This window comes from Enoplosus armatus, chromosome 14 (genome assembly GCF_043641665.1).
Source record: "Enoplosus armatus isolate fEnoArm2 chromosome 14, fEnoArm2.hap1, whole genome shotgun sequence".
Lineage (NCBI taxonomy): Eukaryota > Metazoa > Chordata > Actinopteri > Centrarchiformes > Enoplosidae > Enoplosus > Enoplosus armatus.
In genome coordinates this window covers 5444039-5514813 of record NC_092193.1, presented here as the reverse complement: position 1 = coordinate 5514813, position 70775 = coordinate 5444039, and the positions used below count along the sequence as shown (strand labels likewise).

Sequence of the window (70775 nt, the reverse complement as noted above, 5' to 3'; positions counted from 1 at the left end):
CTTTATGAAGTGCTGGGTTGTTTAATCTGCAAAAGCCTCAACATTTCTATGAATAATTGAGTCCTAAAAATCTTATTTTTCAACATGTTTTTAATTTAAACCAATTCGTTTTTATCGCCACTGCACTACAAGGCTAACCACGCTGATTTGTGTTTAAACATATAAAAATATTCCCACTATACAGGCAAAATATTCACTTTTCATAAGAAAATAAAAAGTGTTTTATGGTGCTTTATTGTATTAGTTTGTGCATTATTTGTTTTGTTCGTACTTTTGTGTTGAACTATGAGTTTTGTGTTTTTTAAGTACGTACCTATGGTTGAGTTTGCAAATTAGCTTGCTTATAAATGCTGTGGTGTGTGGCATTGATTTATGCTACATACTTGTCCCTAAACAAATAAACATTAATACATTCCAGACTAAAATGAGCAGATAAGAGGGGCACTTTATTTTCACTGAACAATGCATCAAGTTTTAGAAGCTCATCTTTATGTTTTCTATGAAAAATAATCTGTAAAATGTGCAAAATAAACAGTAACTACAGCTGTCAGATAACTATAGTGGAGTAAAAACTGCATTATTCCCTCTGAAATGAAGTAAAAGTATAAAGTCAGAGTTGAAATGATGCAAAGAAGAACACATGCTGCATTCATTCAGAGTGAGAGAGAACGAGCTGCATGTCCATCATTCATCTGGGAGGTTTGTAGCCTGCTGGTCCCTGCAGAGCCCAGCAGAGGGGGCAGTCACCTCACGCTGTCATGTGGCACCCACATGGGACCAGAGGAGCTCTGACTGAGGACTGGCATCTTAAAAAAGGATCTGTGGGGTTCCCCCTGACTAATGCTCTGGTCTGGAGAAACCTGGAGTTTACCCTGTATTAATCCAACCAGATCCCAGCAGCAGGAGGTTTATTTATTTTCAAGCGTTCCCAACAACACCGGAGCCGTCACATGCAGAGACTGGTAAGTGTTTACTCTGCAAATACAAACAATCCAGCTCATCCATTTACAGTTTACTTGGCCGAGAGTTTGTCGGTAGTCTGGTTAGCCAACATATTTCTCATAATCCATCATCTCTCCAAAAAAAAAGTCACTTTTTGTTGTAAGTTTTTGAATGGATGATGACATGATGGATCCAAACGGCAGCAAGAGCTTTTTAACCTGAATGACACCAGGTGAAAACGGTAAAGTAAAAGTCTCACAGTCTAAACTGAGAAAGAACCAGAACGCCTACACACTGATGCTCTGTTGTACAGCACTTTCTCAGTGCATTTAGTAACAAAGATTTGGTCGACGTGTGCAGGATTTCTGGTTCCTTTCACTTCAACACCAGACTGCATTAGTGAACTGCACATAACAAGCAGGATTGGGGGATTTTTTATACTTTGGGGTGATATGATTTAGGAAATTAACCGTCTATTTTAATAATTGCATTGTCATTTAAGTTGTTGTTTCAGATCATTCTCTGGTTCCAGCTTCTGAAATGTGAGTTATTTGCTTCTCTTCTCTCTTTTATACGATCGTAAACCGAATAACTTTCATCACCTTGGGCTCTGGGAAAGTGTGATGGGTATTTATTCACTATTTTCTGACATTTTATAGACTAAACAATCAATCAGTTCATCAAAATAAAATTCAATTCAACAGTAATGAAAATATAATTGTTAGTTGCAGCCCTCTTTTTCATATCTCTGAGCATTTAGACGATTGAGGGCAAAGTTGCAAATCAATGATATTGTATTTTTAATTATGGCATCAATGTGATAAAGTAGCTTGATTTATCAGGCTTTTAATGTTACTGAAATACCCAAAATGACATTCCAGTCAAGTTAATTTCTACATAAAAAGTTTCTAAATGTGAGCATCTACAGTTCACCATGACAACTAGACAAACTCCATCTGCTGGTGAAGATCATGTGATATGACTGAACGCTTCAGAACAGCCACTGGGTCGACCTTATGAGTGTTTTCTTCGTTTTTAAATTAGTTTTCCAGAAAGTGAACTAGATCACAGTAATTATCAATATTGCAATATCTAAAATGAATTATACCGGAATTTAACCAGATTTATCTGTGATACTTTATACTAAAGGATGAAAAAACAATTGTGTTTCCTTTTAGGATTCGCTCCTTTCAGTTTGTAGGAAAATACGGTGTCATTCAGAGGAGAGGGACACTTTTCTCTGTTCTCTATTTTTACATTAAAATCATTGCTTAGTGCTGTGCAGATCTCCTGACGCGGACCGTGTTTCTTTCCTCCAGTACAATAACAAAATATCCTGATGCTGCTGCCTTGGGTGCACACTACCTCCCGTTGTATCACCCTTATCAGCGGTGACATATGAAAAGAAAATCCTTCAATCCAGGTCAAATGAACACTAATCTGCTCTGTTGGCATGATACTGCATCATTATACAGAGCATCACAGAGAATCTTAATCTGGCCCCCCAAAAAAGAATCTGTTTGCTTTTATGTGGATGAGACTCTGCAGGGGGGCAACAATAAGGAGGAAACACCCTTTTTATCCATTTGTTTTTTTCATAGCTATAAACATCAATACTGCAAATCCCAGTCTTAATCAGTAGATGAGGATGTAAATGTGTGTGTGTGTGTGTGTGTGTGTGTGTCTCTGCACAGCTGTACTTGTATGCGTGACTGCGACATGAAAAACAGTCAAAACCCATTTGACTAATGCATATCTGATATCAAATGGAACATAATCCCCACAAGTATAAAGGATTAAACACTCTACAATATTCACTTCCCCGTCTGGATCCAGTAAAACTTTTGGGACGAGGTTGGAAAAAAATAAAATAAATAAAAAAAGCACCACCATATGTTCACAGAGGCAGTTTGGTGCTCTGCTGCGTAGGCTGCTGCTCGCTCACTTGAGAAAGTGAAGAATTTGTCAAAGTGGAGAAGGAAAAGGCTGCTCTCTGAGTGGAACGACTCTACCTGTCAGAAAAACAAAGCATATTGAGATTTTATTTTATATCCTGCTGCCATGAAAACTCTCAGCTGCGTGGAGAGATTGACATCACTGTCATTTCTTCCTCACGGCACTTAAAACACTCGCTCTTCCCTGGATGAGGCTCTTTGTTTCATTTGGTAATGCTTCGTCTCCGGTTGATAACATACATGCAACCCACAAAACACAGCAGCAGTCGTCGGTGCTGCTGCATGATGCAAAGCGAAACAAACATGTCGTTCTTTTGTACCAGAAGTCGAACTAGAGATATTTTCATTGTCTATATATTTATTAAAGCTTATGTAATATCATTAAATATTAGTATCTTTATGTTAAGAGGTCACTTGTAGTGAAAAACACAGAATTATCATCCGACTCTGCAGTTTCTTTCAGCTCTACGGAGCTTCTTGTTTTGATTTGATTTTACAGACACTACTTTACTGTTTTGATTCCCTCTAACAGCGAGAAAAAACGATTAATCGAGAAAATAATCACCAGATTAATAGATTTCAATAATCGTTAGCTGCAGCACTAATCATGACATTATTTTAAGGCAATATCACCCATCCATAGTCTGAGGATAGAGGGCGTCATATGTTGTAAGCAGCCCTCTGAGATTCATCTGTGATAACTTTATGGATTGATACTGGAACTGATGTGGTGAAATTATAACTGTCTGTCTGTCTGTCTGTCTGTCTGTGTCTGTCTGTCTGCCTGTGTCTGTCTGTCTGTCTGTCTGTGTCTGTCTGCCTGTCTCTGTCTGTCTGTCTGTGTCTGTCTGTCTGTCTGTCTGCCTGTCTGTGTCTGTCTGTCTGTCAGTCTGTGTCTGTCAGTTTGTCTGTCTGTCTGTCTGTGTCTGTCAGTCTGTCTGTGTCTGTCTGTCTCTCTATTTGTCTGTCTGTCTGCCTGTCTGTGTCTGTCTGTCTGTCTGTCTGTCTGTGTCTCTATTTATCTGTCTGTCTGTCTGTCTGTGTCTGCCTCTCTATTTATATGTCTGTCTGTCTGTGTCTGTCTGTCTGTCTGTCTGTTTCTGTCTGTCTCTCTATCTGTCTGTCTGTCTGTCTGCCTGCCTGCCTGTGTCTGTCTGTCTGTCTGTCTGTCTGTCTGTCTGTCTGCCTGCCTGTGTCTGTCTGTCTGTCTGTCTGCCTGCCTGCCTGTGTCTGTCTGCCTACCTGCCTGTGTCTGTCTGTCTGTCTGTCTGTCTGTCTGTGTCTGTCTCTCTATTTATCTATCTGTCTGTCTGTCTGTCTGTCTGTCTCTCTATTTATGTGTCTGTCTGTCTGTCTCTCTATTTGTCTGTCTGTCTGTCTGTCTGTCTGTCTGTCTGTGTCTGTCTCTCTATTTATCTGTCTGTCTCTGTCTATCTGTCTGTCTGTCTGTCTGTGGACATATTTTGTCAACCTGATAGCGAGTTCGAAGATGGATGTGGTCCGAGCAGGGACACCAAAATAGGGGGATATTGAGTAAGGAAGGGTCCACTCATGTCATAATGTAGTAATGACTACTGAGTACTCATGTCATAATGTAGTAATGACTACTGAGTGCTCATGTCATAATGTATTAATGACTACTGAGTACTCGTGTCATAATGTAGTAATGGCTACTGAGTACTCGTGTAATAATGTATTAATGACTACTGAGTACTCGTTATAATGTAGTAATGACTACTGAATACTCATGTAATAATGTAGTAATGACTACTGAGTACTCATGGTAATGACTACTGAGTACTCATGTAATAATGTAGTAATGACTACTGAGTACACATGTAATAATGCAGTAATGACTACTGAGTACTCATGTAATAATGCAGTAATGACTACTGAGTACTTATAGGTCAGAACATCAACGCGTTAACCGGCATCGCAGCCGGTGTGATCCAATCGCCAGAGAGTCTCTTGTGTGTGATTCTACCTGTTTTCTAATTTTCTGCGTCACTTTGTTTGCGTTGAGCTGCTTCATGAACGGTTGTTGAACTTGTTGAACTAATAAACTGTGACTGAGACAATAAAGAAAATGAATAAACGTGAAGCGTGAAGTCAGGGACAGCCTGGCTGTAAAGATACAGTCGCTCCACGTATCAGACCACCTGTTCCACTCACTGGTCTGTTTTATTGGCATGGTCCCTCCTCTGTAATATCTTCTATTGTCCAGGGTTATATTTAGAGACAACGTCGATCCAGAATGTCTAGCGGCATTCAGCCAATCACAAAAAATTACTTCTGCCGCTTATGATAAGAGCCGTTTTAGCTTTATCCTACTGTAATATCTGAGTTTTTAAGTGGTGGCTCTTGCGGTCGCAGATGGCCAACGGGCAGGAGACACCGCACTGCCGGCCAAGGACAAAGCTACTGTGTAGTAATGAATCTGCTGCTCGCCATCCACCACAGATGTCCTAACTTGAAGTTGGGACGGCAGACTCTCGGCTTGCAAGAGAAACTTTAGTGCAAAAACACAATCTAATGCAATAGAGAGCAGATGCCGCACATCCAGTGTTGAATTTCTATGGAGTACTTTACAGCAGAATAGCAATTATTCTCCCCGTCTATTTGTGTCTGAAAGGCGAAGGCAGGGGGGAATCTGGCTGTTGAGAAAAACATCGACCAGAGAAAATCCATTTCAATTTGCCAAATGCCAGCGCAGGATTACTGACATTTAGCAACTGATATTTTCCCTGAAACTCAATAGTATCCCTCCATAACTCCATAATAGAGCCTCATCTTATTGGTCATGATTACACACAGCAGGACTGCTCACAAGGAGAAATGTGAGTATACATATATATATATATATATATATATATATACACAACACCAACGCGCTACATCTGAGAATCTGAAAGGATTAGACAGACAGACAGACAGATGCAGTACATCATCTGCAGGACGAGGGAACACACAGCGTTGCCAATTTCCGTCTCCAGTTAGACGTCCGGCCTCTGCAGAGATTTTCCTAAAGGTGTTATTTGTTAAAGAAATGTGTCTGACGAGGAAACTTCTCCTCAAGGCAGCCAGGGACAGAAAACGGCAATGCACGCTGAATTTTCAAGTGGCTCAGCAATAAAAGGAATTTGTCCTGTCTGGAGCTCAAGCCCCTCAGATGGATCATGACTAAGGATACCATGAGGTAACAAATACATTGTTCTAACCGGCAAGGTTATTTGCATCTTCTTCAACTACTTAAACTTTTAGAGCGAGAGATGCTTTTACTACAAAAACATCCTTCGGTCTTTTCATCCAGCAGAAGAGGAAGACGAGGAAAAGAAGAAAAACATAAACAGGATAAAAACAAATTCTCATACTGGATGATAGCTGAAACAATTAAGAAGATTAATTAACTATTCTCTCTTGTGTGATAGTTAACTGAATGTTTGGGGTTTTGAAGACGTCACCTTTGACTTTCAGAAATTCAGTGTAAAAATCAATGTGTCAGTGACAAACTAATGGAGATGTTGCTTGTAAATCACCTCAGACCTATTTTTGCATTTCTGTACTGCACCTTCTTGTTACTTATCAGCTGACAAAGACACAGAGACATCTGCAATGACACAATATCTTTCATTAGACCCTGCCTGTCTGGTAAAGGTCCACCTTCTTCAAACTCCACGGCCCCAAAAATGTAAAGTCTCCAAGCCCAAGCTTTGGGTTTTAGACTGTCGGTCAGTCTCAATAAATTGACTAATTAAGAAAGTAATGTAGTATGAAAATAATAGTTAGTTACACCCTCTAGTGGACTAACGATGATTCCCTGCATATCAGCCAAAAACCTTTCCTGAATGTCAGGATGGAGTTAGATGGCAGTCGGTGCCAAACATAAGACGAGCGTGGAGGAATTTGTTCTTATCTTCCTGAGCTGCAGAACAAACTGGACATGTTCGGTTAAAGGATACGTTGCAGTTAAGACACAGTTTTAAGTCATGTCTCACTCTGAAAATTGATGGTGTGTGTTTTCATTGAGGGAGGGAAAATGTGATTCAACTAAATCCTCTTTGTTCACTGCTGCAGACATTTCTCTGAGATTTCTAACCACATTACATTTCTAACATTCAAATCATTTGCCAGAGCAGCTTTTTTTTGTTTTCCATTAATCCTCTTAGATTGTGAAGGTTCTCCCAGAGCTTTGAACAACAGCATTATGAAACTTGCACACAATAAACAAACCAGCCTGGTGAAGCGAAGGCACCAAACAGCCCCGATATGTGGCACACGCAGGTGTTCATGCTGGAAAATAACAATAAAGTTTGCAGAGTCTATTCTGTCAAAGCCTCTGTGGCACTGCCACAAAAAACGAGGGATGGGAGAGTGTGGCATTCAATATGCACGTATGTGTGTGTGTGTGTGTGTGTGTGTGTGTGTGTGTGTGTGTTGCAGTGTCAGTGTCAACAACAAAAACAGCAGCAAACACCTGCAGTCGTCAGGGATATCAATAAGGAGCCGAAATACAAATCTGGACAGACAAAACCATCACAATGCCAGAACCTCCCGTGAATCCTCAAACACGACTCGACAAACAGCGGCGCAGGTTCCTCACAAAACAACAGCAGGCCCAGTGAGCAGATGCAACACCACCCAGGGTACACGGTGGCACATTTTGAACCACTGCCCATTTCACAACGACAGAAAGTTCCAGGGCACGGCATAAAAGCAGACAGGGGAGGTGGGGGGGGGTTACAATTCATGAAAAAAATTGACGGCACTTTATTTAATGCCCTCACTTAACCGCCAGCCTCTATTTGTGTCTGTCGACCTCTTCAGCTCATGGAGGCAATCAGCCTCCCGGTGCCGGAGCCCAGAGAACCGCCGGGCTTCCACTACGGATAATAACAGTGGCACTCAAACCTTTCATTAGCTGGCTTGGTCAAGAGCCCACAGGAAGGGGCCTATACTATGACCAGACCTGGCTCCCACCGAGCACATCACTGGCTTCATAGCACGACCTGACACTTCAATTAGAGAGAGAAAGAAAAAAGAAGGGAATCAAAGCCAGGATATTCGTCAAGGATATCTGATATTGTCCGCAATTCTGCAATAGGATGAAAATAAATCCCAACATGTCAAGGCAATAAATCAAGCTAAAAAAGCCGGTCTGGAGGGAGCGGGCGTGGCACAGTTGGACAACACTAATGCAATTACGAGGATTTTCTGCTTGCTCAGAGGCTCGGTTCAAGGGCGGAGCGCAGGAAGCTCAAGGCGAGCTGCACAAACTCAGCCGTTACTCAGGGTAACAGCCAAGCCTGATCTCGCCACCTCACTGTCTGGAAAAGCTGCTGAGAAAATACATACAGGATTACAGCCGCATGGCTCTGAGATCAAGGCTACTCTGCACTTCTCGTGGGTCCAGCCTGGATCAAACTGAGCTGTGAATTCTGTGGGGCAAGGACTCATTTGTGACCTCAGACTGTGTACCGCTTCCTACAACAGGATTTCATAAAACTATCATATTAAATTAACACTCCACAGGGGGATTTTAGTCGCCCCTTCCCACAAGCAGCTAAAGGCCAGAGTCAGGTGCAAACTAGTGGCTAAATAGGATTCAGTGTTTTGCTTAAGGAAAGCAAGTTGATTCACAATTCACATTCGTGTGGCCGATTCCTCCTGCTTCCCCTTCTGATTCTGCATGGCTTTTGTTTTGTGTCATTTGGACAGCACTTCTAAGTCCACAGAGAGCGTAACTCCTTATCAAACATGGCCTCTGCTGATCTGTCTCTTCTGGGGGCTTTGGATCGCCCGTGTGCCAATGGGCAGTCAGGCCTTTGCCAAGAGTACAATGTGCAGGGGGGAACTTGCCAAATGTAATCCAGCAATGCTGCAACACGCTCAAATGAATCCAACTGGCTGCGAGTTGTATGACTCTGTAACTACTTCATGTTAGGAAATTAACAGAAACCGAGGACATAAAAAGTTGATCAAATTGCCCAGAAATATGTGATTAACAGAAACACAGAAGTAGAAATAATCAACAGATTAATTAATGGTGAAAATAATTACTTTTGAGTACTGGCTTTTAGAGCTGCATGTACTTTGATCCGTTATTCGTTTGTTATTTTTCAAACAGAAATAAGAAACATGCTCATTCCTGCTTCTCAAACGTGAGGATTTGCTGATTTTCTTTGTTTCATATCATCGTAAACCGAACATCTATTTTGAGGTACTTTTTATGCTACTTTCTTTCTACTTCTACTTTGACAGCTTTAGTTACTTGTTACTTTGCAGATTTAGATTATTAATACAAAATATAAATCAGCTAATAAATTCTGATGTGTTATTACAGGTTAAGCTACCCAGCAGTATAGAAAGCAATTCAAATGAGCTCCACCTTTACTGCTGCAGAATGAGTGCTGTACACATGAATGCATCACTAATATATTCTTATAATACATATATATTATATATATATATGCTTATAAACCAGTAATATAATATATATGATTCTGAAATGGATTCTTCATCATGAGTATACGTTTGGTATTTTAAACATATTTCACTTTACTTTGGTAAGATTTTGAATGCAGGACTTTTACTTGTAACAGTATTTTTACACTGTAATATTGGTACTCTTACTTAAGTAAAAGGTCTGTATACTTCTTCCACCTCTGGTTAATAGACCAAACGATTAATCAGTCAATCAAGAAAATAACCGTCGGATCAAGAATGAAAATAATCGTTAGTTGGAGCTCCAACGTTTTTTATGATGATCCAATAAAAGCTTTGTTTTCTTTCCACCTTGCAAACATTATTGATTTCTTGCTCCACGACAGGACAAACAACACACACACACATATCTCAGGTTGTTCACTGACAAAGCAGCAGTTGGTCATTCTTTGCACACATACACAATGTGAGGTCCATCCGGTATTTGTCATTTCCTCGCAGCAGTAAATCAGCAAATCACCTCCTGGATCATGTTCCAACCCAAAACTCCAGAGTTCGTCCAGGGAGCCATCTGATGCCATCTGACCACCGGCGATCTGCCGTCTTGGCAGCTCCGTCTCTGACTCACAGACTGTACCGATGGCACTCAGTCTCTTTATCTTTATCTACGAGTGTTCGCAATCGACCGGAGGGTGAAGTGTTAAGAGGCCAGAGTTAATCCTAAAATGGTGAGTGACCCTTTAATCCCTGAAGAACTTGCTGTGTGCTGCAGACGTATCAGACAGGTGCAATTCAAAACAATCAGCTGATTATATGCAAATTATCCTTCTTAAGACCACCAAGACAAACACTGATATTCATACAATACCCAGAAGAAAAGGCAGCTGAAAGAAAATTAAACCATAATTCAAGCTGTTTGGACTCTACAGAGAGTCAGAGGATCATTTAGGAGCAGTTTGAGATGATTTATGAAATCTGGAAACCTACTGCTGATACAAAAACAATATCATTTGTCTAATCTCTGTGTTTAAAACACCTTTTCTCACACTGCACATCACCATTTGGTACCAAAGTTAACTTACAGTGTCTGTTTTTTACCCAACACAAAGACGCCCAAAGCCAAATCTCTAAGAATAACTTCAGTAAAGACGGGGACTGTGCCCTTGTGAAAGTCAGTGAGGGCCCAAAAAAAACTTCACTTTTTAAATGAAAATGCAGCTGAATGTTCTCCTGTATTGATTACAATGTGTTTGCATTTTCTTCTGATGTCTGGAAGAACAATGGCTGATTAATAACTGCACTTAATTCTCTTCTACATGAACATTGGCTCTGTCCTCTTGTTTTAAGGTAATTAAAGCACAAATCTTCCACCTTGACATTACAGCTGCAGAGAGCTCCCTTGTGAACGCATGTACAGTAATAATAGGGGTTACGGCCCAGAGGTTCTTTGTGAGTGACATGTAATTTTATGCTGCTGACCGTGGCTGCAATTACAGAGTGGAACTTAATTTGTAGGCTGCCGGATCACCTCTTTCATTAAACTCTGGGTGTCTTCTTTGTATTTTGTCCAAATGGGGGTGAAAAGGGAACAGACACACAAAAAAAAAAACAGCCAAGAAAATGACCAGCGCTGGCAGAGTTCAAGCTCCCTGAACTGGCACATGATTAAACCACCCAGGATTAGAGACTACCTGAACAACACGACCGACGACACGTAGTGAGATCAAGTGAGGCTTTAAGTCTTCCCAGATGTTGATAAGATTTCTTGTGTGAGCTCAGCCCGCTGGCCCAGTTACTACTGCTACGACTGCTGCTGCAGTGTGGATTAATGCCAGATCTGGAGGGAGGTTATCACCCTTGGTTACCACTGTGAATAAGCTAGCCCTTGCACTAGCTTCTGCAGCAGTGTGTGTGCATGTGTGCATGTGTGCATGTGTGCGAGTGTGTTTGCACAACAGATGTAGGTTACATTACCATGACAAAGAAGCCACACGCTTAAATGGTACCCTGTTGGCTCCAAAGGGTTTTAGAGAACGGATGGCGAACAGCGAAGCGCAAAACAAAGACTTTCTTTTAGGTCGTTCAGTCAGTCAAAGTCAAGCTGAAATTTGAATTCTCCTCACTTTTTGTGTCAGGGAATGTAAATTATGATGATGCGACAGCTATTGTGCATATTTTTCAATGTTTCATAACCGTATAAAAAAAACCCCAGTTTTTTTTGGACATATTTGTGGGAACTGTGTCTGTGTCAGTACAATGGGCCTCCCGTTGCTACCACTTGGAAGTGTCCATGCATGGTTAGCCTAGCCCCACTGCTAACCCTGCAGTCACATCATTTAAACTGCTAAAATTAGCTACTTCTACAGTGTATTTCGAGCAGGTCCTTAACAAGTGAAACCAGATGCAAACTGGCAGAGCTCTACACGCAGATCTTACATTGAACAAATTACAGACATTGTCAAAACCAAAGCTCCATCACACCCCCTGGAGACTAATGAAGCTGAGCGTAAGTTCAATCAGGAACCCTGACTATCTTCACTCTTACTGTATTTATTATTTACTCTGTCTGCTGTCGTTTCAGCGTCATATCGATCCCTCCTTCACCCCATTCACCTCAGGACTTCATCGCAACCTGTCCTCCCAGTTGGTCCTTCCAGTGAGCCCATCAGAAGTCCCTCTCCACATCTCCTCCATTCAGATCTTCACCCCTTCACCATCACCACCAGCATCTAGACTCCTCACCTCACGGCATCACTACCACCTCAAAATGTGACATCCCGATGGGGTCTAATCACTTTCTTCAACCTTCCTATTGTGTCAATAAATTAATTATATTAATCTTTAAGCATCTCTGCAATTAAGTCTCTCCTGATTATCGCTATCAGGACAGAAAAACAGATAAATCTTAAACTTCTTATTTTTGGTAATTACAATTTTTGACCAATAATTCTTACCTAATATTCATTTTCATTTCAGTTTGACTGTAAATATTAATACTGGAGTGTTATAGTTACATTTCACATAAAACTTGCAATGACGGTTTTGAATGAATTCGGATGGATTTTCATTCTGCATTGATTCCTATTCAACATATTTATGAGTAAAACCAAACTTCTGCTAAAAAAAAAGTATCATGACTTCAAGTATCATTATTGTATGAAGGCATTTAATAAACTATTAGTAACTGATCTATCTATAAAAAGTTTTCCTTTAGGACCCTGTGCAGCCAGTTTGCAAACTTTAAAACAATGGATTCCCAAAGATCTCATGTAAACTTCACACTCAAGAAGGAAAACAGATAAAAGGAGAGAATGGCACAAAAAGGAGGCCTGAGAACGGATTTGATAAAACTTTGAATATAAACCGGAGTCTCAGCTTCGTTCAACATCCTGCCGGTGCCCTCGTGTGTTTTCTCTAAAACTGTGGCGAGGCACTTTTTTTTTTTTATCAGCCTGCCGTCTGCTGGATCACAATCACGTGGGACAAGGGGGACTCAGAGAAGTGCCATTCATCCCTGAAACTCTTAAGAACTGGGACACTCACTGCATTCCCCAAAGCTGTTACAACACCTCTCGACACACACACACACACACACACAAGTCGTTTGTGTGTGCATGCATTCATTCATTTGTGTGTGTGTGTGTGTTTGTGTGTACCCGCATGAACCCGTCACAAATGCTTGCTTTGCTGGCCTTGTTCTGCCGTGTGAAGTTAGGAGTAACAGCGGCATCACCGTCTTTTGGATGAGACGTGATGGAGAGCTCATCCTGAACTGTTATGATGGAGGACAACAGCCGCAGCCTTTCCCAGCTCAGGCACAGTTCTTCACGGATGAACTCACTCCAATTAAAACACAAGCTAACAAGGGGAGAGCCTCTCTCTGCAGGCCTCTCTCACCAATTATAAACATGAACTAAGTAGCAGACTGCGAGTCAAACAGCTCTCAGAGTCATGAACCATACTAGGGCAGGTTGGTGGGTTAAGAAATGCATCTTATTATGCACCTAAACACATCATCACAGCAGGAACACGCAGATTCACAGTAGAGAGACAGTTTTAAATCTGGCAAATCAAACAGTTCAGTTGGCGTTTTCCATGTCACTGTCTCTCTCTGCGAATGCATACAACACAGACTGTACTTGTGATTTAGATTTGATCCAAAAACAGGTTTGTGAAAAAGTCCAGAAAGAACTGAAGATATTTATCAGCATATTTACAAAAACATTTAAATAATTTCAGCTGTTTCTCCACTTTCTGTTCATTCTATAGCCTGAAACACATAACATGACAAAACCCAGTGGTTCCCAACTTGGGGGTTGGGACCCATCCAAGGAGTCACAAGTTACATCTGACATGACTAACAGGTAAAATAACAAGTTCTGCTACACTAAACTCTTCAGCCCTCAACATTCACACGATCAATCTGAGAAGCTTGGTAAGGAAAATGCCTCTTGAGTGGAAGTGTTCAAAACTTTCAGACAAATGCAACCTGTGTCAAGGGGTCACAAGTAGACACGCGATCATTTTACAGCATAAGCCGCCATCGTAAGAATTGTGATGTAGACATGTACTGAACACAACATTTTACAGTTGAAAAATAAACTTTTCAGTGCTCTCTGGGGCTTGACAAATTGGATTTCTGTACTGCAACTTCCTGTTAATTATCGACTGATATATTGGCCGAGCCAATTTAACAGTTGGACTCTAGTTTATTCATGTATTTGTTAACTTACAAATACTCTTTTGAATTTCAGATTAATTTGAAAAAGTACTTATTTGCAATAAACAAATCCACTTGTGTGAAAAGTCAAAATGTTGCAAAACATTTTGGTGCTTGGCTGAGTTGGAAAAGTTGGCGCATCGATAAAAAAATGCAAGAAAACTCAACAAAAACACACTTCATTTGCATATTCTTTCGCCAATTTTCTGGAAATGCTTTAAAATGTGCGCTACATTTGGATGAAAAGAATAAGTCAAGCAATCAGTTTAACGATACTTGCTTTTTCTTTTCTCTTACATTAGTACATTAGTTAATCTCTGCCAGAATCATCATCACTTCAGGATGTTTTTATTGCTAAGAATCACGGTCTCACGGAGGGATATTTCAGCAGAAAAGCAAGGAAACAGCAATCTACTGTCTGTGTTATATAAACATACAACAAGAACATGTGGCAGCAAAGTGTCGCCATATGTCACCATTCTGCCCAGAAACTGCTGCATATGCACTTGTATATGTCTAATATCACAGTACAAGCAACAAGTTGAGTAAGTCAGTTCAGAAGTTCACTATAAACTTAAAGACAGCAGCACCGTCAACCAGCAGCATAAGGAAGATATAAGCATTTACATTATTTGAAAACGCTGTACAGGATTCATCTGCCGAATATTTAATAACTACATCAGACTAAATGTCAGCTACTTTTCAACTGACGAGAAACAAGAATACCGGTGTCATTTAATTTAAAGTTACGGCTCATTTACTTCTGTCCACTCCTTGTTTACATGTCCTTCAATCACTCCGCAATTTGTACTATGTAATTACATTTTCTTTTTTTCATTAAAATATAACAGCGTCAAATCTAGAGTGAAATTAACTCCTGTCTCAGATAACAAAAACCCGCCTGAACGAGTTTGTAAAGTGACACGTCGTTGACAGAGACTCTCATTTCTTCCTGTGGGAGTTGGAGGATTGACAGGAACCAAAGTGCCTTTAAATGAATGAAGACTTTGGCACAATGAAATATAGATAAAACACGAAGTCTGACGAAACCAAACTAAGACGATACGTGACGGACTGAAGAAAATGGTCGATATCTTCAACTACACTGACTGTTTGTAGACGTTCAAATCGCCCAAATGTGTGATTTCAAGCAAGCTACAGTGTTGTTTTACACATTAAAAGAGTTTGTTAATGCACAACTGGAATACGGCTCACTGCTTTGAACGTTTTTTGCATACGTTTGGCAGTGCGGCATCATGATATTTCAACACAATACCGGAGTTTCAGTACCAGTTAAAGCTGAAGTAAGTTGATTAACCGATTATTTGATCAGCAAAAATGCCAAATATTCCCCGGTTTCAGCTTCTCATTAGTAAGATTTTGCTACTATTCTTTGTCTTAAGTGATAGTACACTGAACATCCCTCTTTGGTCGAAACACAAAAAGACATTTAATGATGACACGTTGGGCTTTAAGGACCAGTGATGGGCATTTTTCACTAGTGTCTTTACATTTTATACACCAAACAATTGACAATTATGAATTAGTTGCAGCCCCCGTATCAATACCAAGCATTAACTCATTCAATGCCTCATATTCAAAAATATAAAAGTTTTTCAACAAAACACAAAGCGGTCGCACAAGAACTTTCCCTCAAAAAAATTCGGTCTAAGTTTGCAAAGTGATCATATAACTCAAGAAATAATCTGACACTCAATGTTCGGTACTTGACAGTGTTTGATACTCGGTGCTACTGGTACATTTCAGCCGATAACCAAAGAGTATTTGAGTTTGATACCCACCACTAACTGTGCTATAGCTACACACATTGATATCTGAAAATATCCTTTTCTTTAAATCTGACAACAAACTTAAGAGACTGAAGAAACGTGGAGGAAGGTAAAACACAGATGAGATGTAACGCAGTTTTTCTATGCAAACCATTGTAGCTGTGTTACACTGTTTATATGTGAGTGTGTGTGTGTGTGTGTGTGTGCATGGTGGTGACACGATGTAAGTGTGTGAGTAAGTACTGCATGTGCCTGTGAAAGACTGACACACACAATCACTTTCATAGGGACATTCACCAGAGCTGAAATGATTAGCCGACCAATATTTTAAACGTTAAAGTTGAGCAAGTCGATCGACAACAACAATTTTGTCTTTTTCTCAAAAGTCAAACAGGATCCAGATTCGCAAATGTCAGCGTTTGCAGTTATGTTTAGTTTTGTATCGTTGGGAAACTGAATAGTTTTGGCTTTTGGACTGTTGGTCAAAAAAGCTATTTGAAGCAATGAGTCAATTAAACTACAAGTTGAGCGTCAGAAAATGAATCGCCAACACTTTTGATAATTGATTTTGAGTCATTTTTCAATCAGAAACACCAAAAATCTGATTTGGACTTCTCAAATGTGAGAATTTACTGATACTCTCTGTTTTATGTCATTGTAAACTGAATATTTTGGGGGTTTCAGACAAAACAAACTATCTGAAGATGTCACCTTGAACTCTGGGAAACTCTGGGAAAATTTTCTTTTATCTTATAGAGAGAAATTGCAAAATGAATCTGCAAATAAGTCGATAATGAAGATAATTATTAGCTGCAGCCCTAACTAATACAAATGGAGCGTTTTGTGTCATATGAGCAACTACACCTCCAGCTCTTACAGTGTCGTTGATTTGCGAATTACTGATTTTAACTGATTTTAACTGGAATGAAAAGAGGAAGAGAGTCACTGAAGTACTTTTTTTTTTGCTAACTGAATGTTTCTCTGGATGTTTGAAACTCCTCGCATCATGTCAGCACCTGAACGTGTCATGAGGGATGTAGTGAACACAGCTGGCTGGCTGGCCTGCATCTGCCTGCTTCTTTCCACGAGCAGTAAACACAAACATGGACTGAGTGAGGAAAATAAAGATAACACAAACACGAGGGCCTGGCTTTTCCTTCATGTGCAAGAGCGAAAATCACATGTATAGCCCCCCCCCTCCCCAAAAAAAACCCAAAAAACACAGGAGAACAGACAGAAACCAGAGGAGGGTTAATTACCTCCACGGAGCATCACCACCACACCGGCTCACATTTCACCTCACACGCGTTAAAATGCACGTTAACGTAAAGGCAGCCACGTCAGGAGCTCCTTCTGTGTTTTTCCTCCTTTTCCCTATTTCTTGACTGTCATGTATGAGAGAGAGAAACCCCCACTTACCTTCCACATCCAGGCCATTCTTATTTCTACGCAGACAATGGTGGACCGCTTGTTTTCCTCAGCCCCCACCCCCCCCCAAAAAAAAAAAACCCGACGTTCACCGCGTCCGTTTCCAAACACTTCTATTCATGTGCGGAGGACACGCAGATGCGGTGCGGTTAAATGCGGGGGTCGGCTCCATAGATATTGGCGTGTACCGTTATTCGTCTCCTCTCTCGGTTTTTTTCCCATGGAGCTGCTGGGACTTGGACCGACGCTGCGCCGCTACTGGCCGGCGCAGACGCAGAGCCCCGCCCCCCTTCTGCGTCACGTGACGGCCGCTGATTTCCTGACTTGTGCTTTTTGCAGCATGCCTGAGGTGAGGCTGCATGACTTACACACTGTGGTGGAGCAAGTATTCACATCCTTTACTTTAGTAAAAAGCACTAATACAACGCTGTGAAGATACGCCACTACAAGTGAAAGTACTGCATTCAAAACCTTGCTGAAGTAAAAGTAAGTATTTACAGCAAAAAGTACTTAAAGTACTCAGTCTGGTAGTGTTTACTAATATATATGATGTTTTTGGATTAATGTCACTGCTTCATAAATGTGTACATTCTGCAAACAAGTTCCAAATGAACTATTATGATGTGGAAAACAAGATTCATGTCTCAAAATATTTGTTTTATCTTGTAGGAACAAGATCCATATATTGAGCGAAGTTATGGAATCAAGATGTTATGTGTGTTATGTGCAAACACATTATCATGTGTGATAGATACATTTATCGTGGGGAAAAAAGTTATAGCAGAACTAGATCTATGTCCAAGAAGATGGATTTTTTTTATCTTGCGAGATCAAGATATTATGGGAACAAGATACTAAAATATCTATTTATTGCAGAAACAGGTTGTGATGGAGTGTGATTGATGTTTTACGACAGGACGTTCTCGGCACGTCAAAAGAAGATGTTAACTTAGATGAACAAGTTATTATCTTATAGGAAAAAGATCCATATGTTGTTCAAAGAAGTTATGGAATCAAGATGTTATGTTGTGCAAACACAGTATCATGTGTAATAGATTAATCATGGGAACAAGTTATAGCAGAACAAGATGTGTGTCCAAGACGATGGTGTTTTTTTAACTTGTGAGATATTGTCTTTATTGGGGAAACGAGTTATATTCTGCAACAAGCTCCATATGTTGCGCAAACTAACTATTATCAAGTGGAAAACAAGATTAATGTTGTAATTAAGGGTTAATGTAATTAAGGGTTTTTTATCTTGTGAGAACAAGATGTTACCTTGTACAAGATACATGTATACTAACAAGTTATATTGTGGAAACAAGATACTATTTGTAAAAGATCAGTTTACTGCAGAAACAAGTTATGACGGAATAAGATGATATTTAACAAGTTATCTTCTGCAACAAGCTCCATATGTTTTGCAAACTAACTATTATCATGTGGATAACAAGATTAATGTCTCAAAAGGTTTTTTATCTTGTGAGAACAAGATGTTACCTTCGGGGGGAACAAGTTATTTTTATGTACAAGACCCATATTCTTCTTATATTGTACAAGTCATTACTATTATTATTTATGGGAAAAATCATGCTGGAAGAAAATCAATGTACTTTTTATCTTGTGAGGGCAAGATCTTTTCTTGTGGGAACAAGATCAATATGTTGTTGTGAAAACAAAATATTGTCATATTGAAAACAAGTACAGAACTTGTGGGAACAAGATATTAGTTTGGGCAACAACAACAAAAAGTCCTGCAAATACAAAATGATGTAGGTCCAGGTTCTAGGCTGCAGCTGAGCCACAGATCTGATATTTTTAGTACAAAACACTTTTTTCTGATGCAGCGGTTCTTAAAGTGGGGTCCTGGGACCAGCGGGGCTCCTTGTAAGAATGACAAGGGGTGTCAAGAAAATGTAGAATAATGTAATTTTATTGCTGTCTCGCTTCTCTGACTCTAATAATGCAAGTCTTTTGGGATGCCACACTGCTGCCAATTTTTGTTTTGTTTCTCCTCCTCTTTGCTCTGGGAATAGAAAACAATGCATGGAGTCAGAGTTAACAAGAAGACAGGGCTGACTCACAAATACAAATTCACAACAACAGTAAGACGTGTCACATCACTCCATTCACTCGATGCAATTTCTATTATTCTGTTTTTACTTAATTAACTAAGTACTTTCTTATGATCACCTGGTCTTGGAGCACTTTCCTTACTCATTTTTGTATTTTTATTTGGACATACTGCAAATGTTATTTTGATATTTTGTCCACTTACAAGGCCACTTACACACATATCCTATATCTCATTACAACAGTAAACATGAACAGTAAACACCACTGATTTCTAGATATGAGGTATTAAACTGCATTTACTCTGCAAAACATAGTAACTAAAATATATGAAAAGAGCAGAAAATACGCAATCACTGCATGCTCATATATAAAGGATACATTATCCCTGTATAACCCTTTCATATAAATATGGATCGTTTCTTTCAGTCATGCTGATAAAATGAGACTGCTGCGTTGAGGTTACTGTGCTTGTCGAATGTCAGTGGTGTTTTCTATCTGAGAATATTTATGTTATCTGCTCTGGTGGGGAGACAGTATAGAAAGAGATAAACTCGGGTCTGCAGATATATTATATGTTTTCTTCGAGTTGCTGAATTCACCTGAATGCAAAAGTGTTGCAGTGAACAAAATTGATGTCCTGGAAACCTTTCAGCGATCCTGATAGAAACCTTACTACCCCGCGGAGATTATTTGACTTGGAGGAGGTGCCTTTAGGGTTGGAATTGGGAAACTTTTCTGTGTTAAATCATGAAATGACCTTAAAAACAGACATTAGGAAATTCCAGCAAACAGATGTGATTGTGGTCATGCTTCTGTTTTCTGTATCTGGTTTGTCCTCTTCAGGCTTCCTCAGCATGACCTGGGTCAAGTTGCTGTCTGTCACATGGTGGGAAAAACACATTCACACTGCTGGCCACTTAGAGTATCCAATCCGCCCTTTCTACATATCTTTGGACTGTGGGAGGAAACCGAAGCACTCAGGGGAAACAGGAGCCGACACAGTGAGAACATACAAACACCACATGGGAAGAATCCAGCCGACAGGATCAGCAGGACTAAGTGCCTCTGCAGGAGCAGAGGTGCTGCTTCACAATACATTAGCTGATGACTTCTTCAGTGATGTGGCTATTATTGTTCTGAGCTTATTTGTAAAGTTGCATTCTGCTATTACATTAAACGTTTGGCAGGGACAGGAGAAAGTAAACACTTAGATACGTTCACCTTCTACGAGAAAAAAGGGTTTACTTGATTTGGGCCACTTCCTGTCATGAAGTTCACTCACTGTTATGATCAGTCTTTAAAACCAGTGTCACAACCTTTAAAATTTAAGAGTGATAAATCATAATACCTGTCGTGACATAAGATCTGCTAACTTGGTGAAATGACGTTGGTCTCTTCTGCGCAATGAAGTTGCTCTGAACACTTTAAAGGTGTTTGGGAGGGGTGGGTTCATTCGAAAGAAGAAAAGGCAATAAAAATATAATTGTTAAATACTGTTATTGACATATAAACCATGTAAATGTAAGTGAAGGCTCTGTCACTTGTTCTCAAGCTGAATATATTTGTTGTAAAACACATTTTTTGCCATTTGAAGCTCAAAATGTGTGTAATTGGCTTCAAGTAGCTAAAATTACAGTTTAAACTTTCCCAAATGTTCCTTAGTGTCACATTGTCCCCCTGTCTTTCTGTCTGTCGCTCTTTAACTGTCAGTTATATTAAATAAAAGATACGGTAGTAGACCCTGATCTGTTGACAGTTCACGCTCCATCAGCTCACATCAGTTTTTGCAAAATGTGGATTTCAAACGGTTATTAAAGAGAAAGCAATCACAACCAAATCTAGTGGTAATGTGATGAAATTGAACATTCGATTTTCACTGTGTGAATTTCTCACACTCCTTTATTGAAAGAAAAAGGTTTGAATAAATAGTATAAGCCCATTTAAAGATACCAAGGACACGAACACAAGCTCTGGCCAAACACACAACCAACCAGACAACACATTTCAATTTAACCTTCTTTGATAAGATATATTTTATTTTAGGTATGTTATATATTTTGACAGAAACTGTTGAAAATACCAGAGAAAGTGAAGGAAACCTGGCAAACATCCTGTCTGTCATCTCTGCCATGTTATTCAGATGCCGCCTTTGTGTTCTGCTGCCTGTATGGGATGCTGTAATTGAGTTCAGCTGCAGTCTGCCTTCCTGCCAGATGACATGACACCTTGAGTAAACAGAAATTTTTCCAACATGTCAGTCTTGTTTGCAAATGAAAGAAACCAATCTAGCACAAAATATATTTGATATACACCATCTGTAATTACTGGGACACAAACAAGCACGAATCCACGGAGGTACAAACACTTTCTGCTGGAAAGAGGCACAAACACCCTCTAAGCAGGTAACCACAGGCTGCTGGCACACCTCACTTCTTTTGATTAGCTGTCGGCACATTGATTAAACCTCTCAGTTATTTTCTCCTGAATCTTGCCAGGTGTGAAGCGGGTCCTCTCACCAAATCAATAGCTCTATCGGGGTTATCGCCAAATCTCCCTCTTTCTCGCTGCCTCTCCTCTTTCAAAGCTTTTCAAACAGAGCATGAAAAAAAAAAAAAAGAAGTAATCCTCAAACTCTGAGAGTGCCACATCACGGATTCAATTCTCAGGAGTGTGCACCCCGCTCAAAAAGAGAAAGTCAAGGTCATCTGCAGACCGTGCATTTGAAATTACCTCTGGATGATTAAGAGACTGTGGATGATACCCTGCCACCTTTTTGGATGTGATAAGAAGCTTTCGGGCTCAGGAAAGCTGAGGAACGTAAGACGCAACGCCTTCTAGATACCTTCAGTCTTAGTTCTCAGCTGGCTGTTAACAGTTAATGACATACAGGTTTACCCTCCATCCAGCAGCACATGTTAACACTGTGAAGTTTACTTACGACACATCTGGAAGCAATTAGTGTCAGTTTCACACTAGATACCACTTATATACTACAGTATAAAGCAATTAGTATACAATAATTTGCACATTCCATCCTCTTCCTTTTAAACACTGTACAGCTCGTTTTTCAGATATATTTTACATATTTGTTAAAGATATTTTTCATATTTCTTATTGTAAATTTCTTGTTGACATGTTTTTTTTTTCGTTTTATTACGTTTATTGTGACCGTTATGCACCAAAATACCAAAGCAAATGAATGTAAAAAACCTACTCAGCAATAAACTGATTTCTAATTCTGATTCTGACAAAAAAAAAAAATGACATGAATGACAAACATTTTATATTGGGTTACACTATTAGGTAAATGAATCCTGTACAAATGTCCATAAGACATTATGCTGCTGGCTGGACGTGCTGCTGACCAGCCCCAGCAAACCTGTCATCGTCTTGTAATAATACACTTTGCTCTAACTTTATAGTGAACAATTGGTTTTGTAGATATCTGGTCAAAAAAGGGAAAGTTTCACCCGATGATGGTGCAAGAGGAAAAGTCAGGGGATCGTCAACATTTTGACCATTTATCCTGAGGGGACCATGAATGTGTGGTCCGAAGTTCATGGCAATCTTTCCAACGGCTGTTGAGACGTTTTAGCTGGGACCGACCGAACAGCACCGCCATCCCTACAGCCAAACCACTGGCACAGCTGAATGACTTACAGCACTTTAGCACCATTAAAACAGACACTTTTCTCAATGCATTACTGTTTTGTTTATATTTTTGAAGATTCAGACAAATATTCACATGAATTTAAAAGAAAACATATCACTGATTAAACTCATTCTCCTTTTCGTAGATCTTCTTCCAAACATCAGATAAAAAAAAGAAAAACACCTGCAGAGACCAGAAACATCATGTCTGAACAACCTCATGTGATGAAAGAGTGTGAATGTGTTTACAACTGCAACGTGTTTAATCTAAAGTATATTATCTAATTAATTAAGTAAAATCTCATCAGTGAAGAATATCAAATGGGCACAGTGGAGACATTTCAGTACGGTACTTTTTCTCTCTGAGCTTTTGTCTAAACGTACTGGACACCACGCTCTGAAGTGGGGCTCTGGTTTCACTTTCAGAGTACCTGGGTCCATTTTGCTTGATGAGAATGGTCATCGTTGGTCTGGTTCCCAGGCTTTAGTCCAGTGAGCCCAGTAAGAGGACGCCTGAGTGATGATGCCCTCGCTGCTCCCTGAAACCCTCCTCCTCTGCTGACAGACGCACACACAAAGACACCAGTGGAGGTTCCCAGCTGACGGAGACAAGTCGCTCTTCACAGTCTGTCGGTCTGGACTGGAGGTGAAGACAAAGAGAGGGAACTGCTGAAACATCACTGTTTCACTTTCTTGGATGTTGAACAGCGACTTTAGCTAATGCTCATTGCTACAGTATGCAGTAATCACATGATGAACATGACAAGTTGTTCTTTCCTCAGATCACAAATTATACTAATGGATGTATTAAAGGTATCCTGTGCAGTTTTTGACCTCTAGTAGCGCTATGGAGCATTTTTACTGTTTAAATTCTCAGACAAAACAACATCCACTGCAGCACTACTGCTATTTGAATAGAATTTTCCACAGGGGGATTAATAAAGTAATTTTCTTCTTCTTCTATCCATATTTTTATAACCCTGATTGTCCATACTGTGTTTTGGTTCGTCCTGGGAGAGGGATCCCTCCTCTGTTGCTCTTCCTGGTTTTCCAGTCTAAGATTTTAATGGCGCTTGAAGCAAATTTGTGATTTGTGATATTGGGCTATATAAATAAAATTGAATTGACTTGACTATTAGAAATAAAAAAAGAAACAATTACTTTGTGAGCACAGAAAAAAACAGCTCTCATGTAATAAAATGTAATAAAACTCACCAAGGCTCTCTTTAAGAGTCACTTTTTCCATTTTTTTTTCTCAGCTGTGATCTCTGCCGTCTAAAAACGTCAGCAGCGTTCAGTCCTCTTTGTCCTGATGTTATTATAGACACGTCTGATGTGACCGCGACCTCTCAACTCGCTCATTGACTGGCCTCTTTTGTCAAGCCAAGAACCCAAGAACACAATATAATCTTCTCACTTAAGATTATAGTTTTAAACCTCACCTAACCTTCTCTGCCCCCAACCTGCCTTTACGTACACCTTTTATGTAATAATTGCTGTAATTTACTTGAGTGAATTATTGATTTGAACAAACAAGTAGGTAATGAGTGTGTGAAATAAGGCCTCTTAGTTCCTTCTACACACTGCACACTACAGTACTTCTACTATAACTTACACTGCATATGGGCTGATATAATACATAAAAACTGTTCTGAATTCACAGAGAAAACAATGATGATCAAATTATCTGCAGGGAGCTAAATGAAAAAAGTAGTAATCCACAAATGATTTGACTTTTACAGTTTTCATTTTCACTCTCGTATAATTAACGTCTCGATCAGCTTTTAATGAATTATTTAAAATTTAGTGGTAATCTAATAGCCGATTTCTAGAACGGGTAAAGTCTCACAGTGACCTGAATAAAGTGTAACTCAAGCACTCCACTTTCACACAAGTGGAGCATTTCAGACTACACCTCTGTACGGAGAGGACGCACTCGCACATCAGATTGCCTGCAGCTACAGAAACACCGGATAAGCTCCTGTCCCATGTTCCTCTCTGCTTCCAAGAAGGCTTACTGGGATGAATCATTTTGACTCCATATGACAGATTTGTCTCTCCTGCCACTGAAAAGAAGCATAAATTGGAATCTAATTACCTCGTGTGGTGTGTCATTTTTGTTAATGTGTGTAACGGTTCATCTGAAAACACATGATTCATTTATATTCATATTGTGAGTTGAACTATGACTGAAATTAATAACTGGAGGGGTTAAAACCGGGTTTCCCCCTTTTATTTTCCCTTAAGTAGCTTTAAGGTAATTTGGCACATTTTGACTAAAACAAACCTCTGACGAATGTCACCATCACCATGTGCTGTACTGAATGCCAGTGCAACATCTGTGCTTTACTGCCTCCCAGTGATTATAACAGTACGTTGATGGCAGAGAGAGAGAAGCGCCACATAATCAGGAAACATTATATGATGATTTAAGGACTATTTAGTAAAATGTCCTTCATTTCTTCTGAATGGATGATTATAAAAAAACTTGAGCTGAGCAAGGAAGGATTTTTGTGGCAGGTTTTATTTGTAGAGCCCTGGACATTGTCTGCAATGAAATTTAAAAAGTTACGTTGTCTTATAAGTCCATGTGTGCATGACCCAATAAAGAACATAACTAATTAACAAACTATTGACATGATTTATGATATTTATTGGGTATTTCCTCATTGAGCAGTCACAGTAACTTGATTACAAACAAAAATATAGAAAAAAAGGAAATAAAAGGTTTTGCCAGCTAAAACGAATGCAGTATAATACAACAGTCCTGCAAATAAATCCTCCCTCCATGAAACTGTTTTAGAGACGTGTTGATTTAACTTTATGATAATTTTGGAGGCTGCAGTTTGTTGAACTGTGGTGCGTTATACTGAGAGGTGTTTCTATTATTGTGTCCACCCCATGTCTATCAATCAGGGTAGGCTAAATAACAGAAACACCTAATACAATTCATTCAACAAGTGTTTTTGTAAGTTTCTCCCAAAAAAGATATTATGGATTGAAGTCAGGAGTGAAAACATTTTTCGTTAAATGTTTCATCAAGTTAAGTGACTCTGAGTTTCCTGACAGGAACATTTCATTTCAGTTGGAGTATTTTGTGAGTGGTTTTCTACACCTGTTGTCAAAGAGCACTCAGAAGTCAAATTTCAGATGTTAAATCTATTCATCAGCACTAGATGACTGACAAGGAGTTCAACTCTACGTACAGGCAGAACAACACCATTCATCATTCATCAGTCTCATTAATAATCTGTCAACTCTAAAATCTGTGTGTCTGCTCAGACTTGATCTCAGCAACGACAAGCTAATGGAAGGGCTGCAGTTATACCAAGAGCTGAGGGTACCACTGTTTACTCCAGCTGCTATATTTATACTGTCATACGAAATATTACTCCTGTCTGAAACTTGAGATTTAGAGATATATTTTGCAGTCTTTACAGCAGCTTTTCTCTCACATGTTGTCTTTATTCTTGGTGAACTTCTGCTGTATCTTCTTAATCACTTCCGCTCTTCCTGTCAGAGTTCTCTCAATTACAAAGTCGTATCTGTCATCATATCTGGCCAAACATCTTGTTGCCTGATGTTGAAAAACAAAAGACAATCTCTGGTTGTCATTTTAGCAGCATTTTGCAGGTGAGCCGTAACTCTAATGCGCTGCTGTTGGCTGAAAACTACCTGCTGTTTAAACTCCTCCTAAAGCTTCAGATTCATGTATTATACATAGTACTGTTGGACGCCATGTTAAACATAATATGAAGCCATCAAAGGAAACCTGTGGTGCAGGTTGTATTTTCTGAAAGCAGAGTCTCCACTGTCAGTCGTATATTGCTTTACTAATTTGAATGTAGGTTTAATGTAGCAGTGTGGACTTCACCGCTCGTTATGTTACATAAAATAAACATAAAATAAATAAATGTTTGATCAGACTTAGCATTGGCTCACAACGAATATTAATAAAATCTTTTTGTCAATCTCGTGTCTCTACGGTGAAGATGAAGTCAGGAGACAGTTAGCTTAGCTTAGCATAAAGAGTGGAAGCAGAGACAAACAGCTAGCCTGACTTTCTCCAAAAGTTAAAAAAAACTTCTAAAACACAACTTATATCTTGTTTGTGTAATCCGTACAAAAACCAAATTGTAAAAACAACACATTGGGGCTGGGCGCTGTCTCCACTGGTTGCCTGGCAACTTCACGGTTACAACAAGGCTTAATTCATGAGTAATCTGAGAGGTACTGGTAGGCAGATTTTGTATCGAGCCGGGACAGAGCCAGGCTAGCTGTTTCCCCCTGTTTCCAGTCTTTGTGCTAAGCTAAGTTAAGCGGCTGCTAGCGGTAGCTTCATATTTACCGTACAGGCATGACAGTGGTGTCGTTCTTCTCATCTAACTTTCTGCAAGAAGAAAAATAATCATCCTTGATATGATCTGGTGTATTTGACAACGTTTTCTGTAACAGACAGAAGGCCCATGTGGCCTCAGCAGAGGATCAATTTATGTTTTTAGGGCAGTATAGGAGTCTTGTTTTTCCTCAGCTAGACTGTTGCTGAGCCTCAGTTTTGTAGAGTTGATTTAGTTGTGGGATTTTATGTCTATATTTACACCTGACTGTGTGACAGGTGTGTCAGAGGACAGCAGAACTTTGACCAAAGCAAACACAGCAGCAACAACTGCTCTGTCAACAGAAACTGCAGTAACTGGGTGAAAAACTCCACAGTGACATGAGGTAAATTATGAATTCAGAGGAAGCAAACTTCCCCCAAACAAAAGTCTTCAGTCCATGCCAGGGTGTTGAGCTATACAATCAGACCTTGCCAGAGCTGTTGGAGGCAAATAATAACACACTGTCACACTATGTCCCTTATAATAACTTCAAACTGGGTGAAATGTTTAACACGAATCTCTTGGGTAGACATTTCCATTTTTCTCCAAACTCGTGAGTCATTTCTACATTCACATATAACACTGCAGTGGTTTAATTAAACATTTATTAAGTGATTGTCTGCTGTGCCTGTGGTTCAGCAGCATTTGGCTGCAGCCCCTGTGGCCTGGACTAATCCTCAGTATTTTGTGCTGAGAGATAACAAGAGGGTGACAGGACTGAGGAGAGGAGAGGGAGGAAAAATGGGTTGCGGCTTTCTCTGCAAACAAACAAGCCTGAGAGGTGAGAGCTGTGATCCATCCATCTGTCTTTCTGCTTCTTTTTCTCTGTCTGGTTCCTTTGCTCTCTGCCTCTATCTCACATTCACACTTTTCCTTTTTCCTTTCTCCCACCATCTGCCTTTTTCTTCATCTCTCTCTTCCTCTCTAATGAGAGCCGGTGGGGTTTCTCGGTAGCCTAACAACCAGCATGTTTGTCTCTGCCCGGACACCAGGGGCCCACAGCTTACTGCTCCCCCAACGACTTAATAAATATACAAATAAATACAAAACTCACAGGGCTGCCAGGAGTATTTTTTACAGGTCCAAGCTGCACTGAGAATGTCACATGATGAAAAATGCCTGTAGCAGGAAGCCCCCTCCCTGGAATCTGATTGGTCCCTTGTTATCTGCACCAACCAGGGTCAGAAGATGATAGGTAGTTGGCTTGTCACTGTGTGTGTACCATCATGGATGGATTACTGAACAGACCTACTGGGTACAGGACCAGGAGCCCCTGGACCAGAGCTTGTTAATATTTCTTGTTAGAAAGTCAATAAAACGACCACAAAGGGATGAAAAATGACTAGAAAGAGACACAAAAGTGCTGCAAAGAGACACCAAACAACTACAAAGAGACACCAAACAACTACAAAGAGACTAATTTTTATGACCCCCACCCCCATTCAAAGGTTTCTAAACCCGACCCTGAGCAAGAATCCAGAAGTGCATCCGAATATTAAAACAAACCTCGTCTCTCACTATCAGGATGCAGTAATTAGTGCATGGAGATGATGATGTTCCACGTAGATATTGTTAGTCTGACATTTTATGAAAGCCATTGTTAGAAATAGTTTCTTATCAGGCTGTACATTGCGGGGGAAGTCCTTATCTTTATTACATGGAGGAAAACAGGTAGGAGAGAATTACCTGCCTCTAATTACTCCGGCGGAGTGCATCAATCTTTACGCTGCTCCATTATTACAATCTGCCACTGCAGTGAAACACAATACCTCATACAGTATCAGACGTGGCATTTCTGCGGTGACAGCATTATTAGTACAGCGTCCCTGGCATGAATTAGTATGGATGTGATGTAGGATGGAAAATGCGTGAGAAAAAGTGTCTCAAGTAGCCTAAGTACAGGTTACACATTAGGTTACACTGTCCACAGAGATTCATAACTTCCATCTCATTGGTTCTATAGAAGAGATATTGATTTCAGAGACTTAAACCTGCAATTAAATGTAACAACCCAAAATCTGGGCAGTTTCTTAACAGGCTCCCTGGTGAGAAATGAGCACATATGTAGTTTGCGTCAACATAAATGCATTTTGAATGGTAAGGCTGCCATCTAGTGGCATCACAGCAGCCACAGGGCGACTTTTAATTGGATTTTGTAGAAATAATTCCAACACGGTAAGATACTTTTTAATAGGATGCTGTCAATTTGATATTCTGATGAATAGTCAAGATTTCCACTACATTAATCTCTCATAGACTTCCATCGTATATTTATACTGCATTTATACAGCAGCCTGTTAAAACAACAGTTGTTTTTTTCCGTACTCAGGGCAGCCATGCTTCTATGCAACACATCATGCTGCCAACACACTCAAAACTAACAAGCCAATAAAAACTGTAAGTGCACGTTTAAGAAGAAAAAAAATCTACAAACAAATACATGCAGCTGACAAACAGCTTGATCCACCATGTTAAGATGAGTCTTTGATCTCAGGGGACGTGATCTGATGATACACTGACACACTGAGACATCTGGACATCTGCCTCTTAAAACCACATTCAAGTTCGTAAAAGGCTCCTTGAACTCCTTAAGTGCGAAAACAAACTGAATCACTGTTTAGGGGAAATATTTATTGCCAACCAAGATTACAAATAAGTTACATTAACATACACAGTGGTGCAACAGTAAGCAGCTTTTTGGATTAGAGCTGCACCCACAACACAAAGACGAGACCTTGTAGTTTAACAAGTTGTTCAGGACATAGTTCAGGTTTTGAGTTGTGAGAACTGTGGTTTAAACCCTATGAGCAAGATTCATTTTAATTAATTTTGCAAAACAATGTCAATTAATACACTTATGGAGTTATCAGTCACTTAAATTGGGTACAAACTCAGAACTAATAGATGTGATTTATTTACAATCTGTAACAATCACAACACAGAAGAGCTTTTCTAACAAGATACAAGTTGCATTCAGTAAGACAACACCAGTGCAGCAACAAAAAGATCAGTTCTTCCTGAAAGGAGAAAAATAATCAAAGAGTTTTAACCAAATTAGTAGACGTACAAAGACGCTTGTAAGACTGGAAATATTTCACGAATTTACACACAGTGTGTTTGCCCACAGCTGCATAACAAAGCTGAGAAACATGGATTTAAATAAATAGTGTAGCTGAGACTGTGGATAAGACGTTAGATATACTTGGCAAGAGGACAACGCTGCCATGTGTTCTACCTCTGGGTGTCTCCAGTCACAAACGTAGCGCTGCCCCTTCCTCGCATTCCTGCCAAAAACACTGTCTGTCTGTTCTGTAAACTGACGTTATTTTAACTCTGTGATAAATAAAACTAGTTCTGTTTGCAACGAGTCCTGTGTTGCATCTCCAGTTGTGAGGCCTATTAGCACACTGGTAGCATGACTGCTCGAGTGTAAACAGGACGAGGATAGTTAGCTTCACATGCTCTTAACTTTCCAAATACAGAAGTTATTTTATTTGAAACAGTAGGCGCATGAAAAAGGTAGATACCCCCCAATAAAATGAGAAAAACAGAAAAAAGATGTGGTGTCTTCAAACTAAATGACTGATAGTCAAGTGTCCTAGGCCCCAAACACAACACATTGAAATCACAGATCAAACTTGATCATGCACGTCTGTTCCACAGGTAACACACATGAAAGAGCTGAGCCGGTCGGTGCCTCCGTCCTGATTTCCACAACAGTTTCCTGTGCTGACAGTTACATGTTTTCCATCTGACAAACTGACATAGTGAGTTAGTCAAAAAGTTAAGGAATGTTGTTTAATGATTCCCCCCCCCCCCAACCAAACCGTCCTCCTGCCGTAAAACCAACAAAAGTGACTTGATAACATAACGAGTGGTTGAGTGGTTTAAAGACAGAAAGGCTCAGAGGAATCGAGTCACGACTGCGGGACTCTACTTGTCTTTAGTGAGCGGAGACCAAAACCTGCATCTAAAATGTGGCTGTCAGCAAACACTGAGACGTGTGGTGGTCCTCTCTCTGCTCCCAACATCCAGCCGTGGTAGTTGGGGGGTGACGGAGGGGGCGTACAGCAGGGCAGCAGTGTGTGTGTGTGTGTGTGTGTGAGTGTGTGTGGTGGGACGATGGGTGTCAGAGGGCTAGCTGAGGAGGTCGGGCTGCAGGTCCACCCTCTGCAGGACATCCTCAGGCATGCACAGGACAGGATTCACCGGCTTAATCTGTTCGTCTCCGAGAAGGGAGAGACCTGCAACTCCGAACAGAGTGTGGAAAGGATCCACCTGGATGGAGGGGGGGGGGGGGGGGGGGGGGGGGGGTCATGAGAATCAGAGACATGCTCCACTAATAACCAGGGCTGTAATGACACACTGTAACAGAACATCTTAGCACAGCTTTTAGCGATGCAAAATATGAAGATGTGCATCTTAGAGAAGAGAGACGAGCTTTCTTTTTTTATTAAAACAGGTGTTCTCTCTCACTATCGCATCGATAAGGATCCACTCGCACAGAGTGTTATATGTCTTGCACGGATACTGGTTTATAAAGTTTATAATGAAACTAGGAATGGTGAAACTCAAAAAAACTGTATTTTCTGCTGATGATGGTTGAGTTTCATTTTCATTATAAGAACTGAAATAATGAGCCTTATCAAATCCAGATGCAGTACATGTACAGTATTTTCCGCAATTTTTATAACTTCTTTTTCAAATTCTTAGCTACACATTTCCGGGCCTTCCAGTACTTAAGACATCCCCTGCTTATCTGCTGTAAGATAACTGGGTCTCATACCCTTTCACTGAAAATAGACACGAGACAGAGAGACAAAGATAGGATCATGGCGGTGCCGACAGGCTTACAGAAGATGAAACAGGAGACAGAATTTTGGGGGAAAAGACAAGTCTGACACGTTTGTAGTTGTGATTGACAGCTCACCATGTCTCCAGGTCTATCAGCAAAGCCTCCGGTCTCCTCGTCTTGACAGGCCAGAATAAACGTTCGCAGTTTGGCCTTGTCGATCCAGTGGATCCTGCCAATGATTTTCAGCGATGCCAAAACCCACCACGAGTAGCACACATCTGGAAGCTGAATGAGACAAAGAAAACCAGAGATGGGTCAGTATGGTAAATATATCTAATTAAATCTTTTTAGCTTGGTGGAAGTTCAGCTAAATTGGGATTTAAATTATGTTTTTATTTGGCCTATTTGGGGACCTTTCTCTTGAAAAAGCTTCAATAATCTCTTTCAAAAAAAGATATATTTGGTACAATGATATGATGTGACACTGCAGATGTAGATATACTATTCTAATTTACAAATGACTGTGAACTACTTGTGCTCATTTGGAAGTCTAAATTACTGCAGTAGATTTGCTGCAGTTCAACTCTTACAATGTGAAGAAACTTTTGGACCTCAAGACTTCTAAATTTACTGAAGAAATAAGAATTAGCAGAACAGCAGAACTAATTCAGGAATGACTCTGTCCTGATTCGTTAAAAGTGACACTGACAAAGAGGCATTTGATTTCCCAGTGCAGCATCTGGAGAGCACCAACCTTCTCCGGCCGTCCGTTGAGGCCTCCGGACGGCAGCTGCCTCTCGCAGAGCCACCAGCCCAGCAGGTCAGCATTCACCTGGTGCAGCTGACCAGTGAGCGACAGGAAGCCAGTGCAGCAGTAAATCTGACAGACAGAAGGGGAACACATGTCACTGCTCAAGAGGGATGTAAATGTGACACCAGCCACCTTCCAGAGTGAGAACATTTCATCCTGTTAGTGTCGGGGATTGACAACCTCTCAGTTATGAGTCAGCCTGCCTCCCACGGGACCAGCCTGCAGCCAGTGTGATGTGTGAATAATAATTTAACTGTCTCGTAACTTTTATGTGGGAACTAGCAACATAACGCGTGATTTCTTAAGTTTAAGTTTAAACGTTCGAATGTTGTCCCACCGCGATTGTCTTACAGTACATCAACCAAGTACATCACTGGACTCACCTGACCAGCGTGAGACTCTGAACCAGGTCTGCAGCCAAAACCTCCATCAAAATTCATACAGGACAAGACGAACTCTACAGCTTTGTCAACATTTATTGTGTCCATCTTGCCCTTGAAAGGAGGAGAGGACAGAGTCATCTTCAAATATTATATATATATATAATATATTATTATATTATATTAATTGAGTGTTACAGTGTTGAGTAAAGACAAAAACTGCACTTAAACATAAACATACCAGTAATGCAAGTGTGGCAACAGCACAGAAGGAAAATCTTGTGTCTATTTCTCCTGCAAAGACAAAAAACTGTAATTATAATAACAACGTTATACTATTTTAATATCATATTGAAAGCAAACTATAATTAAATCAATGAGAACTACTTTACTTTTACTGGGATTTCAGCTGCAAGCCCTATATGAGAACAATTAGTTGTATGTTGTACCACTATATTTGAAAAAAAAGTATATACATAACATTGCCTACTGTTTTATCTAATGTACAAAAATGCTTGTGCTTTACATTCAAGGAGCAAATGTTTCTTGAGACGTCATAAATTAGAGTAAATCTTGCTCACCCCATTTGTCTCCTGCAAATGAGCCGTCTTCTTGCTGCAGCCCTTTGATGTATTCCACCACTTTGTCCACGTCTATCGCATCCACATTGTCATACAAGCAGAGGATCTGAGGAGATTAAAAATAAATAAATACAGTAATTAAACCAAAAATAAGAAAAACGGGAAAAGACTTAAGACAAGGGTTGCAGAGAAATCAAGCTAATTTACAAACCTCATGCTAACAGAAAAACTGAGAAGTTTTGCTGGGAGTTGAATAAAAATATCACTTTAATCATAAAGATCCTTCAGGAGACAAATATCTTCTTAAAAAGCACAGATAATGCGGCTGCTCAAGAGAGTGAAATATGCAGTATTAACCACTGGAATTGCCAGAAGATTGCAGTAAAAGAGACTCCAGTGAAATTAATAAATAAAAGTCAATAACCACCTCATTTATTTTATAATTCTGTGCATCATCCAGGATTAAAATCAGTTAAAATATATTATTATTTCTGATTACTTCATTCTCTACCTATTTGATTTATTGAATAGAAGATGACATCTCATCAAGCAGCAACATATTGTCTTTCTAGTTAGCAACAATTGCAACCTCACAGCAAAAAAGTTGATGAGAAAACGAGAATAAGTCCTTTGATCTGTCAAATTTCATGTTGACTGTCTTAGGAGTCACCTGGACGGCGCTGAGGGTGTAGAGCAGGTGGGGGTCGTGTCCGATGCTGGCGCTGATGCCTCCACACTCGTGCTGACAGGCTTTGATGAAATCTACGATCTCCTGTCGGTTCATCCGGGGCAGCTGCCCCATCAGGTCCATCACTGTCAGCCCCCAGTAGATGCCGCTCATCCTCAGGTACTCTGACAGCGTGTACTCCTGGACGAACACAAACAGGACATGATGAACAGGAGAGCTGGACCTGTTTACTGTATAGCCCTTAGAAATATTTTTCCTTATTTATTCATTTAAAGCTTGAACAAGTTTGTGGACTTTGCATAAACAGAATGAATTCTAAAGCCAGGAAAGCCAGGAGCTTTAATACCATATGTCCCACAGATATTTCAAGTTTAAACCATTTTTCTGTTCACACAGACAACAATAGAAAATGGCCAAAGCAAAAGGGCCTATTATTTGAATATTTACAGCTAAACAATTAAGATTTTAACAGCCTCCACTCTTCTGGTTTCAGGTTTTGTACAAGATTTTGGCATCTGGCTGCAGGGATTTGCTCCCATTCAGCCATGAGAGCACTAGTGAGGTCCAACACAGATGCTGGGGGATCTGGTCTGGCTCGCAGTCTGCGTTCCAGCTCATCACAAAGGTTTTGAATGCAGCTGAGGTTAGGGCTCTGTGCAGGTTCTTCCACACCAAACTAGGAAAACCATGTCTTTATGGACCTGGCTTTGTGCACGGGAGCATTGTCATGTTGAAACACTGTTGTTTGGATATATTGTATGCTGTAACTTTAAGTTTTCTCCCCTGGCTCTAACAATGAAAGCAGCCACGGAGCAAAAGTACACATAAGTAACTGGACAGACGTGTCACAAACATCTAGAAAAGCCCATGAGATTGCCTTCACTCACATAGTCGTCCTTTTTGGAGCCGTAGGCAGCGATGTAGTCTGCATGTTTGTCCAGCAGCAGCGTGTTGGGAGCGTCAGGCTTAATGATGACATCTTTCACTTGGGTACCCTGACATTAAACACACCAAAATATTTAAAACATGCCACAAATTCTAACTGACCTAGTTTCAGTATGATACAATTATAACCTCCACCATTTCGCTGTCAAACCCGACACTGTGTAAACTCATATTATGTAGCTAAATGACTGAATATGAAAATAGGGAACGAGTTGTTGACAGGTTGTGCTATCAACGAGCTACATGCTAACACTGATGCTAGCTACATTTGAGGCACTTTACAAGCTGTTTCCGCAGATTAGCGGTCAATGTGAAGCTACATTTGGACAGAATGGAGCCAAGTGGACATTTCCATACACTTCGGCTATGTTGTTATCTTAAACTACACTGGCCAAATAAAACATTTAAAACATGACGCCGGTTACCATTCTGAAAATTTTCGCATGATCAGGCTTCTTCTTCTTGTGTTTCTACGGCGGTTTTAGGCGCATTACCGCCACCTTCTGCTTCGGAGTGAGGACCGCAGTCTAAATCAAGTCCTGCCCTCTCAGCCGACTTCAACGTCTTCTTCTTCTACTGAGACTGTCTGTGCAGACTGTACTGCAAGGCGAAGTGCTGACCTCCACAATAAAAGACAGTAAATGCAAACTAACTCTACTTATGATCATTAGGTATATTTTTGGATTAATAACCTGAATCCACCAGCCTACCACAGATGCCTGTTGGTGCTGAGGATAAGCCTCATATATCCCAAAACCTGTCCCAGAAATTGGATTCTCAGACCCATCAGTGAACATCTGCAGCAAAGCTCTCCATATGACTAACGCGATAATTAACTCTATTGTTCTTCTTTTCTTTGCTTGAGATGGCACTGCACACTTAGTTTAAGTAGGGGAGATTTGAGGAAATTGTAGCAAGGGGCATTTGTAACATCTCAAATTGCACCAATCAGAAATCTATTTTAGCAGCTGATCAAAGAATGACAAGTCTACCTCAGGATGTGGGAGAAATCAGAAGGGACATGACCAAACAAAAAATATCACATAATTTCCCCCAAAATCCTTCTTGAAAGCTGATGAAAGCTTCTTTTTAGCAAATTCTCAGAAATCCTCCTTCACTTAAACCCACAGCCACCCCTCAGTGTGTTCTTCCTCATTGTAATTCAGTGAGGATCTGAAAGCTCTGCAGCTGCTCAGAGCCTTTGCTTGGATCGATCAACTTTAGTAAAAAACAGAATTTGCTGCAGACCAAAACTCAATACAATCATTGTGTTTTCATTGCTTGATGCATCATAATCACAGTTTCTCTAGTCAGGTTACAAATATTTGTTTTTTCACACTTTCTGATCATGTAATCAACGTCGTAACCTGGCTCTTGCTACTCCTAGTATAACTCCTGCAATTTGAATGTCACAGTTTCATCATGTATGTCTCTATAAGAATGGATTTTATTCTTTAACTTTTTCTTTCACATACTGATTGCTTGCCATTATTGCCTTCCAGAGTTCATATTTCTCGTTTTCTGAAGCAATTCAGGACAAACACCTTTTTAGAAACTATATACTGTTGAAAGACAGTTTACGTAAGACAACACACGAGTAATCTTTGTTGGATGTTCCCAACCTGGCAGCTGGTGCTATCTTTTGAATACATTATTTTGCTGTGGTCGTGGGTCAGCATTCTTATAGTTTAGTTCATTGTGCCCAAAATACATTTAATTTTTTAATTTCATTTTTGTGTACCATATAACCTTGCTCTTATGCTGGCAACTGGTGTGTCCCAAAAAGCCCCATTTTCATTGTGTTACCATCATTGGTTTGCGGCAATTTGATTAATTGCAAATTTGTTTCGGGTATATGCACCACTAAGGAAAAATATCAACTCAAAGGATAAGGGGCATCATGCATTATTATTATGCATTATTACCTGCCTTTGTCTGTTTGTCTGGAAGAGCTCTTTGTCTAAATGTTCATTCCTATTTGCATATTCTTATATAAATTTGTGTTTGCTAACAAATACCCTTTACAAATATTTTTAAATGACATGAAATAAGTGCTTTAACCTCAGGAAAACACTTTACAGACAGTTTGAAATACTACTTGAAATTAACATTTAATTATGCTGAAAAATGTCAAATAAAAGTCATTACTTCGGTTGTTTTCGACTATTTAGTATTATTATTTATTTAGTTTTAAGTATAAATAGGCAATTTAGAGCTACCAATTCACTTAAATTGCATGATAAATTCAGAAATCAGAAATACTTTATTGATCCCCAGGGGGAAATTTACAGTACTGCATGATTTTGGACTGTGGGAGGAAACCGGAGAACCCGGGGAAAACCCACACACTATGCAGACAACACACTGATTTGATGAGGCAACAGTGCTAACTGCTGAGCCACTCTGCTGCTCCTATCAGCCCAGGGAAAGGACGTGCCCCTGGGCAAGGGTCGGCCCCTAATAAGCTCTCATCCCGGATTAAACTGTCTCAGTGAATCAGTGTGAGTGAATACAAAAATGAACAAGTAAGTGATGAAGAAAATCATCAGCAATGTTGTGCAAAGGATCCACTTTACTGCCTGCATAATGTCCTGACCAGTATGTTGCATCATGGAAAAAGCAGCTGTAACCCCTGTTTGTGTCATGGAACATGCAGCTGAAATTCCTAATTTTGCACTGGGAACAGCAGCTACTATGCATCTCCGTGCTCCGGAACATGCAGCTGAAATTCCCTCTAGTGCTCTGGGAGCAGCAGCTATAATTCCTGCTTGTGTCATGTAAGACACTGTTGCAGCTCCTGCTTCCTGAGGAAAACTAACATCATACATTACTGCTCGAGAATAAGGAATAACGACTATTCCTGAAAAAGCAGCTCCTGCTAAAAGATAGTCATTTTTCATCAGGTCCGAGACTTTAGTTCCCAGTTGTTGAAGATGCTGAAGTAAAAGGAGTTCACGTTCCTTTGGGGGCCGAGATCGCCGAGGCCTTCTAGGAAGCCTGAGCAACCTGACAGCCTCACGCATTTGATGCGCCTGTCGGGCTTCTTGACTAGTTACCACATCCTGAACGACTGGGACAACCTGAACCGGTGGGATGACAGCACAATTGGGAGGATTTTGCAAGCTGTGTGCGAAAGGCCTTCCATAGTCATTGAGGTTATGCCGATTACAAGTCTGAGGTATTGGCACAGGCTCCTCTAACACACATTTACGTAACGCAGGTCTTGCGTGGTCGAACTGGGGCGGTGTGGGAGGACGCGGGTCCAGAAAAGCCCGCACAGTCTTAGTGATATAAGTACCCACAAAATAACCAAGACAAAGGATGACCATGTCTATCAGAGGGTGTTTGTCCAAGTTATGAAGAGAATTAAATCTGATCTCTTAGAGGATCTCTGTCTCTGTCTAAACACATGAATGCAGAACAAAATGTGAGCTCTTTAGGTGAGATTCTAAAAATGGAATGTGGAACCCTGTGACGCAACGAGGTGTCACGTGACATCACAGCCAATTCGACCCCAGAATGGGGCGTGGCCTGTGCGAGGGAAGGGCGGGGCTATTGGTTGGGTGGTTTGAAAGAAAACAAGAAGAAGAAACAAACAGCCAACACTATGATTTTGTCATCATCATTCACATTAGAAAGAATATTAGATATGTTAGATTGTGTCTGTGCTCCTGTATGCAAGTTTAAAAGAAACATTATTGGTTGGATTTCGTCAACATGAGATTTGTTTTAAGTAACATAAAACAAATGTTATTTATCCCGAGCAGGAGAGCGGGAGACATTCCCTATCTAACACCGAAGCTCCTGATTTATGTCTTCTGTATAAATCATTGGTATGTTGTATGATTTTGCGTCCCAGAGGAAGTCAGAAGCCGGCGAATGCGGGTTCACCCGTAGCCGCGGGTGCTGGGGGTGCACCAGCCCGCGGACCCGGTTGACACATGGAGCTCTGATGGAGCTCAGGATTTATCAGGAGGACGGCTCCTTTACTCCAAACGATTTCCCTGTATGAACCTGGACTGTGTGTGTGTGTGTGTGTGTGTGTGTTAATGGAATAGAGTGTAAGGACGCAGTTTTCTTCACATTGAGCTGATTTATTTTTCGGCACTGAAGACGCAGTGGTGGTTGTAGGTTATAATGCATGACGGATATGTCACATGTGCGACTTCTGTCTAAGTTAACACCTCTGCTGTCTGGATTTAGGAGTAGTTGCCACTTTGTGCAGTGACATAGTTGATCAACAGTAGAACAGCCGGATATGGCCTAAAAGACACTTTTTGTCGATACTGTTGTGAACATCCTTTACAGAAGCTCTGTTGGTTGAGCACGTTGGATGTGTGTTTTGCTTTTATTGCCTTTGTGATGCAGAATTTTTCTTCTTCCAACTTTTCATAAGTCAGTTTTATGGGAAAAGATGGCCCGCCTAAAATACAATGTCTGCCTAGCCACTGCATTAAACCAATTATACACACACACTGTTTGAGGGTCTCGGTTCATCCAACTTCAAGATGAAAAAAGAAACCACCTTTTTAATTTCCATCATCGACGTCCACACAAAAAACTGCACAAAACCACGATCTGTTCTAGATTGAATGGAATAATTTAATAAATTGATGATATACAGACTTAAAAGCTTCCGATGAATTCACCATTATGTCAAAAGTGATAGGTGTGTTACAGTGACAGCTGAACCACAGCCTACATGTTACATCCATACTTCCTGCAGAGGTTCTCCATGGTTACGTGTAAAGCAGATGCCTCTTATACTGGATATTGGGTAGTAATGTAGAACTGACAGCAGCTGTTAAGGAACTCATTTGCTAAATCAGACAGAAAACCATTTTCAGACAACATGCATTTTTACAGTTGTTAAATCATTAAACACATTCCTGTTTCTAACACATGCTGGTGAGAAATGGATTTGTACAGATCAAGATTCAATTTATTAACTGTGAAAAAATTGCAATGCATCCACAAAGTTTGAAGAATTATTTTGAATTTAAGTCAGATTTTTTTAATGGGCTCACAAGGTTTGTCACTTTGGGTCGGATGTCAGAACTGGACATTTTGTACAATTTTCTGAGAAAAATAATCCTCATCATCTTTGATTTACTGACAATCAGAATGGAGAAGTAGACCAAAATCAACACTGTATTAAAGAGTTGCAACACACACACACACACACACAGTGAAAGGCTGAAGGTCAGGCTGAACCTGCTCCTCCTCCCCAAAACCAGATGATCTAGCCTCACGAAAACACTAAACTAATGGTGCTTGTTTGGGCTGCCCTCGTCAACACCATGTCCAGGCTGCTATCAAAAGCAGTGGAGTTTGTACCTGGTTGCCATTATTTACAACCTGCAGAGGCTGGAGGCTGGCAGGACATGGTCATGTGATCTTTTGCCTGAATGTGGGGATTCTTGTCAACTCATTAAATAACAAAGTAAGGCCACAGTTGTGAGCTGCATTGAAAAATGGGACAGGTCTTGTTGACAGGTTTGGATGTTCTCTGATTAGAAAGGTGGACTTCTGTCCACCAATTCAGGGTCTGGATCAGTCCGAAAAAGCAAGGCAGGATGAAGTGATGTTAAGGCAACTATATCCTGAGTTGTAAGTAACCAGATCTATTTCCAGGAACACATGTATATATATAAAAGTTAAAACAAAGTACATTTGAATGAGAGCAAGTCAGGAGCGCAGAGTTCATTTCTTGAATCTTCCCAGGTGTTCTCTGGCAATAATGAGTCTTTGGATTTGAGCTGTGCCTTCGTAGATCTACAATGGAAATTAGAAAAATTTAAGACAATGATGTTTTGCCAAATACCTCTGCTAGCAGTGATTAGGTGCACAACATATCACCCACCTGGTAGATCTTGGCATCTCTCATCAGTTTCTCCACCGGGTATTCGCTGTTGAAGCCGTTGCCTCCAAATACCTGAACGGCGTCAGTGGCCACCTGATTGGCAATGTCCCCAGCGAATGCCTTAGCAATGGAGGCGTAATAGGTGTTTCTGCGGCCCTGGTCCACTTCCCAGGCTGACCTCTGATAGGCCATCCTGGCCAGTTCCACCTTCATCGCCATCTCAGCCAGGAGGAAGGACACAGCCTGATGCTGTGAAACAGAAGGAGGCAGAGAGGCCTGATGATCCTGTACTCATCTTTGTACTGTTAACAGGTGATCGTTACAGTAATGACAGTACAAATTTTCCATTTTTTAAAAACAGCATTCTGTAATAAATTCTTCTCTTTCATCTGATGACTCGAAGCAAACGAACCTCAGCAATGACTTTGCCAAAGGTCTTCCTCTCCAGTGCGTAATAGGTTGCTTCCTCAAGTGCCCTCTGTGCCAGCCCTGTTGCTCCTGCTGCCACCTGCATTGCATTAATTACATTAGTAAACATCACACACAAATCTTCAGTGACAAATACTATTATACATGGGTATGTCATTCACAGTGTTTGAAATTGTTTGGTTGTAGCAAAGGAATATCAGATATTGGGAGATGTAAGTAAAAATCCCCTCTAATTTGTCTTTGTTGTTTGTAAAAACCTATGAGCTGGGTAAAGGTGAACTTGTTATTAGTCTTTGGATTGATTTTTTCTTTTACAGATTTTTACTGAAAAATACCTGGAGCATATCAGTTTAAAGTCTGTGTAAAGCAATAATAATAAATGTGTGTTCTGAGATTGTCCCACCGCAGAAAAATGTGTTATTAACCACCCAGTCAAATATGAAGTTTATAAAAAAGTTTTCAAAATTATGAAAAAATAAGCAGTATTATCTGCTCTGAAACGTTGGGTGTGTGTCCACTGACGGCGCTGGTAGATAACTCAACTGTGCGATTGTTAATAACTGATAATATAGAATTGACAACTCAAATCGTTGACAAATGAGCCGAAGAACGAGTCGTTCATGAGGACACACACCCACTGAGCCGAAGAACGAGTGAGAGCTGCTGCTCAGTGACAGACTCTCAGTCAGCGAGCTAACCCAACCAGTAGCACAAAGTTTTAATGTAGTGGTAGGGGAGGTGTCAGGCTTAGTATGGCTTCAGTGCCAAACTGATTTTCAGTTTCAACTGATTTTTGTTTTTATGTCCACACAAATCCAAAAGTTGCATGTTTGGCTTTGAGAAGGCCAGCTCGTAAAATGTCAAACGGAAATTATGGGCAGACACATGTTGGGGGGAAAAGAGCTGAGTCCCTAAAAGTTTTGTCAATATGGCCAAACTGTAGCTTTATGCTGATCTTGACCCAGTTTTTGTACTTCGGGTCCATTTAAAAAATTTTGAAATAAACATTGATAAACACAAATTAAACACAAGAAAACAGTGAGCTATCTTTGGAGTAACACATGAGACATATATACAGGTATTACAGATGTTCAGTCCACTTCAGTTACAGTTAGAAGACTTACTGGTGGCCTAGTGTTGTCGAAGGCACCCATGGCAATCTTGAAGCCAGATCCCTCTGCGATCAGGACATTCTCCTTCGGTATCCTCACATCCTCAAAGGTGATGCCTCTGGTATCAGAGCACCTCTGACCCATGTTCATCTCCTATAAGCACAAAACAAACACAAGGACATGTTATCTTGTGTTGCACGTGTCAGTGTCAAATTACTGGACTACACCCCAGAGGTAGTGTTACCTACACATATACGTTACTGTCACGGCTGTTGGAGCACACATGTAACGTTGAACTGCTTGTCTACATGATTGTTAGCTCTCCTCTCTGGTGCACCAGTTCACATCAGTGAAATATGGAGCTTGTTTTGACATTTGACATTTTGAGCTTTTGTACTGATAATCAGGTTATTGTTAATCTGTCGGTGTTCAGCACAAATAAACTTTTCATACACCCCACACTGTCCTTGCATCTGGGCTTCCACAGGGAAAAGGGTATAAAAAACTATCAAGGGTGTAGTGAATGCCGAACATGTCTTTTTTTTTTTTTTCTTTACTTCAGTTCAGTTACGAATCGGATGGTCTTTCCAGGTTTTACTCAACAAATGTAATACGTCAACTTGGTAAACCTGCTTCATAGAACAACCCCTGGGAATGTTCCATTTACATACACTTAATTATCCTTTTAATGATCACCTTTCAGGCAAATATATATGTGGAGCAGTCGGGCTTTGAAAGCCACATTTTCTTTCTTGGTCTACTGGAAATATTTTCTAAATTGTTCTCATCTTAGAGTTTAATTTCTCTTACAAACAAAATTTCCCCCTTCGATGTCATGCAATGTTTCTAACCTTCAAGAAAAATACTGATCTTAATACCAAACCAGTTCATGTGTTAAAGAAAAAAAAACTATTCTGCCTCATCTCACCTTCCTTCCTACTTGAATTCCTGGAGTGTCAGCGTCCACAATGAAGCCAGTAAAAGCCTTGCTGGTTGGACATTTAGGATCAGGGTTACTGCGGGCCAGGAGGAAGTACCTAGGAATTTGAAAGACATATAAATGTTCAAATAACCTTAAGAAGCACAGAAAGATGCATTGGTATTCATAACGTTTAAGGATGTGTATAAATACACTCTGATGCAAATTATTAGGTGCACTAAGCTAAAACTAATGTACTCTAATACAACTGTCCTGTAATCAATCCTCCCTTCATGAAGGCTATAATGTTCAGTTTTTGTTGAAACTGTTTTAAAGACGTTTTGATTTAACTTCATGATCATTCAACAGCGCCACAAACTGCAGCATCCAAAATGATCATAAAGTTGGATCAACATAAACTGGCAACTGAGTGTATATTCCAATAAGAGCAATGGTAGTGAGTACACACCAGTTAGCTTTCCCGCCGTTGGTGATCCACATCTTCTGCCCGTTAATAACATACTCATCGCCCATCTTCACAGCTCGGGTCTTGATGCTGGCCACATCGGAGCCCGCTCCAGGCTCTGTGACACAGTACGCCTGCCGAAAACACACCACGCAGTAGTTAACACGGTCTGATCTGATGCAAGACTGAAGGAATGTTAAAAATAAACTTGCACAGAGCGACATTTTACATTATATTTGAGTATCAAGTATTATCAGCAAAATGTAGCTAATGTACCAAAGGTAATAGTTCTTAGTCAAGGTCACAAGACATTTTCCTTTTTATCTTGTGCACTCACAAGATGATTTGTACACACAGGTTATTATTGTGTGCAGGAAGATCAACAAGCATTTTTTTTTGGACTCCAGGCACTTTGCTGTTAGTTTGGACAATTTACAATTTCCGACATGTGACATCACTGGATGCAGAAGACTATTTCTTTATATATAAATGACATATATGCCCTTCTAAAATTAGATACTCACACACATAAGAGGCTCCTCGGTCATCCTTCCCAGGTATTTGCTCTTCTGTGCGTTGCTGCCAGCTAAAATAACAGGCATTTGCTGTGAGGGAGAAACAGATATAACTTAATTCTAACTGAACCACTGTCATTAATCATTGTTATGACTGATGCACATCCTGGAAATACTGATTATAGAAAATTATATATTATGATACATATCTACTGCTCTGCTAGTCTCGCTCCTTGGTTTCTTCAAGTACAATTAATAGAAGATAAAACCATAAAAAAAAAAAATGGTTCCCTTTCAGAACCAGGTTTCAGGGGCTCCCTAGTGGTGGATACCTCAAAAGACTGTATTTGTTGTGATTTGAATGAACTAACTCATTAAAAACTGGCGAAGAGAATCACGAGTAACACTGAAAAACGACAACTTACTCCCAGAGAGTTTGCTTCAATAGCAGTCTGTACTCCTGTGCAGCCATAAGCCAACTCTTCTGTGATGAGGCAATTGTCAAAGATTGACAAACCCATTCCACCTGAATACAAAAGGGACAAACACAACAAGTTCTCTAAAAATAAAAAACACCCTTAAGACGAGATGCTATTTCACACAGCAAATTCAATATATATTTATTAAGTGTGGCTATTATCTAGGCCTTCATCTACAAACTAAATTTATGTGAGATGAGATTTGTCAGGATCAGTGTGGCCTATCACTATGGGGGAACCCAGCATAATGTTATACAAAAGTTTAAAACTTGGCAGGACATTTTGAAATAGTCAGCGAAGAAGATAATGTACCATATTCCTGTGGAATGTGACCGTTCATCAGACCAAGCTCCCATGCTTTCTTGATGATGGGGACAGGATACTGGAAATGACAGGACATTTAAGAGTTATTCAAACTGATTTCTGAGCCCAATTTAAAAGGGGACCTATTACCAGCTCCATATTTCTATTCTGGGACATCACTGAAGTAGCTTTGCATGATTCACAGTTCAAAAAAGACTCATCCTCTTGCCGGTGTGCTCGACAGCATATGACAGCAACAGTAACGTAGCATGGGAACAGAGCACAACTTTATAACTTTATTCGGTGATTTTGGTGAAACTCCTGCGGCTGTTCTGCCTCTTGGTGATTAAGGAGATTCCTGATGGACAGGTAGCTTTAAAGTAACCGCTAACTCCTGCTAACGGTTGCTGCTGTTAGCTCAGTTAGCTCAGAGCACTGGAGGAGTGTTGGTGTTAACACCGCTACGTAGCCGCTTTAATGTCAGTAAATAACCAAGTCAAGTCGAGTCAATGTTACATAAACATTCACTGCAGTCTAATCTTTGGGTTATACTCACTTCACCACTCCTGTCATAAGCAGGTGCAGCAGGGACGATCTCTTCACGTGCAAACTTCCTCGCCAGCTGTTGGAACTCCCTTTGCTGATCTGTCAGCTCTGTGGGCCAAAGCAGCAAGAGGACCCATGATGAGCAACTTCAACACACACTTTAAGGAATAAGTCTGTTTAAAATAATACGCTATGCCCATATGAAACATTGGAGTCGCTTGAGAAGGGGATCTCTTCACGGCCAGTATGGCCAAGAGGAACAATTACAGTGACCAACAACTCTTTCAATGTACATATGGGCATGTGATTATTGTTTTAAGGCAGATATGAAAAAAATGTGTGTATCCTTTAAAATGATGTAAAGGTTCTGCGCCATACTCACCAAACGAGAAGCCGAGGGATGCAGAGTGGCCGCTGTGAGATGATGCGACACTGGCTGCAGCAGCACTGGAGCTCTGCAGCCGGATCCCAGACCGCACACTGGCTTTGAGTACCTGTGCATGGAGGGGGAAATCATTAACATACAACAAAGTTAACAGGGGTCTCCAATTCTTTTACTGTCTTTTACAAGTCGATGGGGACATGGCCTTACAAAATGAGTGTTTTTAGGCGCCACAATCAGACGGAGTCATATTTCTTGGGAAACGTTTGCACATCATTTCCGGTTATTGGGCGAAGTTTCATGCTTTTTGCTCATTCCAGCCAACAGCAATTTAAGCCGTGGCATAAGGTGACAAATAATAACAATTAACCAACACAAACTCAATGTGATTTTACCCCTTTGGGTTTTGAATCCTACTTACAAATGAGTACATTTCGTTAAGGCTATGTCTGTAGGTTTTATTTTATTGTGCTTTCCCATCATGCTGATGTTGAATCTGCTTGCATTTAGTTAGTGTGGAACTAACCTTTCATTCACTTGTTTATTGTCAGGGTCAAATGGTTATTTCCATTTCCATACAGATCACTGTGTGTAAACGCTTTGAGCTACTCATCCAGGAAGAAAGTCTTTGAAAAGCTTTCTTGAACTTACATGTGAAAACACCCCCCAACAGAGACAGAGATATTACATTGTCATAGGTGTTGAAGCAATTAGTAAAATGGGCTATTGTTGTCCTCCTGAAACCTGCCCAACGGCCTAAGCATTAGTGTTTCTTTCACACCCCAGTGGGGGCATATTATTATGTAACAGTTTAAAGGACTGACATGGTAACATATTAAGCTCCGAGGTAAATAATACAATTATGTGCCAGTCTTGTTCAGTTGTCTTTCATTGTGTGGTATAGTACGCCTCTCTCAATATTAGGGTTTAAGAAATAAGATGCCCATATCTTAACTTCATGTCATGAATGAGAGAAGCTTAACATAAAGCAGGCATCCTAATTTTCTGTGACATTTCAAATAGCTTACTCTCGACAAGCACATCACATACTTGTGCTATTATTGGTTTGACTAAGCAGTTCCCGAGTGATTATCTTGATAGTATGATAAATGTGGAGCAGGCTTTATTTGTAGAAAAAGCTCGGCCCCTCAGAGACGGCCCAGATCTCCGTGCTGCGCCCGTGCTCAAACGTTAAAAATTGAAAAACCCCTCGAGGCAAATTTGTGATTTGTGCTATCGGGCTGTACAAATACAATGACTTGACATGACAGACTTGAGCTAAACGTTACTGTGTAATACAGATAGCGTGAACGCTATGAGAAAGCGTCCAAAACGGTGTTATAGCCGTTGAAGCTGTTTGCTAGCTAACGTTAGCTGTGGCGTTGTTTGCAAAGCTTCGACTTGTCTCGAAAAAGGAACACGTAAATCAGGAGGACTACGAGACTACGACTACTACCAATCTTTTATAAACTAAGACTATAATCGACATGCTGGAGGACTGCAGTTAATGTAAAGAAACTTACCTTGTTGAACAGCATCGTCGTGTCAGCAGTGTACAAGCCACATAAACTATAAATTTGACCACTACCTTTGTCCTACATATTAATGTTCGCCCTCTCAGCCAATCACGGCAGCGGGATTGATCACATGTCATTTCTCGGCATCCGGAAAATGACTTTTGCCCCAGTTACTTACCTAACCTAAGTGTTTGATAATTACACATGTATACTCAACAGTACTACTACTACTACAAATACTACTGCAGATACTAGTGGTAACAATGCTGTTAATACGCCTTTACTATTTCTACTAGCAATCATGATGCCATTTATGCTTCTAAATCAAACACACATTTTAATCTTGTCAACGTTTTAATTACACTTTGCTATCCACAATTACACAATTTTTCAAATATCTACAATGGTATGCACTCAGATCCTCAGATCCTAGATCCGACACGAGTTAAAGTAGCAATACAACAGTTGAAAAATACTCTATTACAAGTAAAAGTCCTACATTTAAAATCTTACTTGAGTAAAAAAAGTCAGCTAAATGCACAAGTATCAACTGTACTCATAATAACAGCCCTTGTTTAGTGATGTATTGTCATTACATCCTATATTACTTATTATTACTGATATGAATGCGTAAGCAGCATTTTACTGTTGTAGCTAGTCAGGGAGGCAACACATCTTGTATAGCTGAAACAATTAGTTAACCATGCAATGATAATATATATAACTTCACTGTGGTAGATTTCACAACTCAAGATGTCAACTAAGAGATGTCTGGTGCTGACATTGTCCTCCTATACATGTCTATGAATAAATCTATCGATCTGCAATGTGTTTTTGTTCATCTGTGCTCATATCCACTGCAGCACCATGTGGCAGGTCAGAAACTATTTAAAGACATCCCAGACTCACTATCTGACTGGCCGGCCAAAGTATGTTAGACTGCAGGGCTGCATGTCTGACATGGTCACTGTTTCTGTTCACCCTCCACACCCCAGACTTCAGATACAATTCCCAAGTCCAGCCACCTGAAGAAGTTCTCAGAAGACTCTGCAACTGTGGGCTGCATCAGCGAGGGGAAGGAGGAGTACAGGGGCGTACCGGACTCCTGTGGTGTGGGCTGAACCACCAGCAGCTTAACATTGGAAGGAGTTGGTGGTGGATTTGAGTAGGCGGAAAACACCCCGCACACCTATTTCCATCCAGGTGGTGGGCGTGGACACAGTGCAGGACTCAGTGTCAATGCAGGACTTTTACTTGTAACTTGAGTATTTTTAGTGTAGTATTAGTACTTTTTAAGTAAAGGATCTAAATATGTTGTCCACCGTTGATAAATATATATTTCTCAAGTATGGAATAGGAAAAGAGAAATAACATAACAGAGAAGAACAGTTATTTATGAACTGAATAAGATATGCATGTTTAAACTCAAACGGACGCATATGTAGATTTTGTCATATGTCCACATCCACATATATACACACTGTAGGGTACTCATATTGGTATGAGGTCAACATATTGTGCTGTTAGACACCAGCCGGTTTACTTAAAGAATGTTTGATCCTGTAAAATAAAACTTTTCATTTATTCCTTTTGTTAAAGCAAAAAAAAAAAAAAAAAAAATAATGAACTACAGTGGTGGAATTTAAGTACTATATTCAAGTAGCTCCACCTTCCTCTTGGAGGAACTGCTTTTACTTAATCAAATATCTGTATACTTCTTAAGCCACAGGTTATCTGACAAGAGCATTCAGTCTTCAAGTCACACAGCAGCCTTCCTGGTCTCCCAGCTCAGGCTGACTTTGTCTCAAGAGCCACTTATGATTACCATTGAATTTAAGAAATGTCATTAGATTGATTATTCATCATCAATCTAATGAAAACATGAAATAGAAAGTGTATATCTTGCTCTCAGCCTGGAGGAGTCATGTGTCCTCACATTAGATTAAACACACAAACAGCAGCCCAGTCACTTGACAGTTTTAACCCCTGCGGCCAAGATTAAACCTCAACCAATAAACACAAGCAGGGACAGCAGACAGTTGTGGGACGTTCAGATTTTATTGACGTATCAAACAGCTGTACATCTATTTGCCTTTCTTGGCCTTGATCTTCCTCAGGTAGAACTCCAGCTCTTTGCCCTCCAGGATGTAGCCGTCTGCCCTGCCGCACTGGCCGGGTCTGGAGGCGATGCAAGCTGCAGGAGGAAGAGGGGAAACATGATCAGTAAAGGAGGTGGATAAAACAAGTACAAGTGGGGGTTTTTATGGATTAGACAGAGCTTTTGATCTGACATGCATCTGTTCTGGTGTGCAGTAACATGCCCTGCTTCAGCTTAAAACCCAAACATTGATGCATCCCAGTACAAAAAGCAGTTATCTGTGGGCCCTCAGTTTTACTTGCTTAAGGGCCCCACAGTGCTAATACTGAACTTCCCAAACTGGTTGAGTTCAGATATTTTGCCTGGGTGAATTAACACTGCAGCAGATGTCAGTGAAGGTAACAAGTCTTTCTCAGAGTCTTCAATATCACCACTTTCATTCAGTAGCAGAACTGGACAAGGTATCGTCATGGAAAGACATGCCCCAGATCAGACACCACTTTATAATGCAGATGCCATGAAGAGAAAATGCCCTTTGATTTAGTAATTTGTGCATTTTGTAATAAAGCAAATGTATTCATACATAGAGACCACCCTATATATATATATATATATATATATATTTACACAAAGTAATTTTACACTGCATGTAGAAAATTCATTCTAATAAAGTTCACTGATTCCCAAACGCCAAACCCAAGACTGGGTGAGTTGTCCCACTGGATTAAATTAACTAAATTCCACACCCTAAAAGCATACACTCCAAGGCAAGAGGAATATTGTGTTTAAAAGTTCAAGACAATTAAAAGTCTGAACTCAAATAACCTCATTGTCAGATAATATAACACATGCAACCAGAGCATGTGCTTCTTTTAGTCACTAAAAATCAGTTTGCATCTGACTGATAGTGACTGCTTCAGTTATTTAGTCACATGCAAGAGGCCAAAATTCTGAAAATGTTTTTTCTCTTAAATAAACCAGTGGGAGACTAAAAGACTTTCAGGGAATGGCCCATCAGTGGGCAAGTCTTTCAAAGAGATGCACCAGTGATGAAGACACAAAATCAACCTTCCTATTGAAAGCCATTCTGAAGAGCTACTACAGTAGAACAATGAACCTGTTGAGACTCACCAAGCAGTTTTCCCTGCTGGAACTGCTCCTCCAAGAGGGTGCTGATCTTGGCCGTCTTTTTACGCTCATCGTACTTCTTCTGAGTCCTCTTTGACCTCTTCTTGTTCAGGACCTCTTCCTCCTCAGGAGTCTACAGGAGAGGGAATAAAGTTAATTAGAGGGACATGAAAGACCTCAGTCAAGTTCACACTTCACCTGTTGTGTAACATAACAGGTGATTTTAATAACACTGCAGCAGATGTCAGTGTAGGCAACAGGTCTTTCTCAGAGTCTTCGATATCACCACTTTCATTCAGTAGCAGAACTGGACAAAGTTATCATCATGGAAAGACCAGATCAGACAGAACTTTTATATCGGTGCCACTGTGACTAATTTTTTGTTGATTATGTGTATTCATGCATAGACCATCCCAAAAAGTGTCTTTTCAGACTAATTCTACACTGCATGTACAAAAACCAATCTGATAAAGTTGGATTGAGGACTATTCTCAAATGTGAGCAACGCTTTAGAGCATTAAGCTCTGGTGTTAAGGGGGACCACCACCTTTAAGTACGCCCCGTTTTCACCTAACACTAGTCTTTGACGTCAATTTTAGCATTTCAACATATCAGCTATTGTGACAGTACCATAGTCTACAAACACAGCCAAACGAAAGTTAGTGTGCCACTACTATATTAATCACAACTGGTGCACAGAGACATTTGTGTTTTCAAACATACCAGCTTGGCTCCCTTCTTGCGTCCCAGAGGAGTGGCGAAGTGAGCCTCATACCACTGCCTGTAGGGAAGGCTGTCGACAAGGACGATGCAGTTCTTCACCAAGGTCTTGGTTCTGACCAGCTCGTTGTTGGAGGCATTGTAGACCACATCAATGATCCTGGTCTTCCGTGTGCAGCCTGTGTACACAAAAAAAGCTGCCATTAGCAAAAAGCAAATTCCCCCATTTAATTTTTCCACTAAAATTGCAAAGTATATCAGTATAGGAAACGTGTCTTTCTCAGAGTCTTCGTTATCACCACTTGCATTCAGTAGCAGAACTGGACAAGGTTATCTTCATGGAAAGAGGTGTACAATGTCCGAGGGCTCAAAAAAGGTCCCATGAAATTAAAGCGGCATTTAAAATAAACTTACATTCAGAGCCCCATGAGAAGTTACCAACATCCAGCCTCAGAGCACGGTACTTCTTGTTCCCACCGCGGACCCTCACTGTGTGGATGCGACGAGGTCCAATCTAAAGAAAGACATGTTTGATGTTAGTATTGATACAATATGCACGCCTAGGATTCAGCTTATTCGTGTAAAGATTGCATTCTGGTGCCTCATGGAAAGATACTATGAACTTGTTTGAAAGCGTGTCAGTGTAACTATGACGAGTCCTAACATTGGTAAGTCCAAAGCTTTGAACCAAAACGGCTCAAAAAAGACATACCTAAGGTCATGTTTTCATCACCCACGCTACATCACATTAAGCCCACTTTAAGCAGGTAACTACTGGTTTATTTACCTTTGTGTTTGCAGGAGGGCGCCCGAGCTCATACTTCCTCTTCTTGTGGTAGGGCTTGCGTTTACCGCCGGTCTTGCGGCGTTTATGCCAGTTATCCCTTGAGATACCTGAACAAATGAAAAGGAGTAAGTTAAATTATTGGACAACTCGCATGACATTCACTACAAAAATCATTGCCTTTGCTTGAGCAATCAGTTCTCCAAGGTAGGTTGTCCGCAATTGTATTTCGGATTCCGCTTAAAAGAGTTTCATCATGTCACTCAAGCAATTGTAAAATCTGTTCATGACTAAATGAGGCTTCATGTTAGATACGTTCAACAGTGCTAGACTTTTCTAATACTGTGAACTGGATTTAGGACAATTTTAAGTTCACAATAAACCCAAAAGAACACACTTGCCGAGTTGTCCAAGTGGACTGAATGAACTACACGTGTATACTGTGCTTTCAACGCCGTTGACGTCTAGGCATGACGGCAAACTAATTTTTGTAGCAACTCAGATCTCAACGCCACATTGTGGCCTTTAGGGACCAGCATGCACCTCAAGTGTCCAAAACACGTGAACTTCTTTAGGAGACGTACAATTAGGATAAATGATATTAAATGCAATCAACTAACGATACCTTATCAAACAAGTAGTATTATTTGCAGAATTACCTCAACGTCAAGTGTTTCGATTCAGCAGCAGCATGACACGATCACGACTATCCTGCTAGCTGATGCTAACATTATCTCTCCATTACTCTGATAGCCTCCACAAGTCGCTACACTGCTTCAGAACAGCTAACATGTTTAGTACACTACGCTGAATCCTGCTAAAACATTATAAAGGCCTCACAAACAACAAAGTGTGCCGTTCTCAAGCACACTGAAGAACCAGCAGCTAACTACATGGCTAATGAGAGCAGCCATCTTGGAGCACTTCAGACATCCATCGCAAATTATTTCATTAAAATACAATAAACTGACTGTAGACAGCAAAGTTAAAGCAACATATATTCAAGTAACATTTAGCTTCTATATGGCAAACCATTATTGGAATATTCCTTCGTTAAAACATCAGATGGACAAGGATTCTCCCTCCGACCCGAGCATGAAAACACGTACCCATTCTCAGGCGCCGGCTAGAAAGAGGAACCGCAATGGCTCATGGGAAGGTTTGAAGCCACGTATTCTCGCGAGAAGTCACCTCGAAGCGAACGATATTTGCTTCGGGTGAGGTTTTGCTGTTCACTACAGATAAATATCATCATTCATTGTTAGTAATAATATAATTTGATCGCTGAAGTACTTAATACACAAATGAAAGTTAATGAGTAAAGCAAGTTAGCAAATCCTTAGAAATTAATTTGTTTCATGTACAAAACGTTAGAAAAACGTGATGTACTAAAATCAATCATCATCATTCATTTTGTATGAATATATTTCTGGCTTTATTTCTATGTGTATAGGGCTAAGAATGAATGAGACATGGAATCAAACATTTGTTTATATTCTGCGGATTTATTTTATAGATATATACTTTTATTCAACCTTATTAAATCATAATTATATTTACTCATTAACATTTACATATACAAATACATAAAAAAGAATTACATTTAGTATATCAAATACATGTGTTCCTCCTTTAATATACTAAATCAATATGTATATTTATCAGTGTAGCAGATAAATATTTAATTATCATATAAATTAATCTATATAATCTTTATTGTATCCATGGAAAGCTTGTATTTAGTTAAGATTATTTCCAAGGTCATTGATGAACTTTTGGGGAATTCTACTGAATCTTAACGTTTTTACCGCTCTCTGAATGAAGTTATTTGATGTTCATAAAATTACTTGACTGCTATCCTTCGCCGTCACCAGTTCATTTGATACAAATACCGTTAATTAGTTTTTATTATCAGTGAGCTCTAAAAATGCAGATTTACCTCAAGATATGCAGCTTCCTGTTTCATTTGTAGAACATTACTCATGAAGAAGCTTTGCCAAAAGTCAAACATCTTCTATAATGTCCCACTGGCATTGACAAGCCTGCCACAACTCATAAAAACAAATTCAAACACATCCATTCATTTAAAGTTTCATTCACGGGAAGTCATTAATAAAAAAAACCCAAAGTCATTTCCATGTTTCCATATATTTCTTTATTATATACAGCTAGGATTAATTGGCAGTTATGAAGATGTGGTGATAAACTTGGCAAGATTTCTCTGTTCAACAGTGATTCGTTAAAGTGTGCAGAATTGTTGTTCAGTGAAGCAGCAGAGACATCACTCTTCCCAGGGGCTCATGTCTGTGTCAATGGCCACACAGTTGTATGCAGCATAACGCAGCTTCTCCTCACAAACCTTTGCACTGCAGGGCAAAACGAAATGTATCAGACCGTTATACGAGTGTAATCAAGTGTAGGATTATGAACATTTAAAGATAAAAGCAACTGGTATTTAACTTGTATTAAATGTACACATCAATATACAGTAACAGATTCTGCATATACAAAACACAGAATATTACCTTGGGTAGTTGGGTAAATAAAGAGTGCTGGAGCATGTGGAGGACTGTGGAAGTGCATCGGTCGTTTCAGAGCTGTTTCAGGAAACAGACATTTCAAAATAGAGAAATGAATACCATCATGTTCCATTGAAAGCTTTCTAAATGAGCTATTTCGCTGTCAACAGTCTGTAATCATTTGTTTGAGGGATGTATTTGCACTCACCCTTGTTTGTCAGGAAAGACGTAGATAGGCGCAGGCAGACGACTTCTACCAGTTACAAACCTCAGAAACCTGCTGCGATCCTCTGAAAACAAAATTCAAAGTCAGTCAGTCACTGAGCACTCACCCTTAATGTCGGTTCATAGCCCTCGTCTCATCACTAATACAGACGTGTATATTTTCAGCACAACAAATACAGCAAGACAGAACATATATAGTTAATATGTCATGTTGTAAGAGACATTCACTACAGTAGACGTGCTCTGTAAAATGTTGACAAATAAACGGTGAACTGACCATTGGTGAAGTTCGTGAGAGCTTCCCATAAGTATTGCACTCTAACGTCACTTTGTTCCAGGTCCTCATAGCGTGCTGGTAGGGAGAGTGAAACAACATTGATGCATTACAATGAAGCAGAGTTCCTACTACAGTATTTAATAGAAGAAGATCTACAATCAAGCACCTAAAGGGGCTAATAATATAATTCTGGTTTATAACAACTTATTAACTTTACTTTCAGTTTAACCTCCAAATGAAGTGGTTTAGACATTAGGACTCATCATCTGATCACCATGGATATCAGCACAAAATTACATGGCAATCCATCCAATACTTACGGAGTTATTTCAGTCTGAATCAAAGTGGTGGACCTACTGACCAATCAATGCTGCCATCTCTACTTACAAAGTGTCACCTCTCAATACAGACAATTTGTAAGCTGGACACTCACTGAGTCGTTTCAGGGCTTCCACAGTGATCTCAGGGTCTCCACACACTTTCTTTTCCACTTCCTGCCAGGTGAGCAGGTCCAGCACTGCCTGAGGAACCACCTTCAGCAGCCCCGCCTGCATGGCTGCAATCTGTAATGCACATACAGATAATCAGACACATGCACACACTTTAATGATTTAGCAACTCCATAATTACTGGATGAGTTTATACTGAAGAATAAAAATACCAGAAAGAAAAACTCTTAGGTCCCAACTCTAAGTAACTCTAAGTAACTCTAAGCGTAACAACATTGAGGTCCCACCTGCTGCTTGCTCTCCTCTAGCCGAGCCTTCTGAACCAGGCGGTTGAACTCGCTGCGGTCCTCGTAGCGAACAGCCACATTACTGCCACCGGGGATGAGCTCCACCATCTGGCCGTCGCTCAGCAGGGTGGTGTACACCAGCTCCTCACCAAACCTAAACTCAAACGTCTCCTGGTCCATGTTCTCCATGGCCTCCAGCAGGTTTACCTGAACACACATCCAAATTTAACTTGAGATTTTACTGGCCACGCCAGACAATTGGTGTTTAGTTATTTGTTCCATTTTAATGCAACATTAGGAAAGATAAAAGAGGGTGTCGCATGCAGTAAAGGGAATTTGTCAAATTCAAAACCCTTTAAGTGCCATATAATGAGATGTATTGATCATTTCAAGTACAAGCACGTTTGAATCTGTAACAACAGATTAGGTTGTCAGTAGCAATGGAAAAAGTGTAAAAAAAAAGTACAAAAAATATAAAATATTGATAATGACAATTCTTCTACCAAAGAATGTTTGGGCTGTACATGTATGAAACTCAGTCTGCAGAGCCTCCTCTTCAGTCAGAGGGATAACATTTACATGGCATGACTTTCAAGCAGGTGTAATAATTCAAATGTCCTCACCAGCACAGAATCTACAGCGGGGAAGTCTTTACTCCAGCTCACAGCCTCCCCAGTCAGCTGCTTCCACACCAGCCCGGGCAGAGCCAAGACCTACAAGATTGGACACAGAAGAAGCCAGAAAGTCAAGTCTCCACATCTACTAATTCTTACTTTATAGCGATGTTACCGACCTACAGTAGGTGGAGGGTGAGCATCACTCACCAAGAAGTCTTTTCCTCTGAGAGCAGCTCCCATGAGCTGACCGATCCACTCATACTTGTGGAACTCTTTACAGGACGGGTTAGGGACGTAATAATCTCTGGCCTCTAAGGCGCCCTGAAAGACCAGCAAACGACAGGTAAAGAAAAAGCCACAACCAATGAGAACACTGAAGTGCGGTCTAATCTCGACCGTGTGCAGGCAGTGATGGCGAGTGATTACCTGGTTGGACGTGCGGCTGAAGAACGGCAGAGGCATGTGACACTCAGCTGAGCTGGGACAGAGCTCCTCAGACATGTCTGCCAGGCTGTCCCGAAATCCACCTCCCTGGTCAATTATTCCCTCTGCAATGAACTTACATTCCCACCACTGGTCATACCGAGCAGGCCATCTGACAAACCAAGAGGAAAGGTGGCAGATTTAGATTTTAATGCCCTTGAGTTACAGTCATATTCAGGCAAGAAATATCGGACACATGAGCCTGAGATGCAAGCCTGAAAAAGAACACCTGTAATCCAAAGTCTTCTCGAATTTGTCAGAGGGCTTGAGACCTTCATACACCTGCAAGGATAAATACAAAAGGCATAAGGCAACAATAACCAGCATCCATAATGCATCAGAGTCAGACAGAGATGGCCAAATGAACAAACTGACGAAAACTGAGTCATGTTTCTCAAACCCCAAACCCCTTTTAGTACACATACATCTCATCACATGGGTGTTTATTAGTAAATTCTGTGCTTCCCACTTCAAGGAAACACAAAGAGTCCAGTATGACTGTGAGGAAGTGATGTCACCACTCAGGAAGTGATTTATACCTGATTGAACACAGCGTTCTTGCAGCTGGGGTCCAGAGAGGGGTTGTCTCGGTGCTCCATGGCCAGACGTCGGTTGATGTAGAGTCGAGGCATGAAGTTTGGCTTACTAGTCTCGGAGTCCTTCAGGCACTGTGTGATGAGGGCTGAGCGGCGTTTGGACAGCAGCAGGAACTGCTTTATACTCTAGAGGGCGCCAAAGAACACACAACTAAATAAAAACACTTTGGGTGGAGTTTCATTTTGGAAGCCTGTAAAGTCTGCGTCCTAAGTTTTAAACTAGAGATGCATTGATAAATCTGAATACTATCAGTGAGACCTACTATCAGGTTTTAAAAGACTCGTCATGTAGCAGCTAGTGTGGGTGGGAAGGTATTAAATATTAGTGTTCACTTATAAAAAACAAATGTTCAACAAACAAGACAATAAGCAAAAATACACAATAATCTCACCTGGAGATAACACGTGTGTTTCTAACATGACAATGAATAACATAGCATCTTCTCAAAAACTAATGTTCTTATAGAACTTATTGATTTTGGCAGAGCACTAAAGTAAAACAATTTCGCTCTGCTGAGTACTGAGTACTGTACACGGAGAGAATGACAATAAGCCCCTTTCAAAACACTGTTTCCCTGCCATTTAATAAAAGCCACCCAAGGCCATAACTTTTTGTATATTTACTATAAATGTGGTAAGAACAGCTGTAACAGCCGGTATTGTACATTTTAAAAGCTCCACGATGACTCACTTTGATCTGGTTGAAGGTACCCAGACTGTAGTCCCAGGCCGGTACCAAGTGAGGGAGCACACTGTCCAGGAGACAGATGAACCTGCAGAGAGCGAGACAGAAGAAAATAACTAACACAAACACTTAGAAATGCTTAGAAGCAATAAAGACAATTTGAGCATTGCATCTGACTTCTGAAATCTAAATAACTTTGGAGTTGGAATTTCACTGTTAACATGTCACTGGTTGATATAGAAACACATTTTCATGACATTTCTAAAACCTACTGTACGTTTATTTGACACTTTGTTGTCACAAAAACATCACAATTAGATGGCAGATATTTAACTCCATGATATTTCCTGTGGCTGTAAGAACCCTGGCAGGAAGATGAAGCTACCTCTGGATGACCAGCGCTCTGCGGTACAGGACGTCAGGCGTGTTGCCCTGCAGACGGGGGTAGCGCACCAGGTTAGAGGACTGGAAAACATCAGCATTCAGACCCAGGTCTCTTTCACATGACGACTTGATCTTCAAGCCTCGGATCCGGACGTCTATCCCCTCATCTGTAAAGCCAAAGGAGAGAAAAAACGTTGTTTAAGGTTCATGGTATCACTATAGAAGCTTTTGCGGCCAAAGAAAATGTATTGAAGTGTTTAAAAACACAGGAAATATCTGGTTAAATAAACATAGAAATGCGTTAAAAAGCCTTACCTCTACATTCCTCAATCCGAACCTCAATCACAGGCAGGTGAGACGTCATATCCTCCAGCACACATACTTCTCCAATCAGGTTGCTGGAGGACAGAAAGGTAGTTCAAAGCAACTGTTGTCAAACCGACTATGAAATACGTAAATTCCTGGTATTTGTCAATTTGCAAGAGATGAAGTGGCTCGGTGTGGCAGGCAGATATGTTTCATAATAACAAACTACACTTTTATTTCATAGATTACATAGATTCTGATTCTTCAGCAGAGCATCACATTACAGAACTTCAGGTAGATATTGGGTCAGGCTGCCTTAAAAAGCTGTTTAAAATATGAAATACTGACACAAAACATTGTCCGACAACAGCTTTAATACAAAACTAGTGGTATTAGTCTCATATACTGCAATCTGAAGCATATCTGAGAAACACAGGGAGTTTTTTTGTGACAAAATCCCTTTGAAAAGGCTCACTCGTCTATGGTGACATCGCTCAGCTTCTTCAGGTTGTCTCCCTCTCCTCCAAACACCGTGACTCGCTTGGGCATGTAGTTGTCGTCTGTAGAGTCCACCGTCAATATCAGCTTACTGGGGAGCAAAGAGAAGCACATTAAATACAATAAAGACATGATCCACAATGCATCTACAAGATACAAGTTCATATGAGATACTTCACATCTTTAAGCAAATGTGAAATACATGTGGGTGACCATGAATTAATTTAATTCATCTTAATACATGAAGAGTTGGGTGTGGTATCACATAGACAGTCGTATTTTAATGAGTAGCTCAACAAAAGTTACATCCTACATGTGTCTGTCGAAAATACAACATTGGTTCGTTTGGTGAAATGACAATGATACGTCAACATACTTTACTCTGCATTATTGCCCCTGACACGTCTCATATGAAAGTAATCTGGTTTGTTGTCAGCTCAGTTCAGCATCCCTGTGCGAGTTATTTAATGACTGTGTGAATTAAGTAGGTGAGTGTCTGGCCACAGCGTCAGCTCTTACTCACACTGGTCAAAAGTGTGCATCTACACATCACACGGCAAAAGTACATGCAGTCAAATAACTACTATTTTACAGTCTGCTGAAAACTAAAGTAAACTAAAGAAAGTAGAATTATATAAAAGAATAGAAGTTGAAATATGTAGCTGACATCAAGAAATTACTGACAAAAATATCAAATACATTAAGTTTAGGGTCACAATGAATAACGTTTAACACACTAAAGTTGGCGTTAATTTCTTGTTTTTTTATATGAACTTTGTTGCTCAGCAGCTCCTTACTTGACCACAGTGCCTCTCTTCATGTGCAGGCGGATCCAGTGTTGCCCCTGCATGCCATCGCTCTCCCAGTAAGTTTCAGTGTCGCCGTCTGTCAGACAGCTCGCCCCTCCACTGGGATCCTCCTATCAGCACAATGTCAAGGTCATACCCCTCAGTGTAACAATCATTATGTACTATTTCTGTCAAAGACGAGAAACAGACTGAATGCTTGCTTGCCTTTAATACTCATAGAGCTTTTATTCTAATGGCTTTGTCTTCACTAGAAAATGTCCACAGCTGCAAATCTCCAAATCCCAAACTAAAACCCTTGAATCCCTGTTTTTTGTTTATTTTTTAGGAAGGACGGACCGTCTAGAGCGTTTTAGACTGTTTAGAGGAGGATAAACAAACTACTTGCGTGTATGTGACTCACCGAACATGAGGAAACATCGATGCTGGTCACGCACTGCTTCACACTCCCCAGGTTCTCATCCTCTTTCCCTATGTGGTCATAGAAGTAGTGCACCAGGTCCTCATCGCATTCATATGTCCAGGTAGGAGGAACATACCTTGAAGATTTGAGGGGACGGCAGCTTAATTGGACAATCTGCAGCTCTCTAAACACAACCCAAAGAGTCTTGACTCTCTAGTTTGACTTAACAAAAACATGCTCACCTTAGCTTCTGGACGGCAGCGTCATCACACTCTGCGATTTTGGGTTTGGAGCCAATGTAAAGGGCATTCTCCACATTCACCACCTGCTCCCACCTGTTGCAGGGCTTGTGATCGTAGCCGAAGAGCTGCTGCTGTCTGCTGACGGTCTCTGGTGACTCCACCGGCACCAGCCTGTCGCCTCCCTCTGTGTGTTTACACACCAGGATCCAGCCTTCCTCTAGCTCCAGGCCCGGACGGTGCTCCTCCAGCTGCTCCTGGACATGGATCGTTATGTTGTTATGTGTTTTCCAAACCACATTTAAAACAACTGAAAAAGAATTATGTGCAATGTGGAAAAGAAAAAATCTTCTTCTTCTGATATCAATAATATCATAAAATGAAAATAACATGTCAAGTTGTGTAGCAGAGCTTCACAAGAGGTACCGCGGGTCATCCATTAATCACAGCTCTACATAAAAGTATTTCTTTAAGTTGTCCATTTAACAACATGGACTTGTGACAGCTCTTACAAGCTGCGTAAACCACCTGGTTTGCAAGATGATGTAAGCTGGTAGAGAGGCTTACCTTATTGAGTTTGACCCAAAGGCCCTGGCTGTTACAGTATTCCTCCCCTGTGGTCCGGATACAAGTCCCTTTCTTTGGTTCAATGTTGTACTTGCATAATTTCTTAATGTGTGGAGTCTGGTGTGGACTTTCAAAGACGGAGACGAGCGTTTTTCCGACGGTGGAGGCTCCTGCAGATGCTCCGGAGGAGACGGAGGAGGTGGACGACGAATCCTTGCAGATTTTGTAGCACACCTCCTTGGAGACATAACACAGACACTCCGGCACCGACTCGCTCTTCTTGAAACACTCAATGCATCTGTTCAGGAAGCGGATCCTGCCGAGCAGCAGGTGAGGGTTGTCGCCCAGAGACATGTTGATGATGATGATGGAGGTGACAGTCAGCAGCTCAGCATCAATGTGGGGGCGTCAGCTGACATTACACCACTGCCCTGCCTTTGTTTTCCTGCCTGGTTGCGAGGGGATGCTCCTGCCAAACAAACCAAACAAAACCGAATATTCGTGAGAAACAGAGGATTCAATGGACAGCAGCCAAATCCCGTGAATTTATTTGATTCCCAGCTCTTTCAATGGGTGTGTACACAGTCTAAAAGGTCAAAAACCCGCTAATCAGCGACCGAAGTTTGCTGACACAGTGAGAAAAGCGTCGGCTCCCTCTAAATCACAAGAGTGAGTAGGCTAACATTAGCAAGCTAGCTAGGTGTAGGTAAATTAGTGTATCGTCGGCGTTTCCCATAGCTGTTATCAACAAAAACGGGAGACTAACCGCGTTCATTTTATTCAGAAGTTAAGGAGGGAGAAATGTTTGATGAGTTAAAAGGCAGAGTGATGTCTAGCAACAGTAGCTGTTAACGTACCCTTACTGTCGAGAAGTATTTTAAATGTGAAACTCGTCTATCGGTGTGGATTTCTTTGGATGTCTGACAACGCGGAAGCGCATAAGACTGTTTTGACCCTCCCGAACTTCCGTGGTTTGTACTTCAAAATAAAAGTCTCTCCACTCATTAGTCCTTCGTTCCGCGTGTTTATAACAGTACATTGTGGTATTATCTTACAGGTTTGTACACAGTTGTCCCGTGTATTATGTCTGGATGTCAGCCAGTAGAAAACCGATGTAATCTGGGTGTACAGAATAAGCTACAGCTTTTGTTTTTTTGCTCTTTTTGGTGTACAGGCAGACCACGTGGACTAAAAGTACACCACCATGCACACTGCGGTCTGCATTGGCCCTATAGACTGTATTCTGTATATAATGCAGCGGTGGGATGTAAGTAAGTTAGGCCTCATTTACTCACGTGCTGAAGTACAGTTTTGAGAAACTTGTACTTCACTTGAGTATTTCCATTTTATGCTGCCTTATACTAATGGTTTGCTACACTTTAAAAAACGTGACCTTTTACTTCACTTATTTATATTTATACTTTAATTCACTACAATTATTTGTCATAGTTGCGAGTTGCTTCCAGATAAAAAAAAATCTTTGTGAAACATGTGATCATCTTGTGAAATATGATGCATCATTGTAGATTAAAGCACCCAATAGCATGTAAAGTAAGTTAAGATTGGTTCAGCCTCAACCAGCTACAGAAATAAAATGCTGCTTGCATCAGTAATGATAATCCAAGAATATAACATAGAGTATATAACAATACTGAGTGCACGCCTGTGTAACGTCACTAAAATGTTAACAAAATGAAATCCTGTCAGTTTAAAATATTTTTATTTGTTTTAGAAGAATGAAGCCAATAAATTTGACTAATTAAACCTTAATGAAAGGTCCATATTTAGGAACTTAGCAAATGCAACAAAAGACAGTGCACCCTTCATTAGTGAGATTCCATTCTTTACATTTTTTAATATTTCAATTATTAATAACTGACTTTTGTTGCAATGTGTTTGTACTGTTGGGGGCCGTATTTTCAATGTAGTCTATCTAACCTGTTTTTTTTTAATTGTACATAAGATCAAATACGCTTCAATTTAAAAATGATACAATTATTGTAAGATGATGCAATTTTGAATCATATTTTAGTGATATTGCACAGGGGAGTACTGGAGTATTGGAGTATTTTTACATTGTGGTATTGACACTTTTACTGATTTTTACTGATTATTTCTTTCACCATTGCCTACAGACTATATAATGTATGACTGGTCCCTTGCACCAATATATCTGCTGTTTTGTCTAAGGGGACTTCTGACATGTACTTTAGAGGGATTAAAATCACGAGTGAGTGGACTAGACAGGCAAAACAATCATTTTAAAGTACTCAGAAAAATGATGTATGTGCTCTCACTATGAATTATTAAATGAGATTATACATGTTTAGAAACTATATTATCATAAATGAAAAGTTAAAGCACTGAATAATCACATTCCTTCCAAACATACATAATAAGAATAAGTGTTTTATTTCACAAATTAATTTTGTTTGAATCAAAAAATATGTTACACAACAAATTCAAGTTATTCATTCTTACACTCTTGGTTCAAAAACACACAATGGTTTAATCACAATGAGTATCATAATAATTTTCACTAGTTTTGTTCCACTGCAACTTTAATGAATGCCTTGTCTTGGTCTGTGTGGTTAGTGGCATTGATGTCATCCTCAGGGGAAGCATCAGAATCATCTTCCTCATTTGGGTCTGACAAGACATCTATCAGAGATGGGAGGCTCCCACCTCGCAGGATACCTTTGTCCCTCTGCAGAAGAGTGTTGAGACCATCGCCCAGAGAGCCCTTAAGAGGTAAATACTGTTTGTTTCCAGGAGTGTCTGCAGGCTGGTGAATCTCAAGATCCTCCGCACTCATCCTGCAAATATGGCAGACATTTTAAGTTCAAGTCTTTGCAGTGGTTGTGATTTTACTGGACTGTGCAGCAGCAACAAAAGGCACTGAAACAGAACAGGTAAAATTAGTTTGCCTCATGTCAAAGGTGGAGCCTTTGAAGGCCGGTTTGAGAGTCTCTGCTGCTGTCGACAGAGTGTAAGGGATGGAGAAATGTCTCTGTGACCAGTGCTTGTCCTTCACAATTGGAGCCAGGTTCTGGTACATATCATCTACAGCCAACATTGACACCTACAGGTGAGAGACACAGAATTAAGCACTCATTGTAAGTGTTCAGACTGTTGTGGAGAGAAGCCTTGAGGGGACAACCTGAATGTTTCGGTCAATCAGCTGGTTGGTTTCAAAGTCATCATCGTCCTCGCCAAATGGATTGATGATCAGCTCCCCCACCTCCAGAGTGGAAACACATATTGAAATCGGTCTTTCGCGACAAAATCAAAACAAAATCTGTTTTCTACATGCGAAACATGAATGTGTTATCTTACCTTGAGCCAGCCAGTGTAGAAGAAGAACTGCATCAGGGTGAAAACGGGGACGTACAAGTCCAGTTTGTGATCCTTGTATCCCTTCTCAGGGTTCAGAAATTGTCGGCCAATCACGCAGAAGGCAAAAAAAGAGTAAACTGCTATAGTAACTACCTGCACAGATATAAAGTGATCAAGTCAGTTGTGTAAGGATTTTTTTATTTCAAAAGATAAATAAGATAAATGGCCATTATATGAAGTAAAAATACATTTTGATGATCATAGTTCTGTCTTGTAATCCCCTTCAAGCTCCTGATCCTACCTGAGTGTAGACCAGAGGGATGCTTATCCAGTCGTAGTGGAACAGGAGGCTGCACTTGGCTCTGTACTTATTCAGCTCCTGTGGTTGTAAATACATATTTTAAGTTATACAGAATGTGTGGACATACTGGGGCTGCAGATGGCATTTCTCATTCCCACATTGTTTATATACTAAGTGTAAAGTTTTGTTGTTTTGTCCATTTGCAGGAAAAAGAAAAACCCCACTCACATCCATCAGCAGTCTCAAAGCGATGTCATCCCTCACTCGACCCTCCTCTCTCGCTCTGGACGCCAGGTTTGAGAACCAAGTCAAAGGCATCCAGTACTTGTTGAAATCAGAGTGTAGCGACTCAAACTTTTTCAGCTCATGTGTCGTCATAAATCCTGCACAGAGATAAGACAGTTTGGTACCAGGTGTAATAGACATTTGTGATCTGAGGAGTTTTATAAAAAAAAAATGTCAGATAAACGAATGTGAAAAAGGTTTCAAGTTCACTCCACAAACAATGAAAACATCCATATAAAGCAACCTCATAACTGGCACTCTGCCTACTACTTACCCAGTAGAGGAAGAAATGTTCAAAATACCTATTTCAAACCTCTAATTATCTAATCATTATACCAGGTATTAACAGGCAATTTAAATCACTCACTTGTAAGAAAGGCCATCCCCCGTGTGTTGTGTTAAATTGTCTTTGAATTACATTTAAATAGCAGCTGGTTGAACTGCTTCATCTTTTTCCCCTAAACTGTAATGTCCCATATTTTATTTACCTACATTTTACGAGCAAAACCATGTTGTACAAAGTAACTAATAAGAACTTCAGGTGTTAAAAGTAAGTAAAGTGCAATATTTTAATTTGATATGTCTGAAGTAAAATACTTCTACTCGAGTAAATGTCCTTCCTTTCTCTCCATTGTTGTTCTTACCAGCCTCCACTATGTGCTCCAAAGTTGGGAAACGCTTGTGAACTCTTGTGCTAATGGAGCGGAGAATGAGAACTGAGGATAAGTTGGCGTATCTCATGAGTGTTCGTCGCAGCAGACGACCCCTCTCGTCTGCCCCGTGGACGTTCCCAGACACCACCATCATCAGGTTGTCAGGCAGCGGGAAGCTGGTGTACTGACCCCACCAGCGATTAAAGGCCAGGGTCACATAGAAGCCTGGGACAAAACCAAAAGAAAAAAGAATTGTGGTGACGTATCTTCAGATTTGGCTTGTGTAAGGACAGAGCCAGTTCAATCAGACTCACCCAGTACAAACAAAACTGGGATGAAGCTGGTGTTGGTGAACTGATCACAGTAAAGGGCGACGCGCTCAAACACATCCTGCTGCTTTGGTGTGAGCATAAACCTGTGAAGATAATAAAACGTCCACTGACGGCCACAAACACTCGATCGTACTGCAGGAAATAGCAGAAATCGGTTCATTCACCTGTAAAACACGCTGAAAAACAGATAAACCCCACAAAACACCAGAAGCTCTTTGTAAAGCAGCCTGTAGATGCTTCCCTTCCACCTGAACAGGAGCTTGGAGAAGCCACCAAATCTCGCATTGGCCACTTCAAGGGTGTAAGAAACTGTCATGTCTGGGTTTAGTCTGTGTTGTAACACCAGAACATTCCTGTAAAATATCAAAAATGAATGTTGGATCTGATTTCTCTAATCATGATATATACATTTTATTATAACAGCAAAAAATCGAAAGATGTCTCTTACCCGTGAAGGCAGGTGTATCACCTGGTCCTGCGTTGAGTCCTGCTCTCCTGAGAAGAACCGTTCTTCCTCTGGGTCTGAATTTAAACCTCTCTGTTGTGCTGTCATAAATTAACATGTTCAATTTATTACCTGGGAACCTGAAGCCCAAGAGATGCACACCTACAGTTACTGAGTGCCAGGAAACAACCTCTTAATAAAGTGTGCTCGTTTTTCTTTTCCTCGCAGCAAATTCCCCAGCGTTAAAAAGTATTGATTATTCTGACGACTCATTGGAATTGATACAACATTTGCAGATTAATTTTCTGTCAATTTACTAATTGATTATTACACTCATTGTTTCGGCCTCCTTCAGCTCAGTGTTGATTTTTATGGTTTAAACACATGGCCTCATGTCCAACATTACATTTTATGTAGATAGATTCTATGTTTCATGTTCTATGGTGCATTGTTTCCAAAAGTCCATATTGTTTCTGTTAACATGTCTTTTCCAGATGCTACAAAAATCAAGAAAGTTCTTTGGACCTGTTATCTGTGAATCTAATGCCCCGCCATAGAAACACACACAGATTGATTGCACAGCAGAGGCTTTTCAGTGTTATTTGCTGTTCTGGCCATCAGTGATAAGAGCAGCCCAAACATCTTTACAGTGTGATGCGGACTGACCGTCAGACGGGTCCATCCCACCCATCTCTCAGCCTTTGTCATTGGCTCTGCTCACTTGTTTGTTTTTCACATCATGACAGCAGTTCATTGTAAATCGGACTCTCTTTTCCAGCCGTGGTTTATCCTGTGACTCAGTTTTCTCTCCCCTGACAGGACATTTATTAGGCCACGAATCCTCCATCACTTCCTATTTCTTTGAATCTGTGTCACTCATTCAGCTGCAGTAGCCTCACCGTGTCTGCATCTTTAACTTCTTGCATTTATTTCTACTAGATTCATGTATTCATCATAATAGAGTACTCTCACTATATTTCCATTCCTGTCACTAGATGGCGCTCTGTTGAAGTGCAGCAGGGCTCACAGCCTGTGTTTATCTCACAAGCAAAGACACCCAAAGGCTCAGAAAACAATAAAACATCTATAGGCATATTTAATACCGTGCATGTCCATTTGTAATGCTCCTTGTCTATGAAAGTACAGATCAGCTGTTATTACAGCACACCTTTTCTGAGACTTCTCTTATTCATCTGCCATGTTTTGATTTAGTTGTCTGTGAAGCTCCTTAACCTCCAGAAAGTTGGCCCACAGAGAGACGACATGCGCCCCCCTCCTCCCTTCTTCCCTGGCCATGGTCATTCATTGCGTCATCCGGTGTAAATAGTCCTCATTTCATTAATTGTCTTTCGTTGTATTCATTATTTAATTATTAATTGTTCATGGCTGTATTCATTCTATTGATTCAGGGTTCCATTTATTCATTTATTTGTCTGTCAAGTAGTTATAGCCTAGTTGTGTGTTTTTAGTTAGTAGTTGAATGAATACTTCATTTACAAAGAACCCGATCACGTGGTTTGTGTGTATGAAGTATTACGTCACTGTACAAGAGTCGAGAACTCCGTAGCAACCTTTAGACTTGAGATTGAATTCATTGGCTATCTAAATGTGTTGGAACAGTTGTCTTGAAAATAATTTCATTTGACAAGTAATAGAGTTACTGTATAACAATTTGAGTTTCAGTAGAAATTATGGATTTAGAAAGAACGACCTCCAGCAATTAACAGCTGCACCCTCAACTTAAAAAATTTAATCATCATTAATTCTTTTTTAATTTTTATTTTATTCATTTTCATATTATATTAATTCAATTCAATTCAATTCAATTTTATTTATATAGCGCCAAATCACAACAAAGTCATCTCATGACACTTTACAAAATAGAGCAGGTCTAGACCGACTCTTTATAATGTTATTACAGAGACCCAACAGTTCCCACCATGAGCAAGCACTTTGGCGACAGTGGCAAGGAAAAACTTCCTTTTAAGAGGCAGAAACCTTGAGCAGAACCAGACTCTAGGTGGGCGGTCATCTGCTTTGACCGGTTGGGTTTTAGGGAGAGAGAGAGAGAGAGAGAGAGAGAGAGAGAGAGAGAGAGAGACAGACAGAGACAGAGAGATAGACATAGAGACACAGATAGACAGACAGACAGACAGACAGACAGATAGGTAGGCAAAGATGTATGGCAGCACTAACAGTAGAAATAGCTGTAATATTAGCTGAGATTAATAATAGGAGCTTTAATAGTGACAGAACTACGACTAAACATAATAACTGTAGTGATGGGAGTCAGGCAGGCCCATGGCAGCAGCAGCACCCAGGCGTACCAGGACCACGATCCACAGCGACCTACGAGTCGACAAAGCACAAAGAAACTCCGGGGAAAAGAAATAAAGTTAGTAACATGCATTGGACTGTGATGAATGTGCAAAGATGAAGAGGGAGAGGAGGAAAGCTCAGTGCATCATGGGAAGTCCCCCGGCAGTGTAGGCCTATAGCAGCATAACTAGGGGGCTGGTCCAGGCAGGCCTGAGCCAGCCCTTAACTATAAGCGTTATCAAAAAGCAAAGTTTTAAGCCTACTCTTAAAAGTAGAGAGTGTGTCTGCCTCCCGGACCCAAACTGGGAGCCGATTCCACAGGAGAGGAGCTTGATAGCTGAAGGCTCTGGCTCCTGTTCTGTTTTTGGAGACTCTAGGAACCACAAGCAGCCCTGCATTCTGGGAGCGCAGTGCTCTAGTGGGGTAATAAGGTACTATGAGCTCTTTAAGATATGATGGTGCCTGACCAGTAAGAGCTTTGTAGGTGAGGAGAAGGATTTTAAACTCTATTCTAGATTTTACAGGGAGCCAGTGCAGAGAAGCTAATACAGGAGAAATATGATCTCTTTTCCTGGTTCCTGTCAGTACACGTGCTGCAGCATTCTGGATCAGCTGGAGAGTCCTCAGGGACTTATTGGGACAGCCTGATAATAAGGAATTGCAATAATCCAGCCTAGACGTGACAAATGCATGGACTAATTTTTCTGCATCTGTTTGAGACAGGATCTTCCTGATTTTTGCAATATTACGGAGGTGAAAAAAGGCAGTCCGTGAAGTTTGTTTTACGTGGGAGTTAAAGGACATGTCCTGATCAAAGACAACTCCGAGATTCCTCACGGTGGCGCTGGAGGCCAGGGCAATGCCATCTAGGGTAACAATATCCTTAGATATTGTATTTCTGAGGTGTTCAGGGCCAAGAA

The 70775-nt window shown here is 40.4% G+C and overlaps 5 protein-coding genes and 4 non-coding genes across 9 annotated transcripts; all 9 read right to left on the bottom strand.

Moving 5' to 3' along the window:
* Positions 1 to 31227: 31227 nt before the first annotated feature.
* On the bottom strand, positions 31228 to 38911 carry rabggtb (Rab geranylgeranyltransferase subunit beta). The gene is made up of 9 exons (XM_070918727.1): positions 38810 to 38911; positions 35525 to 35632; positions 34620 to 34817; positions 33950 to 34055; positions 33610 to 33662; positions 33372 to 33482; positions 32932 to 33057; positions 32313 to 32462; positions 31228 to 31660 (listed from the first exon to the last, which is right to left on the bottom strand). The coding sequence occupies exons 1-9, from the start codon at positions 38909 to 38911 to the stop codon at positions 31520 to 31522; spliced, it is 1095 nt and encodes a 364-aa protein (XP_070774828.1). The 3' UTR covers positions 31228 to 31519.
* Positions 38912 to 40163: 1252 nt separating this feature from the next.
* acadm (acyl-CoA dehydrogenase medium chain) lies at positions 40164 to 48208 on the bottom strand. The gene is made up of 12 exons (XM_070919054.1): positions 48120 to 48208; positions 46597 to 46708; positions 46225 to 46322; positions 45678 to 45747; positions 45312 to 45412; positions 44896 to 44976; positions 44375 to 44505; positions 43915 to 44023; positions 42999 to 43139; positions 41858 to 41953; positions 41446 to 41694; positions 40164 to 41357 (listed from the first exon to the last, which is right to left on the bottom strand). The coding sequence occupies exons 1-12, from the start codon at positions 48132 to 48134 to the stop codon at positions 41286 to 41288; spliced, it is 1275 nt and encodes a 424-aa protein (XP_070775155.1). The 5' UTR covers positions 48135 to 48208; the 3' UTR covers positions 40164 to 41285.
* A 1944-nt stretch (positions 48209 to 50152) lies between these two features.
* Positions 50153 to 53985, bottom strand: rps8a (ribosomal protein S8a). The gene is made up of 6 exons (XM_070918460.1): positions 53953 to 53985; positions 52847 to 52953; positions 52474 to 52573; positions 52063 to 52238; positions 51343 to 51472; positions 50153 to 50307 (listed from the first exon to the last, which is right to left on the bottom strand). Exons 1-6 carry the CDS (start codon positions 53954 to 53956, stop codon positions 50198 to 50200), a joined length of 627 nt encoding a protein of 208 aa, XP_070774561.1. The 5' UTR covers positions 53957 to 53985; the 3' UTR covers positions 50153 to 50197.
* On the bottom strand, positions 50620 to 50687 carry LOC139297131 (small nucleolar RNA SNORD38). The gene has a single exon (XR_011598472.1). It is a non-coding gene; the product is annotated as a small nucleolar RNA SNORD38 (small nucleolar RNA).
* Positions 51603 to 51671, bottom strand: LOC139297124 (small nucleolar RNA SNORD38). Its single transcript, XR_011598465.1, has one exon. It is a non-coding gene; the product is annotated as a small nucleolar RNA SNORD38 (small nucleolar RNA).
* On the bottom strand, positions 52336 to 52404 carry LOC139297130 (small nucleolar RNA SNORD38). The gene has a single exon (XR_011598471.1). It is a non-coding gene; the product is annotated as a small nucleolar RNA SNORD38 (small nucleolar RNA).
* On the bottom strand, positions 52692 to 52799 carry LOC139297133 (small nucleolar RNA SNORD46). The gene has a single exon (XR_011598473.1). It is a non-coding gene; the product is annotated as a small nucleolar RNA SNORD46 (small nucleolar RNA).
* Positions 53986 to 54981: 996 nt separating the features above from the next.
* Positions 54982 to 63119, bottom strand: hectd3 (HECT domain containing 3). Its single transcript, XM_070918408.1, has 20 exons — positions 63042 to 63119; positions 62185 to 62653; positions 61621 to 61874; positions 61379 to 61514; positions 60967 to 61088; positions 60147 to 60260; positions 59681 to 59763; positions 59367 to 59532; positions 58988 to 59069; positions 58240 to 58422; positions 57930 to 57982; positions 57644 to 57812; positions 57425 to 57538; positions 57224 to 57313; positions 56601 to 56807; positions 56298 to 56427; positions 55865 to 55939; positions 55571 to 55652; positions 55369 to 55440; positions 54982 to 55209 (listed from the first exon to the last, which is right to left on the bottom strand). Exons 2-20 carry the CDS (start codon positions 62536 to 62538, stop codon positions 55125 to 55127), a joined length of 2571 nt encoding a protein of 856 aa, XP_070774509.1. The 5' UTR covers positions 62539 to 62653; positions 63042 to 63119; the 3' UTR covers positions 54982 to 55124.
* A 1604-nt stretch (positions 63120 to 64723) lies between these two features.
* Positions 64724 to 67407, bottom strand: best4 (bestrophin 4). The gene is made up of 9 exons (XM_070918409.1): positions 67256 to 67407; positions 67074 to 67174; positions 66751 to 66984; positions 66050 to 66204; positions 65822 to 65899; positions 65521 to 65673; positions 65345 to 65425; positions 65112 to 65266; positions 64724 to 65000 (listed from the first exon to the last, which is right to left on the bottom strand). Exons 1-9 carry the CDS (start codon positions 67405 to 67407, stop codon positions 64724 to 64726), a joined length of 1386 nt encoding a protein of 461 aa, XP_070774510.1.
* Positions 67408 to 70775: the final 3368 nt, after the last annotated feature.

Bases quoted from the DNA above. Each gene is read 5' to 3' on its own strand.
- rabggtb (XM_070918727.1), bottom strand. From the start codon at position 38,911: ATGGTCATCCTTTGTCTTGGTTATTTTGTGGGTACTTATATCACTAAG. The intron at 33,663-33,949 runs GTGAGCAAGATT...TTGTCTTTGCAG, and splicing joins ATTTGCAGGAGACAAATGGG to GAGAAATAGACACAAGATTT. The intron at 32,463-32,931 runs GTTGGTGCTCTC...TGTCTCATTCAG, and splicing joins TCAACGGACGGCCGGAGAAG to CTTCCAGATGTGTGCTACTC.
- acadm (XM_070919054.1), bottom strand. The intron at 45,413-45,677 runs GTACATTATCTT...TTTTGTATTCAG, and splicing joins TCACATTCCACAGGAATATG to GTGGAATGGGTTTGTCAATC. The intron at 41,954-42,998 runs GTAAGTCTTCTA...AATGCAATGCAG, and splicing joins TCGACAACACTAGGCCACCA to GTGGCAGCAGGAGCAACAGG.
- rps8a (XM_070918460.1), bottom strand. The intron at 52,239-52,473 runs GTAAGTTTATTT...TTGTGTACACAG, and splicing joins CTTCTCATGGGGCTCTGAAT to GCTGCACACGGAAGACCAGG. The intron at 51,473-52,062 runs GTATGTTTGAAA...CCTCTCCTGTAG, and splicing joins GCAAGAAGGGAGCCAAGCTG to ACTCCTGAGGAGGAAGAGGT.
- hectd3 (XM_070918408.1), bottom strand. From the start codon at position 62,538: ATGTCTCTGGGCGACAACCCTCACCTGCTGCTCGGCAGGATCCGCTTC. The intron at 61,875-62,184 runs GTAAGCCTCTCT...ATCCATGTCCAG, and splicing joins TTTGGGTCAAACTCAATAAG to GAGCAGCTGGAGGAGCACCG. The intron at 59,533-59,680 runs GTAAGGCTTTTT...TTGGCTTTACAG, and splicing joins TCGGATTGAGGAATGTAGAG to ATGAGGGGATAGACGTCCGG.
- best4 (XM_070918409.1), bottom strand. From the start codon at position 67,407: ATGACAGTTTCTTACACCCTTGAAGTGGCCAATGCGAGATTTGGTGGC. The intron at 67,175-67,255 runs GTGAATGAACCG...TTATCTTCACAG, and splicing joins TTTTTCAGCGTGTTTTACAG to GTTTATGCTCACACCAAAGC. The intron at 66,205-66,750 runs GTAAGAACAACA...ATCTCTGTGCAG, and splicing joins GGAGCACATAGTGGAGGCTG to GATTTATGACGACACATGAG.